At 35.6% G+C, this 72,089-nt stretch overlaps 1 long non-coding RNA gene across 1 annotated transcript; it reads right to left on the bottom strand.

Annotated features, from left to right (window-relative positions):
* Positions 1-33,035: 33,035 nt before the first annotated feature.
* LOC122223699 lies at positions 33,036-39,188 on the bottom strand. Its single transcript, XR_006204403.1, has 3 exons — positions 39,100-39,188; positions 35,685-35,763; positions 33,036-33,362 (listed from the first exon to the last, which is right to left on the bottom strand). It is a non-coding gene; the product is annotated as an uncharacterized LOC122223699 (long non-coding RNA).
* Between the last annotated feature and the right edge of the window lie 32,901 nt (positions 39,189-72,089).

The following is a 72,089-nucleotide window of genomic DNA, read 5'->3' as shown; positions in this document are numbered from 1 at the left end:
TTCTCAGATTCATTTTTAGCAATTGCTCAGAGTTCAGTGCTTACTGTCTAACTTCTTTTTCTGTTGGGATGGGAGCTGAGGGAGTAATACAATGTATTGGAAATGGAGAAGATTTTTACTTCAACCTGAGAAAGGCTACAAGTTAACAAGCCTGAGGTGAATACAGTAGAGTTCAAGAAAACCTACCAAAACTAAGAGATAACAGCAAAGCATGTATCAAGACCAGAGTCAAAGATATAAACATAAAAATTAAGGGGACGCCTGAGTGGCTCAGTTGGTTAAGTGTCTGACTTCGGCTCAGTCCATGATCTTGTGGTCCATGACTTGGAGCCCTGTGTCGGGCTCTGTGTTGACAGCTCAGAGACTGGAGCCTGCTTCAGATTCTGTGTCACCCTCTCTCCTTGCCCCTTCCCTGCTCACACTCTTTCTCGCTCTCCCAGAAATTAAATATATATATATATATATATATATATATATATATATATATATATAAAATATATATATATATATATATATATATTTATTTAAAATAATTTTTTAAAAAATAAAAGTTAGGTAGATAAGGGGGAGAGCAGAATAATTGAAAGTTAATTGAGTGGAATCTGGAGAAAATGCCTAGAGATTCATGCTAGTTTACTGACATAGGTATGTATTAGTTATGATGTGATGGACCCCAAGACAAAAAGTGCCAGGAGTATGTATTATCAGGTACAGGGTTAGGTGTTTAAAATATTTTCGTCACAATGATGTTGAACAGTTTACAGATGCAGGAAGTATAATAGAAAATCATAAGCAGTTCTATCTTATTGCAGTGCTGTGGACATGATGTTATGCTCCATGGGTGAGGTATGATTTGAGTTGGGCCTTGAGTGTTGGGTAATAGTTGTAGGCAAGAGTAGGCAGTAAGATGGGAACAGATGTACACAGGCCATGAAAGAATATCATGAAAAGTTCAAAGGTAGGGACTTGGGGGATATGTTAGAGGAATAAAAAAGGGCTTTTTATCCTATCTTATTAATGTCAGATTAAATTCAATATGTGTAAAATTAAACAGATCTTAGCTATATTTTGGACTATATCCTAGGGCATATGTAAAGGTTGATATCAGCTACAAAACCTGAATACCAACCTCTGTCAATTACTGAATTACCAAGAGGAACAAAAATTGCAAAGTTTTTCTGATGATAATCACTAATTCAGTAAGCACTTGGGTGCAGTTTATTTGGACAAACATTTATTGAGCTCTAATGTGATAGGTAGTGTATTCAATGATGGGCTTATGAAGATAAGTAAGATGTAGTCCCTCAAGGGGCACAATAGTGGGAGAGACAGATTGGTAGATAATTAAAATACAGCTTTCTACATGTACAGTGCGTACTCACCAATATTGAGATTTCCCTTACATCTGTAATTATTATTCAAACCAATAAGGAATTGATTGTTAAAGAGAAGTACTTCTGATTTCTAGATTTTTTGTTTTTGTATTTGAGCAAGAACATGTACATTTTTTGTTTATATTATACATATATTTAGACTTTAAAAATGATTTACAGATATCAAGGGATATTTTATGAATTGGACAGTAAACATTTTTTAGGTCAGAAAGAAATAAAGGTGATCATAATAGAATATGCTGTTAGTTATAAATAAGGATTTCATTGGCTGGACCCCTATCTTTTATCCTATGTCATCATATCCAGTGAAAACTCAGAACTTCACAGGCTTTCTCTCACACATCTCTTGGAAGCATAGTGATTTATTGTTTGTTGTTGTTCCTGGTTGATGCCAGGGTGTTTACCTGCCATCTCATGTGTGTTTGAGTTAGCATTAGATGGACGACTGGATGCAAACATAAGTATCCTACAGGTCAGTGTTTGTAAGTTGCATTAAAATCAGAAAAAACAACAGTAGTTTGCCTTTTTGGAAGACCTTTATATATGAGCATAACCAATATTTTTAGAAACCTCTCAATTGAACAAATTAATACTTCTATATACAAGTAGGAATTTGATCCTAGAAACAACAATAATGAAAATCAAAAACTATGATTCAATAATGATTTCTACTTGGTGCCTGATAGATTGAACGTAGCAGTAGTAAGGATGGGATGCCTAGTCCTTTAAGTCAATGAGGAATAGGATACAGGTGTAGTCATGACTTAGATTCCATAGGAGAAACCACAAAACAGATTTTTACAATTTCTGTCACTGAGGGTTTTATCTTCATACCTGTGTAAACCATCAGAGATTATGCAGCTCATACTTTCTTCGTAGAGTAAATCATTACTTGCCACATTTACTGCTGTACTTTCCTGAAGTCCAGCTTGATGGACTATAAAAATGAGAATGATTTACTCTCAATATATTTCTATTGAAGCAATAATCATTGCAAGCCATGAACATACACAGGCTGTTTTCCTTCTGGGTGAGCATATCTCAAACCAGCTCAAGAAAGAGAAAGTTTAGGAATGTAGGTAAGATGGGTGAAGCCACTCAACAGATGTTGAGTGAGTGTAATGTGTTCATGCCATACTAGGTGCTATACGTGCTGGTAAGGAAGAATTAGGTGGCAATTTAAAAAAGTGTCAGGGGGAGACTAATAGTGTTGAAAGTTTGAAGAGGACAAGATGGAGGACAAACCATGTATCTTAAGATGTTTGGTTTCAATTATCCGGAAGACCATACTCAAAGCAGGAAGATACATGTTTGAGGGTAGAGAGACCGCTAGGCTTCAAGTCAGGACCTAGAGGCTAATTTTGTTTTGGCATTAATTTGCATTTTCAATTTAGGCAATGGGCTTTAAAGAATTAAATTTCAGTTTTGTCCTCTGTACAGTGGTCTACTTCATGTATGAGTTGTTTCAGGTCTGACTCTGTGATCCATGAATTCTTTCTCTAGTTCCACTGAGGAAAGAACAAGAGAAACAGGATTTAGATAATAAAACATAGGAAGTTAGAAATAAAGACACAATAGCTGGTGATGAGAGAGACTCAATATCAGGAAATGCTTTTAAGAGAAGTCAAGATGCCACTGTTTCAGCAGATAAGTGATAATGTTTGGCTTTCTAGGCTGCTCAAATCACTGGCTGAAAGCAGTAGGGACAGATGATTTCCATGGGCTTCTTCAGCCTTCTGAATCACTTCCTAGATTGCCAGCTTTGAAGTGTCAAAGAGAAACAAAGGTGGATTTTGTTCAAGATGGCAAGACAGATTTTATTCAGATTATTGCAGTGGGGGAGAGGCACTTCAGTATAAACAGCTCAAATCCACTGAAACAAAAGGTAGGAAGCTTGTTTAAATGCTGGGGGATGCTAAAGGAAATGTCCTGGGCAGGAGCTGTGTGGGGGATGTTAGGGTAGGGGCGGTTGGTCAGTGTGCTCAGGCCTTGTGTCTGCTAAGTGGCATGTATTGAAGTTAGACTCCTACCTCCCATAGGGGCCCTAGTCTTCTTGATTACATTTCAAAGGGATGACTCCTAGGTCCTTGAGAGAGACCTTTCTGGGTTATAAAAGATATATTTTAAAGAGATAGAGGTAGGATTTACAACTGTATACTTTCTAAAGTGAATGCTCTGAGAAAAAGGAGGTCAGGGGACTGAAGTCATGTTTTGGCTGGAAGAAACAGTAAATTCTTTTGGCAACACTGAACTTTCTCAGGCAGATATTTTAAGGGGCTTGGGGTAGTCATTCTAGGGACATGACCTTGAGCTGATAGAAGCTATGCTGGAGTTTGGTCAAATGCCTTAGTGTGTGTGAGGGAAGTAGATGCAGTCATCTGTGCTGAGAATCTGTGCAGCCAGTCTGCAATTCTCAGAAGGCAAACTGTAAAATTATACTTACTGTTGGCTTTCAGGATAAAGATGTTTTCCCTCCATGTTGTTCTGAAGCTCCCTCATTGGAACTACAACTGTCTTCTTGTACCTTAGTTTTTACTCTTGCAGCTCACTTGGTTACTAAAATGATGGAAAATTAGGGAACAGTCTTACTCGAACTGCTCAAACACACCTTGTGTAATGCATGTCCCCACTAGATGGCACTCTAATCATAGAACTATCATTTAAAAAAATCAATAATATCGACTTTATATATGAAAAATTCCACTTACTTTCTGTCTTAAAATTGTTTTCTCTTTACCACTCAAATGAAAAGCATAGCTCTCAGAACACTTGAATTTTTTATATGTAGTTTTAGAAAATTGTCAAGTTCAGTTATTTTCTTGGGCATTCAATAATTTATAAGGCCTTTTTATACACCATATAACAAGAAGCAAAATTCAATAAATACATGGGTGGTATGAAATATTAGTTTATGTTTAGTTGGTTCAGTTTGGTTGTTGTAAAGTGAATTATACACTTTTTAAACTCTACAAAGTAATGTAAAAATTTTAAAGTGTTTCAAAAACATAAGGGAGGTGTGAAGGGAAATGCGATTGCTGTGAAATAAGCCAGAAAAATGGCCTTTTTGCATTCCCATTTTGACATCTCTATGTATTTGTTGCTTATAACTATGGTTATACTTAATGGAAATAAATGGGTTTTTAAGAACTTTCCATAAAAATCTCTTCTAAAAATCTCAGCTCCAAAGATAGGTAACTGTCCTCTCTCCTCTGCTTGGTCTTTCAGGAACCTGGCTTTCACTGATGAACAATGGATAATTTACATATGTATTTATACGTCAATAGCAGGAAGCTTTTAAAATTAGAATGAAAGTGACCTTTCCATTTCTGGAATGACCAAATAGACCAGAAATCAAAACTAAATTTATCTGTGGTTTAGCCTAGTTGAACTAGGAGGGGAAAAAATAAGATAAGTAGATAAAGTATGCATTGCAAAAGTGATTCGTTTTTCAGGAATAAAACGAAAGATTTATAGTCAAATAGCAAAGAGGCCCATATTTAGGGTTGGTTTTCAATAGCAACAAGAGTCCAAATTAAGAATAAAACAAAATAGGAAATAAATGTCAAGCAATGTACATTTTCTTTCATAAACTCAATACCTGAAAAATGACTTTCTATACACTGATAAATTTCATAAGATTTTTTAAAAATAGTATGAATACAACCTGAAGAAACATTATCTGATTTTAAAATGTAGATTTAAAAGGTAGATAACTTAGGAAAAAATATATTCTCTGTAAAAGGATTAATTTCACTTTTCTTTTTGGTGAATTATATGAAGTCATTTGAAATATGATTAAAATTAAATATGTATATAACTTATAAGAATATATTAATTGGTACTTGTATGTTTCTTACCCTCCTGGAGTAATTTATTTACTTCTCCCTCTTTGTTTTTTTAATATTTTAAATTTCTTATTAAAGTTTATAATTTCCCTGGGTAAGTCCAATGTGTGTCTTGTAGTAGATATCTGATAAATGTGTGAATAAATTGTTTTCTCTTTACCACTCAAATGAAAAGCATAGCTCTCATTTGAATATTGTATGAAGAGACATGAGTTTATACAGCTATGAAAGCAAATTATGAAAATTTATAATGTAGTTGAAAGAATAAACAAATTATCTTCCAAGTGGCCAAAATGGCCTTAATATTCCTTCTTTGCTTGACTGAACTTTAGACAGGTTTCTTCCTAATTGTAGGCACCTGATTTTTGTCTTAGAGCATTCTCTTTAAAAAACTTGCTATTGTAGGGGCACCTGTGTGGCTCAGTCAGTTGAGTGTCTAGCTCTTGATTTTGGCTCAGGTCATGATTCCAGGGTTCTGGCATCAAGCCCTGTGTGGGGTTCCACGGTCAGCATGGAGCCTGCTTAAGATTCTCTCACTCCTTCTGCCCCTCTCCCCCGCTCACACACACTCTCTAAATAAAAAGACAAAAACAAAAAAATAACTTGCTATTGTCAATTCTTTGTCCATCTCTTAGATATAAGTCTTCTCTCTGCCTTCAGCTGATTTTACAGCCCAAGAGTCTCTTTCTTTCTCTTAGACCTGGGAGCCATCCCTTTGAAATATAATCATCAAGAAAGGTAGTACCCCTATTACTCATTCTTTGTGTGAGGCTAGGAGCCTAATTTATTTAAGTGCCAGTCAGTAAACACTGATGGACTGATCCCACTGGCCATCTCTCCCTCCACCAGCCAAATTCCTTCAGTCCAGTACTTTTCCATTAGCTTACCCCAGTGATGAAAAATTGTCTCTTCTCTTTTTGTTTCATGGAATTGAATTCACTCCCTCTACCCTATAACTGTAAACTTGAATTAAGTCTTCCTTGCTTTTTAATTTGTCTTGTGCAATTTTCTTTGAAACTAGTTTCATTTTTAAGAACCAAATGGATATTGGAACAAAAAAATGTGCTATACTAGGTTACACTGGTGGTTATTTGGGCCAGTGTTATTTCCCTAATAGGAGTATTAGAGATGTTTGTATTATTTTTATGAATATCGACTTCAAATGTTTAGGATATACTGCAACCATCTATATAATTATTAATATTTTATTTTCTCTTAGAAAGAAATAAAAATTATTATAAATCACTCCAGTAAAATTGTTAACAGAGGTCTGGTATCAGGGTTGGGAGGGGAGTATGCTTTTGTGTGGCAGGGTCATAGATGTCATTCAGGGAGGGTAAACCAGAATTAGAGGAGCATCTTTTCAGAGTTCCATGTAACATCTTAGGATATACACACTCACAGTCAATATGCTTGAAATTAATATGGGGCCCTGTTGATCCTATAATTGATCATTGAGGACCCAGACTTAGGGATTCCACATACTTGATCATGGTTTTTATGGCATTACTTGATTATCTTCTAAAAATATTTCTTTGAAACTTAAAGGGATGAGTTTAATGATACAGATTTTGATTATATACTCCTCAGATTATCCCTCAATAATCTGCAAAATCTCTGTAGAGATTATTGCAGCTCTACAATTCTAAAGGGAAGGTCAGATAACTATGTTCATAGAGTAACTGACTATGAAATTTTAATACTGGAAAGGAAGGAAGCTTCTTCTCCATTGCCCTGAACTCACTAGTCAAGATCATAATACAGTTGTGTTTTGTGTTAAGCTATCTCAACCTAATTTTGAAGTCCTGGATAGAAGTTGACCTCTTCTCCTTGATTAGTTAATTAAGTTTACACCCAACCACTTCTTTTATTGAGCTTTCATACTGGGTCTACTGTATACCCACCCTAATTGTCCCAGGGCCAGGTACTGATAATTGGGGACAGCCCCTATGTTCTTGTCCTGGGAAACTGAAATTATGCAGTTTAGCCAGTCCACTAGGAGCCTTAGAAACCTACATAACTAGAAGCCACACATAAGCTGCCTCCTACTAGTCCAGCTTGCTTATACCCTGTTCTGGGATGTGACCCCCTGTGTAGCCCTGACTGGCAGGCTTTTCTATTTTGGAGCTGTAAGTAATAGTTCTGCATTTCATCTATTCAAGTATCAGTGTGTTGTGTTCTGTCATGAAAGAATCTTTATATCTTATAAAACAAAAGTTTTATAACCTTTATAACAAAAGTCAGTACATTCCATGCTCTCTTCTGTTGCTTCCAGACCATTGATATCACACCAGAGCTGATCCATCCCTTTCTTTATGACCCATGCCATCTAATCATGTCACTTTCCTTTTATTATGACTATTGTCTGTCAGCATCTGTGTTTTACTTTTACCTTATTTCAATTAATTAAACACATCTTATTTCCATAAGATATTTCATATTTCCATATTATTCCAATGTTGGACATTTCAGTAAGAAGCTTTAATATTAAGTCCATTATCCCTTGTTCTTAGAGTTCCTCAAACTCTACAACCACATTCAATTTCAAAAAATCAGCCACTCATGTTCATCACTCTCCTTTTGTTTTGAACAGTTTGTGGGCTATCTACACATGCAGTTCAAGATCTGCAGAAATTCCTCTCTACCTTCAATCTTACACGTTCAATTAATTTCAGTCAACACTGCTCTCTACAACATGTACATTTTTAAAAACCGAGGAGGGTGCAAAGAGACACAAGAAGCTATCCTTGTTTTTTCAATACCTTATAATCTGAAAGAAGAGATAAGGACACAAATAACATGACCAGGCGGAACTTACAACATAGTTGAGGTAAAAACCAAGAACTCAAGAGATTAAGTGTAGCCATTAGAGAAAGTATAGCATCATGCACTCACTCTTGCTTAGCTTACTTACCTTGCCTTTTTTACTTAATGCACCAACTAGCAGTTTATATTTCTCTATTTTCTTGGTCCATTACCTTTTCACTTGCCTTGCTAACAAACTGGAACCCATATATTTCAATAATGCTCTAACACATTTAATGCTGTATTAATGGGTGGGCTGGGGATAAGTTGCCTGAGATATCAATTTATAAAGATCTTTAATGTATCATTGGAATGCCGAAGTACTATTGGAAATGTAAGGAGATGGAGAAAAAGTTGTAGATAATAGAAATTCTCTCAGGGAGCATATTATACTTGGCTGAAGGAATATTTGGTAAGCCTTTGAATTTGTTTTTGCTTGAATAAATAAATGGTGGCCATTCTGAAAAGGAGCATTGTTCCGGGAGCTATAGCCTTTCATTTTTCTTAGTGGGAGATGTAAGTTGGGGACTTGAGCTTCACTAATTTCTTGAAACAACAAAAGTAGTTATTCTCTTAATTCTTCCTTTTCTCAATATGGCAATCAGCCTTTTGTTTCTGAACATAGATTGAAAAAAGATTTAAAAAATAATCTGCCTGCAGCTTTCCTTGGGAGCTCAAATGCTGCATTCCAGTCCTGATCACGTAAAACTTCCTATCTCTTTGACCTTCAGTCATGCTTGCTCTGCCATTCCTCAGACTGAGCAATAGGTACTAAATTATTGAATCAGAGATAAAATGAATCACTAGATGAAACTCTTTGGAAGCAAGTTAACTTTGGGGAGGACTATAAACATGAAAAAATAATCTGGTTATATGAAAAGTAAATTTTTTATTAAAGTATACACATAGGATACATCTATGTATCTATGTATCTATGTATCTATCTCTATCTAAACTGATCTAATTGAATTCAGGTTGTATGTCTGTCCAGGTCTCCCAATGCCAACTTAATGATTTTAAATTTATAGCTTTCCAATTTACTCTGAGCCTTATCAAAGTATTTCTATATAAACTCATGTGCTACCAGAACTGATTATATTGAAGTATCCCTAATATACATTTCAGCTCTAAACCTCTCTTGTTTAATGGAAGAAATATTTATTTATAATTTGTCTTGTTCCATGTAGAATTAAGCCCATACATTTCTGTTGATTATTCACATGACCTATAATGGAAATGTAACAATAGATGGGTATATCCATAAATAGGTAGTAAGCTTAAGTCAATATTTTATCATATAGGCAGCCAGCAATTTCAGTGATTACATTTCCTGTATCAACCTGACCAGGAGTGCACAAAGTGATTATTAAGGGATTTAATTTATTTATTTATTTTACATAAAAATGAAAATTGCCAAATTTGAAGGAAAAAAAATTACCTACAAGTATTATGGAATGCTTTTAGGTATTAGAATTTACAATACCTTTTATGTTGTGGTCGTTAGTGCAACTAAATTAGCATAGAATAGCATACAAAATTCCTTTATTCAAACTTTGATCCAATCCACCTGCATTAAAATTAACTTAATTTGTTGAAATGAAGATTCCTGACCACAGGTATAAAAATCAGAGTATCTTGGATACAGTCCATTAACAGAACCAGAGTATTTTAATAAGCTTCTTAGATAATTTTTATGCATGTTAAAGTTCAAGAACTGGTGCCTTAGAGATAATTTATGCTCAGAAAATGCAATAAGATTGTGGGCATACAAAGCACAGGCCAAAGATTTAAGACTCTTCAGGAACTCAGAGGAGATTTCTATCAAAATAAACAACTTCATTGAAATAATAGCATGACATAAGAAAATAATAAACCAGGAAATAAAATAGGAGTAAGAAAACAAACACGTAGGCACAATGCATATTTTTATGCTGATTTGTACTCAAATAAAAAGTTGTATTTTCCTGTAGTATATTCTGAAACCTCCCTCTTAGAAAGATGAGGCTCATCAAGGTGGACACCTAAATTGAGTTACAGAGATGCTTTTTTGGCTGCTGATCTACTATCTTGAAAGATCTTTGTTGATGCATTGTTATGTAATGATTTTACAAATGTAAAACTTTCTTTAATCTGTAACTTCTAAAAGAAAGGAGATCACACAGAAGCTGTCAGAATACTGTCAGAAGCTATATATTTCTCAGATATCAGAGTTTATAAAAGTCCCAAGAGGGAGAGGGAATAACATTTATATTTCCCATTTTAGAATACCTTTCACTTGAGGGGTACCTAGGTAGTTCAGTAGGTTAAGTGTCCAACTTTGTCTCAGGTCATGATCTCATTGTTTGTGAGTTCAAGCTCCGTATCAGGCTCTGTGCTGTCAGTGCAGAGCCTGCTTCAGATTCTCTGTCTTCCTCTCTCTCTGCCATGCCTCTCAAAAATAAATAAAACATTAAAAAAAGTTAAAATTTATTAAAAAATACCTTTCACTTGAGAAATTCATATACTGTAAAACCTTGGATTGTGAGTAACTTGTTCTGCAAGTATTCCTCAAGACAAGCAAACATTTCTAATAAATTTTAACTTGATAAATAAGCTATGTCTTATAAAACAAGTAGTACGTGACACCGAATGTCATATGATCACAACTGAACCAATGGTTCTTCTCTTTGTCTCTCACTGTGGGATTGTGGGTAATCATCTCCCATGCTCGGATGCTCAGTTTCAGGCTGCGGTGTTTGGCAGAAATCAGTGATTTTTCAGGTGCCCACAACTGGCACTAGTGTGTTTATTTTTCATCACTTCCAAGTGCCTATGGACAGTCCTTTGCTTTTCCATACAAGAGTACGCTTAGGAATGCTTTGTTTCATTCTAGGTCAGACTGCCTGCAGATACAGACCCTTTCCTCTGCTGCCTTATTTCCAGTTACATTAAATACAGTATATGACAAGAGTTTATTTAATATTGTAGTCAACATCCGTGTGAGCATATACAATGGCCCCATGCAGAAAAACGCTGAAAAGAAAGATAATAAGAAGTAGATGATTACGGTGGAAGAAGGAAATTGTTGAGAAGTATGAATGAGGTATGTGAATGGCCAAAATTACAAGATTTTATAAGAAATCTATGTCTGCATCTCATCTCAGAGGAGGTAGAGAAAAAGGTGGAGGAATCCCTCACTTCAGATGAGATTAGGGAGATGTGTAAAATGTGGGAAACAGTACAAAATTTTTTAGAAAAGCACCACATGAATAAGGCTGTAGCAGCGTGGGCAATGAACCTGTTTAATGACAATGCAATGTCACATTTCTGCAGAATCCTCAAAAGAAGGGAAAAGTGTCATTGGATAGATTTCTTGTTAAAGTTGCAGGAAAATGAAAAGATTCCATTGAGCCAATAGATAGCAGTGATTCTATTAGTGATAGTGAAAGTCGTCCCCCACAATAACACTCTTTTTTCATCTCCCTTGCACCAGCCAAGAAGGTTTTCAAAAGTAAGTGTAGGCTAATTTGTTTATTTTTCTTTATATTTTGTATTTTCTTTATTATTTTGTGTTTATATTAGAGTATTGTAATAATTTTTATATGAATATTTTCGGGTTGTGCAACAAATCATCTGAGTTTCCATTATTTCTTTTGGGAAATTTACTTTGATATATAAGTGCTTTTGATTATAAGCATGTTTCCGGAAGGGATTATGCTTGCAAACCAAGGTTTTACTATACTTGACTAAAGTTAATGGTGAACTAATCATTATATTGTAAATGCTTGCCTCACTGGGTAAAGATTTATTGTTGCTGCCCAATACTAAAAAGGAGTATTTCGTAGACAGTCTTAGAAAAACACACTTTGTATATAGAGGTGTTAAAGCTTGATGGTATGGAAGTGTTTTGATGATCATGAGCAAATTGTTTAGTGTCATTTGTCACATTTTGCCCATTTTTGAATGGAGATAATAGTGGTTACTGTATCGGATTACTGGGAGGCTATATTGAGTTAACAAATGGAAAATGGTTAGAATAGTGCTTACCAATGGCAAATAATCAATGAACGGTAATTTATTTATCTACAAGAATATTTAAATGTTTACAATGTCCAGAGGTACCTGAGTTGCTCAGTTGGTTAAGCATCTGACTGTTGATTTCAGCTCAGGTCACGATCTCACAGTTTGTGAGATCGAGCCCCACACTGGGCTCTGTACTGACAGTGCAGAACCTGTGTGGGATTCTCTCTCTCCCTATTTCTCTACGCCTCCCCTGCTCACCTGTGCACATGCTCTTTCTTTCTCTCTCTTTCCAAATAAATAAATAAACTCTAAAAAAAAATGTTTACAACATCCAGAAGTTTCCTGTCCTGACATACTTTTTAGAGATTCTGCTCCTAACAGTCAAAATCTTTTTCTTAAAAAGAAAACAAAAACAAATAGCATTGTAAGTTTAGAAGATATATTCATGAAACTACTGAAATAACAAAAAAATCAAGAATTTCTGTGGCTTAGCACAAATATTATTTTTTACTTATGCCAAATGCAAATGCTTCTGGTTGGTGAATGGCCTCTGAGAGTCCACTACCAATTTTCTTGAGAGCCTTTGCCCCGAAATTGCATAAATCATTGCTACTCATGTTTTTTTTGGTGAAATCTAATCATGTGGCTACACTTCTATGAAAGGAAAAGTGGAAAATATAGTCTACGCTTAGGTTCTGCCACCCCGTGAAATGGGAAGCCCCAATTTTTGGTGGACAGCTAGGCATCTTTCACACAGCTCCCACTTACACCAGATGTTTGAATCAATGGTTCTTCTGCATTTCAAGTGACATGGTGATTCATGGTTATTGCGATTTGGCTATGTCTACACAGAAAAATGACTTTTTTTTTTTTTTCCCCGGGAATCTTTTGTATTTGGTCAAACAGCTGGCTCTTTTGAGAGCAATTTGTGAATAATTAATCCTTTTTTGGAAAGCAGGCTTGATGAATAGTGGAGAAAATAAATGGATGTATATATTTCATTAGGAAGAGGAACCAGAAAGAGCAAAGGAGAGAAGGAAAAACATTTAAAGGCTTATTGACTGGCCTCTCAGTGTGTCTGAGACTGAATTATTTCCTCTCATTTGTGATAAAACTGTACCCCTCCAAATTTGTCCTTGTAATCAGTGCATTTCATATAGCTCATGTCTGGAGACAGAATAAGTCTGTGGCTTTGATATAGGCATACTAATTTACAATCTCTTCTGGTAGCCTAAAATCCTGAACAACATTCTTCTTTATCTCTGAGTACCCTAGAAATAGGTAGAATGATTCAAATTCTGTACCATATAAGTAGATTTATTTTTAGAACTAATTCCACTTAAACAAATTCATTTGGTTTTGATTTGACAGAGGAACCAACTTCTTCTAAACCAAAAATTGCTTTTTCTAGTTTCATTTCTGGTGAATTTCTCCAACCCAGACTCTATATAGCCCACTTTGATCCACATAGTCGTGTCTTAGTAGTCTTTGTCCATCTCTTATATGTGTGCGTGAAGTTATTTCATGAAGTCTTATTCGTGAAGGGCAGGACACCACTATATACCAGGAAGAGTCTGGACATGCTCAAATCTTTCTCATCTGAAGATACTCTCTTCCCTTGTTTTCTAGGTATTACTGAGCTACTGCCCACCTGTGCTGGACTGTATCCATCCCTTGCATTTACTTGGCCAATTGACTCTCAAATGCCTTTTATCTCTAGCAGCACAATATACAACACAGCCCATGCAGCCTAAGTAGTACATAATCATGCATTCTAGTGATAGCTCAGAAAGACAATAATATCAACAACTATAAAAAGTTACTGTGACATTATCAATTTTCTCGTCAGTAAAATCAGACCAGTAGCATCTATCAAATGTGGCTTTTGACAAAAATAAGGAGAAATGAATGTGAGGTGGCTAGCCCAGTGTGACACTAAGGTCTCATTTAAAAATTATTATTGTTACTATAAATGTTACTGTAATTAATTTTAATCTCTTGAGTGCTTTTTGTCCCATCTGTTGTAGCTCTTCCCCCGAGTTCATTCACAAAGCTTCAGCTCTTAGTCATGTGTCACTAGCTCCCAAACCTGCACCATTGTAGCCCTGGCATTTCTCATGAGGCTCAGGCCTGCATTCCCATCTGCCTCGATCTACCTAGTGAACTCCAGTGAGATTTTCTGGAGGTATCCCTACACCCCATACCAAATTTCTTTTCTCCTTTAATTCTTATTATAAAATTTTTTAAAACATTTATTCATTTTTGAAAGGCAGAGAGAGACAGACCGTGAATGAGGGAGAGGCAGAGAGAGAGGGAGACAGAATCTGAAGTAGGTTCCAGGGTCCAAGCCCTCAGCACAGAGCCCAATGCGGGGCTCAAACTCACAGACAGCGAGATCATGACCTGAGCTGAAGTCGGCCGCCCAACCGACTGAGCCACCCAGGCGCCCCTCCTTTAATTCTTATTATAATGCTGTTTGTAGTGTACCATTATTTTCCCAAGTTATAGGTGAGGAAACACTGAAACGGGAATCAAGCCCAGCAAAACACCCACACTCTCCAGGAACTTAAAATTGCTCTTCCTCCTTGATGCCAAGTAATTTTACCTCTTCCTCATATTTTTTTCCATCATCATACTTTGTGATTTGGGGTTACAAATACCACCTAAGATTTTTTTTTTTCAATGATGGAGTTTCAATTTCTGTCCTAGGTCTTTGATTTTTGGTGACATTTGAGAGGAGAAGGGGTAGATATTTTTATATTATACCATCAAGAATCTGGAAGTCCCATGGCTGAACGTTCAAAAGTATAGTTACAGGTATTGAGGGCAACTAGGATGGTGAGAAAATTTGAACAGGGAAGCCAGAAGGGTGAATTGAGTCAAGATTTAAGAAGAGGCATTTCTCAAAGTAGATTTTAAAAGGCTGTGTACAATGGAAAGACAGGGGAGAAGTAGAGAAAGTGTAGACTTTGGTGTCACACTGACCTAGGTTAAAACTCCAGCTGCCATAGTCCTTTGTGATATGTAGTAAGTTATTTTATATCAGAGCCTTGGTTCAGTAAAGGTTAGTTTCCATTCTTTCTATCCTCCACTTCAAAATTACATATGCTTAATACCTTGGCTATGGCCATTTAACTGTATTATGGGTACAATCATCTGCACCTGCACATAATTAAGGTTCTTGCTGCAAGTTATTTAGCTGGTGATAGAGGTTGCTTAGTAGATTAGTTGTTCTTAAATGTTCTTCAGACCACCTGCTGGATTTTATGGGTTGAATGGGGGGTGGTGATTTGAATTTTGATACATTTACACACAGTTTCCACACATAGACTATGATTAGTTACATTCATTTAATAGGCACTTAGCAAATGCCCTTGTGAAAGTGAGAAAATATGGGCGATTGCTCAGTGTATTTCAAACCTTGTAAGAGCATTGGCAATGCTAATGAATAATTAATCAACTAATTGTTGCCCCGTTCAGTGTTCTCCATTTGGAAGTGAGATGAGTTACTTTATACATGGTGATAGACATTTAAAATCCGATTTCAGTTTAGGAGTAGAGATGTGAATTGTTTTTGTTGTACAGTTTAAGGGCAGGGATTGCTTGTGTAGAACCTCTGACCTCTAAAAATCACCTGTTCTCTCTTTTGCTTTATACTCTTTGCCTTTCTTATTATGTGTGTATCTCTATTGGATCTTTATGAATTTTGAATGTATTGATTTTATACTTTTGTCTCAATGTATATACTTAGCATCTTTATGTTAAAATGTTATCATTTAGTAAAATGAAACAAAAAATCCAATAATCTTTAGCATTCCTGGTATTTTTATTTTGTCTAAAACCAGCCCAGGCTTATTCTTTGGTAAGCTTTTCTATCTGTCACATTTCTCTTTGCAGATTTAAGCTTTGGAGTTTATTTCTTTTTAAATTTCCAGATTGCTTAGGCATGATACCCTTTTTGATGAACTTGTACAGGAGATTTGGGTGGGATAACATCTGCAACACAAATCTGGATCTATCCAAGTGAAACCAATTTAAACGTACTAAATTGCTGGAGCATTCCAGGGGCCCTGATTAAAAGCTCCTCCAGTCCAGGAGTTGAATAATCTCACTGCCACTTCAGGACATTGGATGTTTTATGTTATCTCTAGTGGTGTTCTTTCAGATTAAACATAATCCTATTAAGCAATGCTGCTGGCTTTTGGGGCTATATACTCTTGGCAACGGTATGTTCTGCTGTTATTTGGGACTGTGTTTCTTAATTCTTCATCTTGGATAGCTGTCACATTCTAGCAATAAGCTTACATGCAGTAGACGGTTGGATTCTTCATTAGTAGGACTGATTAAATTGTCATAAAATATCTATGACCCAAATGTCCTCAGGCCACATCACACTTAAACCTAAATGTCTTTAGTTCGATGTCCAGTCTACTGAAAAAGGACATATCCCCCCCCCCCCCCCCTTCAGTCACTACAAAGTTCCTGAGGAGTCCCAAAGTGGTGTCCTACATGTACTGACTAATCAGTTCTCTGTCGTGTTTGGCTTATGACGAGTATAGACTTTATCTTGCCAACTTGATGTGTTACCACTGATAAAGTTAAGTGAGATGGAAATCTTCCCACATGATCACATCTGTTTTGGTATTTCTTCAATAGAAGTAAAGATCTTGGTCACTGTTGCTCTCAATTCAGCCAGAATTATAATTGTGATACAGTGTCAGACCTGGTCCTGGGAGTTTGCATATACGAACTCACTCTTTATGAAAATTCTATGAGGAAGGTATTATAATTACTCATATTTTGATGTTGGGAAGATTTGAGGCACAGAACAGTTAGGTAGTTAACTTAAGGTTACACAAAGTCAAATGGATTTAATTTATACCCAAGCCAGCTACTTGCCAACTTTGTGGCCTAGAGACTGTTTTGTAATCTCTCTCAGCCAAAATTGTCCTCAGCTGTAAAGTGTAATTATCAGGAGTACTTATCTCCTTTAGTTGTTGTGAAGATTAAATGAGATAATTTATGTCAAGTGCATCCTGAATTATAGCTATTGTTGGCTACTGTTATTATTTTTTGTTAAAATGAACCTAAATTGAATTTTAGAAAAATCTCTTCTAAATCATTATATTTAGTGGATGAACTTTCTTCAAATTTATAAAAGTAAATACAAAGGAACTTCTAATTCTTTCTGAAGTTTTTTGTTTTGTTTTGTTTAGTGGCTTAATGTTTCTTACTTTGAGAAGTGAAGTCAAGGTTGAAAGCTCAGAACTTGCTGGCACAGTGCTTATCATCCATCTCAACTCCAAATAAAGAGCTGCTCAGGGGCGCCTGGGTGGTTCAGTCGGTTAAGCGTCCGACTTCAGCTCAGGTCACGATCTCGCGGTCCGTGAGTTCGAGCCCTGCGTCGGGCTCTGGGCTGATGGCTCAGAGCCTGGAGCCTGCTTCCCATTCTGTGTCTCCCTCTCTCTCTGCCCCTCCCCCGTTCATGCTCTGTCTCTGTCTGTCTCAAAAATAAATAAACGTTAAAAAAAAATTAAAAAAAAAAAAAAAAGAGCTGCCCAGTCAGAGGGCAGTCAACTTGTTATACTTAACATTTGTAATAAGTGCTTTCTGTGTGCCTGAATCTGTGGTAAATGCTTACAGGTGTTATTTCTTTGAATCCTTATGACAACTGTATGTAACAGATGTTATTATTATCCCTGTTTTATAGAAAAGAAACAGAGGCATATGAAACTTAAATAATTTGCCCCAAAGTTGCCCAGTTGTTGAATGATGGGGCCAGGATTCGAATCCAGACACTCTGAGCCTGGATGCTGCTCTTAACCAGTACTCGTCCCCACATTCTGTGTTATAAGACATTGCAGAAATGTTCTACTGGCTAAAATTAATTTTGTGTCCTGACACTATATTTATGTATTCAACAATAATCTGATTTTATTGTCGTGCTGCCTATTTTCTTCCCTCAAATTACTATCATTCTAGATAATAATTATCTATATATGAATGCCAGAATATCCTAGGGTATCACAATCATTGTTTGGTGTGTTGAAAGTTTTTTTGTAACTAAAAATACTTAAAGTATGGGCATTAATGCTTTTCTTTTAGTAAATTTAAAAGGATTTAAGGCTGATTGTTTAACAATATCATTGTCACTGGCTTGAATTCTTATATGTTTCCTTAAGTTGATGAGAGAAGGGTAAATAAACACTCTTGTGAATTTTGTACAACTGTGCATATAATTGTGGGGATATGTCTATCACATTATCGTCTGTCATACATATCAGAAAAAGAAGGGGCTTGAACTGGTAATATAGAATGACTGCTTTAAAGAGAGTTAGAAACTGACATGTCACTTTTAGTTTGTATTCTATTTCTGCATATTGAAGACAACAAGATAATCTTAAGATATTTAATTCACTTGTTAAAATCACTGATCTTAATAAAAGTGATTTATTACTGAAATCATGGACATATATTGAAAATGTATAGCATTGGCAGGGAAATTAGCTATTGAAAGGTCAAAACATTCTGAAAAGTAAAATATTTTAGTGGTCTTTTAATAATAGTTAATCCTGAGATGAAAAGGAAAGAAATAATAAAATGAAAGAGTAAAATGCTTATGAAAATAAATTTACCAATTAAAAAATAAGGGTTTTTTTTTCAGATAAAGAAATAGAAACACTATCTTTGTCTGTAGGGTAATTTTTCATAAATATAACCAAATATCTTTACTTTAAACAATAAAACACAAAACAAACAAAATTTGAAGCAGCAAATTTTAATGGAAATAGCACTGGGCTTGAGAAGTGATAGGATTCTTAGATCTGGCTTTCTACATGGTGTCTGATGGGTCATTAAGGTCATTAAATCAGTCTGGGCCCTTTTTTTTTTTTTTTTTTAAATGTTTATTCATCTTTTAGAATGGGGATGCAGGCTCCAAGCTCTGAGTTGTCAGTGCAGAGCCCTATGCGGGGCTCAAGGCCATGAACCGCAAGATCATGACCTGAGCCAAAGTTGGCCACTTAACAGACTCAGTTTCCCAGGAACCCCTGTTGTTTTTTTTTTTTTTTTTTTAATTTGTAAAATGAACAGATATGGTGATAATTTTAATGTTCCTGTTATTCATCATTTTATTCTTTATTATTCTAAATTGGGGATAAGCCTTATTAAGGAAAAACTTATTTTTAAGAACTTTGTTTTGATTAGTATACTATTGGGGAAAGGTTTAAAGAGGTCTTATTGTGGAGAAAATCTTACTGCAAGCTATCCCATAGTCTTGAGTATCACTGTACCTTTAGCATTATTAGAAACTCCATTTTATTATTTTCTGTTGATAACTATCATGAGCTTGACAATATTATATAACACTATATTAAATAGTCCATCTGACACGCATTAAGTGCATACACATCAAGATTATCAGATATTTTTCTGTCTTACAAATAGGTTGGCAAGTAGAGATATAGATGTTCATTCGTAGAGATGAACGATGTTCATTCATAATCACTCATATCTGTTCATCCACAAAATTTTATATTTAAAAGTGCCACAGGCTCATAGTCCTGTCTTGTGATCGCATCCACAAATATGCTTTGGAATTAGTTTTTGTGGTTTAATTTTTCATACTGTTGACATTCTGTTTCTGAGATTCTCATGGGAGCTTCTTATTGTTGGCCTGGTAAAAAATCTATTTCCACTTGCTGCAACCAGTTTTAATTTTCATGGCTCTACTAAAAAATATATGAAACTAAAGATGTTAAACCTATATGTCTTCACTGAATTTATATTTGGTAATTTGAAGTTTAGGAGAGTTATGTCAGTGCAACCAAGAATTAATTTTGTGCTATTAAACCAATTTACATCCCTTCCACTGGCTGTTCTTTGAGTTCTACCATTTAAATAATTCCCAGCTCTTTTATTTCTCTGATGATTTGGAGGTTAATAATTTCACTGAAACAATGTAACCAAGGGAAGTGTGAAAGGAAGTCTTCAAGACTCTAGGTGCTTTTGATGTTCTTTTCATATGTGAGTTACTTAAAGAGTCTTTGAAAATGCAATTTTTAGGAGATATTTTTTAGAGTATGCTGGTCATTGCCTAAGTCAGATGATGAAGAAGAGCAAAGAATAGCAATAATTTGCATGTTTTTGGTTTATTCTCTGTCAGGAAGAGAATTATTAGATATTCATTGCTGGAGAGTCTCAACAGAAAAATGAGAAAAAAATAATTACTGACTTGTGCAATAGTAAGGGCTCAAGGTATGAAACATACAGAATAAAGATGAAGGATGGAATTGCCCATTCGAATAAAAAAATGAGATAAAGATTGGAAACAAAATAGAAGTCATTAAAAACTGATAATGATATTATTCTTTAATGTTTTATAAACATCTTCATAGCCTTGTTTATACTGGGTCCACACAATCCTGTGAAACTAAACTCAAAGTGTTATTTCATTTTTAAAATTAAGAAATTTGATGCCTAGGGAATTTAGATGATTTATCCAAGTTCACACACTTTCAGTGTGGCATATACACTACTAGAATTGATGCTTTTCTCTCCCCTTTGTAAGTCTTGCCTTACGTGATCTAGTCTTTTGTGTTTTCAAATATTTGGAAACTGATGTTAAAATACTACTTTAGCTATTCAGAACCTATAGGAATGAGTTTATCTAGATAATTAATTATACTATTCTATATAAGCTGGAAGGATAATTTGTTGCGTTACCTTTTAATTTTCACGTGAAAATAGTGTAAATAAAATTTTTAAAGCTTTTTTAGTAATGGGTAGTTATCATTATGTATTAGCTATTGTAGTGCTGTAACGATATGGGAACATATTGAGATATTGGACTAAATGAACCACAAATGTAAAACAACCTAGGTGCTTAAATTACGTTAATGACTGATATAACACTATCCTTCAATTTTTAAAGGTCACACCTGCAAAACACTTGAATAGTTGATAATTCAGTATAAAACACATCCAACTAGCATTTGCTTATACTTGCGTTTTCCCATTTGTGGCAATTGTCCATTTTCCTTTCAAAAATAACAATCTAATGTTTCTTGAACATGTTATTTCTCGCAAGAGGAATTTTAGGATAACTGCCTAGATGCTGCTCTTTGTCCATTATTTCATGCTTTGTATCTCTTGAGCAAAATTTCTAGACAGAATGCAGAAAGACAGAATAGAAGCTTCTTGTTTACACTTCATGGGATGTGTACCAGCTCCAAAAAATGGACTAGTGCTACACTGTCAGTCTTTGCTCCAGGAGAGATGAAACTCTGGGGTCAGCTTGATCCACAGAAATAGTATTCTGTTGTATACTGTCAGTGAGGAGGATTTCAGGCAGTTGCACAGAATTGTTGGGTGGACATTGTGTGTAGTTGTGGTGTATGGTAACAAGAAGAGATGCAGGATCATCTTTGAAAGGAATCTGAAGTTGAACATAGTTCTTGGTCAAATTGTATTGTCAAAAGATGAGTGCTCTTGCTTTGAATATTTGAGTGAACCTTATTGAAAAACCAGAGATAATGAAAATGAGACAGAATAGGAGAAGCGGGAGGGGAAAATCTGGAGAGGCATACACAGCTATGTTTATGTTTGTGAGTGGTAATCTTGTGCTTTTGTGAGTTGTGCTAGTCAGATCTTAAAAAATAAATGGTTCAGACAGAAGGACATGCTGAAGGTGTCCTGAAGGACAGGTATTTTATAATTATAATTTAAATGTGTGGATATATCACGATGCCCTTTTCTACTCATGTCAGAAATTTAGTTAATAGCTGAGTTCCTTATTCTCAGTATAGCTCTGTCTTCAGGAAAATATTCCAATAATTTGTTTTTTGTTGGTCAAGAATCTCATTTGTTTGTTTTTTTTTTTAATTTCTTTTTATTTGTTTGTTTTAACTTAGTTAAGTACTATACATAGATAAGACCAGAATCTCTGTTTCAGAGATGTCAATATGCTCTAGCCCTTTTTGGAAGTAGATTAGTGATCTTTTGTTAAATACTGGAGGACATACTTATTCTAAAAATTCTATTCACTCACTGTGGATCAAACTTGCATCATCTTTGAAATGAAGACAGTAAAATTTAGAAAGGAAAGATAAATATAAGTTGCATGATTAGTGTCCTGGACAACCTTAAGAGACATGCTCTAATTTCATCCAAAAATGTTTCAGTTGTGTTCATAAGACAAGATTCAATATGGCAACTCATTTCATAGCAGACCTTTGACATCTGTGCTCTAGTTGTGATTTATATGTGTGCCTATTAAAAGTGATGTTTTCTTTCAAATTTCCATTAGCTAGTAAGTGTGACAATTCCCTAAAAGAAAGATTAGTAAGTATGAACTCTTAGGGTTTTTAATTGCTGATATTCTAGGAGCAGGCTGTTGTTGGTATGTATGCTTATGATTTCTGGGTTTGCATTCCCAGGCTCTGACTCCAATAGCTGGATAATGGTGGGAGCAACTGCATCAATTTCTCATTTTCTGTGTCCTCATAGAAAGGGAAATGATTTGGCCAAGGTGTCTGCAACAGTCCTAACATACTGAAAGCTTATTCTTCTGTGCCTCCTTGTTGACACAGTAATTCTCTCTGTGCTTTTTATCCATCCAAATGGAAATGAAATCTACTGTTCTCTTAAAAGAGAATATTTAGGGCAATAATTTCAGTAATTAAAACTCATATATACTTAAAAATGTTAATCCTTAGAATAAAAAGAAGCAATAATTGAATTTAATGATCACATAATAAAATTGATTTTTGACAACTTTTAAATGTATTTAGCAATCTTTACTTTTCTACTTTTAAATTTCTTACTATAAAGAAAAAAATACATGTATGTCTGGATTTCAGTGGTAAAAATATTTCTAGTTTCTTTTCCACTTCTCATCCAACACTAAAATTAGATTTATTATCTTCAAAAATATTTTTTTAAAGTCTGATATTCCATGAAATTTCCCAGTCTCTCAGATGATGTATTGTTTTACCAAAAACTTCTAACAAGGACATATCAGAATGGCATCAGCTGTCTGAAAGAGTCTCAACTAATATGAATATTAACATCACTTTTAATAAATATACTAAATGTTTTTGTCTTTGAGGCTGAGCCAGAATAACTATTTTTGGAAAGAATTCAAAAGACAGTTTTAATACTGGCACAAGACATATCACTTACTCCATTTAAAATGTATGGTAACAAGAAAGCAGATTGTCATAATATTAGTCAAATCTCAGAGGGAAATAACTCTTTTAATTATAGATTTTACATCACTATTTTATGGGTTTTAGTTGTCATGCTGCAGATTAAGAGTAGGCAAACACTATGAAACATAATATTTGATGATTTGAATTTGAATTTTAATGCATTTAAAAGGCTGTGCAAAAGTGTTTTGCATCAAAAATGGCAGTGTAATAGATTGAGTACATAGGCTAGCCACATAGCATGAAGTAGTAAATGCTAATATTATCACATTGTATTTAACATTGACTCATGCTAACATTGTTGGTTGTGCTCAGAGCCCTGAGGAAAATGAACTCTTATTCTTGATTTCCTCTTAACTACATTTGGAAGTTGAAATATAATTTAAACAGTAGATGGTCTATTATTTGCCTAAGAGTGCCATAGGGTGAATAAAAGTAGTATAGGTACACTAGAAATTAAATTATATAGTATATATTAATTTTGTTTTACTGTTAGATATTACTTACTTAATCCCAAAGAGCACTTAATTGGTATGATAAAACAGTATGGAGATAAATTTAAAGTGAATGATTGGGGGCACATGGGTGACTCAGTTGGTTGGGCATCCGACATCGGCTCAGGTCATGATCTCACACCTTTGTGAGTTCGAGCCCTAAGTCGGGCTCTGTGCTGACAGCTCAGAGTCTGCAGCCTGCTTGGGATTCTGTGTCTCCCTCTCTCTCTGCCCCTCTCCTGTTTGCATTCTGTCTTTCTCTAAAAGATAAATAAACACAAAAAAATTAAAAACAAAGTGAATGATTAGATAAGGAATGGGAAGAAATAAACATTTTATTAAAGACTATCTTTGGTTAATGTACAAGCAGCACAGGTAGGACAGGTTATTGATCTATCTGCAAAGAATGGAGATATTTATCTCCAAATGAATATATTTGTTTTGTTTTGTTGTAATTTTCCCTAGACTGTAAGATTTAGGAGGTCAGGTACTGTATGTGCCTTCTTCAGTAAGGGTGTACAGAGGTCACTCAAACATATTTACATTTACTTTTGTCATATTATAATCTTGTAAAATCAACAAACAAGGAGCCAGATATTTTTACCATTATCACTCCAGTCACTGTCATTAGGATCATGAGATTAAAAAAAAAAGTCTTACAAGGCTGAGGCATAGACTCTATCTTGTTAGTCATTCTTGACCTTAAGGATTTTTCTTTCATAGTGGGAATATGAGGCAGAGATATGATCAAACAGACAATATTCAAACCCATTACATAAAAATCAGAGATAAAAGCTCACAGTGTAAACCAAATATAAGAGTAAATTTTGGACATAATGTAGAAAGAAAATCTTTTTTTTAAGAAAACTCTTCCTGGTAAATATTTATACAGGAGTTATGTAAAATTTAGATTCTACTGAATGATAAAAAAAAATACCCAGCATTCACTTGAGTGAAATATTGGAAAAAATGGAAGAACAGCTGATTGTTTTGTAAATTGGAGAAAATATGTATCGCCTAGTTATGTGATTTATATAAAGAAAATTGGGACCGACTCTGGTCTCCACAGTTCAAAACAAGTAAACACTGTATTACACAGAGAGATCAGAAAGCTGATCTCTCTTTCTCAGGGCTACTCATTTTAATGCTGTCGTTTCACTTAATAACAATCATGGCGAAGAATAATTTCAATCTATTCCAGTCTGGGTATTACAATGTTAAAAGAAACTACACTATTAGGGAAACCATGTGGGCTTGATGGGAATATAACCATGGAAATTCTAGGTTTCATAATATGATACTAGTTATTATGGATTTCAGAATTACATATGTATCCATATGGGTACATTAAAATGATATATTTGATTGTAATTCCCAATACAGAGCTCATACATCAGCTCTTGGCCATCATAGGACATTATTGAAGTGAATTAGACCCTCCGAGTTACTATGTAAATGACTGTCATGGCAGTACTACAGAGATAATGCCTGGTATAATTTCAGTATTGCAATAGACCATTTCAGTGACTTTTCTTCCACCAACTAGATATGCCACAAAAGCTCAGATGCTAACATTGTTAGAAATGAGTTTGAAATAAGATGCAGCAAAGAACAATAAGCATGCTTCAAAGGTGGTTGCACTTACAAAGTGAAACTAAATATTAATGTCAATAAATTGATGTAATAGAAATTGCAGTGTTTTGTGGTTCCTTTCCGTTTCATTGCAAACATTAAGGGGAAAAGTGTTCCTAGAAAATCAAAATATCCTGAAAACACTTTGGAAATGGCATGATTTTATCTATTACTGGAAGATTACAACTTTAGTAGAGAATAAAGTATCCTTCATAAGAAGTGAGATGGTATCTTACAGGGTGTTTAACATCTTTAAAAGGAAAAATAATTTAAGTACTTCACTTCTATTTTCCCATTGACCTGGTTTTTATTACAAACTACTTTTGGCACCTGATTTAGCCATTTGTGAAATTGCTAAGTGGTGACCTTGGAACAGAAATTCTAACATTCTTTTAAGTGTTTAACTGTAATTCTAGCCCCCAACTCAATATGCCTAACGTCTTCATTGCTACTGAAACAGCAAAAATACAAGAAACTGTACAGATCATTAGTACTATTTCAATTGTCCTTAGCTTTCCAGAAGACATCAAATTCTTCATGAATTTCCAGAGTTCCAGAGAAAATATGTTAATAGAATATTAGCATAAGGGGAGCAGGCTGATCCTTTTGTCAGTCATTAAATTATGTCTTCTTGAGTTTTAGTGATACAGTATAACATGTTTTATGACTGTTTTCTGAAGACAAAATAATGAGTGGTTAAAATAAAGGCAAGTCTTGGAGAGGAGTTGGTGTGACAGTGTCTCTGGCATGTGTCCGAAGATCAGGAACAAAGAAGAAGTGATTAAATTCTCTTCCTGCCACCTTGTTTTGGGGGTGGCTTATTAGTTCCTAGGGCTGGCATAACAACTTATTAAGTTGGCCTAAAATACAGAAATTTATTCTGTCATGGGTCTAGAGGCCAGAAGTCTGGAATCAAAATGTTGGCAAGACTGGTCCATTCTAGAAGCTCTGGGGAAGAATCTGTTGCATGTCTATTTCTGTTGTTTGCTGGCAATCCATTTTATTCCTTGAAATCTGAATGTATCCCTTCAACCGTCACTTCCAGTTTCTGCCTGTTTTCACATGGTGTTCTGCCTACATGCCTTTCTGTGTCTCCAAAAGACCTTCTTATAAGGATATCAGTCATTGAATTTGGGACCCATCTCAATCCAGTATAAACTCATCTTGACTAATTACATCTTCAAAAATCCTTTTCACAATGAGGTCTCACTCTGAGGTTCCTGGTGGACATGAACTTTGGGGAACATTATTCAACCCTGTACAGAGAAGGGTAGCTTTAAGTTAAATCTGTCTTGCTTCAATGGAGTTTTGAGTTAGACATTATTAGTGTTCATCAATGTCACCAGTTCTCCTTACCTTTTTGAAGTTATGGAGAACACTTCATGGCCCCTTTGCATGGTGGGACTATATAACTGGTCCTTCTCAATAGCCTGTGAATGGGACTGATAGGAATTACTGTGAGGCTTAACTACTTAGGAACTGGTATTGTGGTTTCCATGCTCACCTATTCTGGTGAAGTCTGAAACCGGAAGTTGTGAAGGAAATGCCACAACATCAAGGTTGCCTGGATAGCAGACTTTAAGTGAGAAAGAAACTTTATGTTTTATTATGCCACTGGGATTTTGGTGGTATTTGTTATCAAAGCAACAAATCCGAGTAATCTAAATTCTTCAACTTCCAAAGCATCTTTGAATATAAGTATATGGATCACAAATTAACCAGTATTCTGAAATTGAAGCATAAACTGTCTTAACTCAAAGGTTGTTTTTTTTTTTTTTTTAATGTTAGACATTTAAGTTTCTCCTTTCCTAGAAAAGGCAATTCCATTCATAATTATTTGTGGAATCCATTTATACTGAGAACTATCTACTCATATATATTTAGAAAATGTTTGATTTATGTTACCATTGACACTGCAATATGGGCAAATAAAGCTAAAGATTGGTGCTGAACTCTTAAAAAACCTATTTGTGCTAAGAGAGTTATGACATATATTTGTGTCATTTAACTATTATAAAATTCCCAGTGGTACCACATTGGCAGGAAATAAGACTTTTAAAAATGCTGTTTCTGTATCAAACAAAAATTTGTTGAGCTGTGCTTTAAATGCCAGAACTTAGCTTCAAAGGAAAAGCTTTTATTATTGAAAATAAAAATTGTAATCCATAGATACTCTTACATTGGTTGCAAAGAATGCTGTGACATTTCAGACATATGTTCAACTTCCAACTCCATAATGAGTTTATTTTGAGTCTATTTATATACAGTTCATTTGAAGGGCAAAAACGAGAAGTTATAAACAAATGGCAGGGGTCCAAAACTGATGTCAATTAAGCAATGATTTTATGTGTAATACAACCCCCTGCTGGGATGTCTGAAGCTCTTTCTAGAAGGGTACATAAAAACTTAGTGCTAAAAGACAATGGAAAAAAGGAATATAAAATGGAAAGAATGCATTACTCCCCAACAAGATTGGACTAGAAAATGCTTCAGAGTTTGAAGGGCAGTTCATTGACCCGAATATGCTGATCTATGGAAGAAGGAAACCTCACTCAGCATAGAATAGTCTGGACTGGGTACCCTCTACAAAGCTGTCTGGTTAAATGACTTTCTTACTGTGTAACAAGGCAGAATCTCAAGGGTGACCCTCTGCTCTCAAAAGTGTTCTTTATCTCAAAGGTCCCTCAGAAAATGCCTGTGTGCTTACTGTCATGGGTGACCTGAAAAGGATCAAAGTCTCCTAGAGGCCTTGAAACCAATCTGGTCTCTTGATATTTCTCAAAATAAAGATGACCTTGAACTCAGCAAGAGTTGCATTGCCCTTAACATAATTCCAGCTACTGTGGATTTGGAGAGCTCACTTGAGCCTACTTTGTCTAATATTTACGGTCCCAAAATTTTACTCAAATTCTCTGCATTCAGTAAATATTTTACTGGCTATCTTCCATGTCTACGATATTTTCTGGAACTGAGTATGCAATGATGAATTACACAGATGTGGTATCTATCTTATGAAACCCACAGTCAAATGGGAAAATCAGGCATTACATAAACAACCAAACATAAAAATTATAATTGTGCTTTATGAATGCTTTTATAAAAGATAAATGAAATAAATGAAGTCCTCTATCTCTTCACATCATATAAAGGACCTCATGCTGATGATACTTCAGCAATTTGAAAGACCTCATTTTGAACTGCAAATAGAAGGTTTACACTTCTGTGTATTTAGTCTAACCTTTTCCTGTCAACGTACACAGTTTTGACCCTTTGGAATTTTAATTGCTACTATGGAGGCTGTGTGATTTGTTTTTTTGTTAAAACCTGCTGCTAATCCTGACACCTGTCTACTTTTCTAGAAGAAATGGAATTCAGCAACATTAACATATAATCTTTCCCAATCTCCAATTATATTTATTGCAAATGCTGAAATCACAGACTATATGTCATATGTCTTTACAGCTTCTGCAGCACAGAGCTGAATGCTTATCAATAGGTGTTGGATGAATGAAGGAGATCATTAAATACTCTATATGAAATGATGGCTTAAGAAAAGAAAACCTAACAAGTATGTAGAGGAAGGGATCTGACTTCATATCCTTGACAGTAACTCAGAAAAAAGTGGCATTTATATAAATGTTAAAATACTTTTAGAACACTTAAAGATCTCTATTAAGAGCTCAGTTCCTGCTAACTTGAATTTCAAGAGCTCAGTGATGATATTTGAATTGACATCGACCATCACTGAAAGAGTTTAATGAGTTACTGTTGTTTAGATACAAATAAAACCTGTCCTGTCCTTATATAAAGTAGAAATTGGGCTTTCACCATTTTTAAAATATATTTTTAATTTTTCTAAATGAACCTATGGGTTCAATTCAGTGTTCCAGGCAATTACTTAACCTTCCCTTCATGCTCTGCTGAACTCTGATTCCATCTCCATAAACCCCTCAGCTTAAGGTACTACCATTCCAACAGTTATCTGTACCTGAAGACACTCTGGACCCTCTATTATATGGATCTCAAATTTTATTTTCTCAAGTCCAGTCTGACTTACCCAGTTAGATGTCAGAGTCTCCAGAGAGATTACTGTGAGGCAAATGTGAGCAGTAGCCTCAGCCACAAGAACAATGATCATTGCCTGTCAGCTATCCACACCAGTTCCAAGAGAACAAAAAGACTAGAATATCAATCCCAAATCCTTATCTCATCCCCATGGCTTCCCAAAACTAATTTACCCTGATGCCTGGTGGCCTTTTGCTGTTTTCGTCTCTTGTCCAACCTGCCCATGTCCCAGCTGGCTTAATGAACAGTCTGTCCTCTCTCCTGCTGCTTTTGGCTCTGACTCTTGTATCTGGTTCTAGGTCTGTGTTTGCCTTGACCTTGGTATCTGTGAGATCTGACTCTTGACTGTGACTGTTTTTATTTATCTCCTGTGGTTCCTCTTTTGACTTTTCCAGGTTTGATTACCTGTTTGTCTATGTTCTCCACTAGTATTTATAGTGCTGGCATGACAAGATAGTTACCATTATTAAATAAGGTTGAGTAATGGGACTTTTGGTACTTAAAAATTATGATTGGATATATCAAGTTCTTGTCATATTTTCCAAGAAACCAAGTATATTCTTTAAACTAAATGGGCTTAAAGGTATAAAAACTTCTCCTGGTTTACAGCCAAACTCCATTAGTGATGATTAATCATAGTAAGAGGCCAAATGAAAACTAGAACATTGCTTACACTCTAAGTTAAAATGGGGAAACAAATCTGTCTGGATTACTAAGGGGGATTTACTTTCCTAAATGTTCTGCAGGTAGTTTAAACTGAACATGTGCAGTGGGGCAATATTTTGAAAATTATTGATGTACTTTTTTATTTTGCCTTTCAGAGTACAAGACCATTGTCTTAGTTTGCCTAAGGCAATAATATGCCTGGGAGAGATTGGGATTTGTTACAGAAGGAATGCAAAGGAAAAGTGCCCAAAAAATAAAAAAAGAGAAAAGAATAAAGAAGTATGTTTTAAAGAAGGTTTCTTGGCATTGAAGTTAGTGTTGGCAGTTTCCTCTCATAATGATAAATCAAACTAGTAGCTATTCTAGAGAGAAGGGTTCCATTATTTTTACATTCCCCATATTTGCAAATAAACAACTCATCTTGGAGTAGTCATTTCAGAGCTTTCTTGTAACATCTAGAGCATAATTTTGCCCTCTATGGAGTCTTGGCCTAGTGGATTTTGGAAAGAAGAAAGAGAGGAAAATAAAGCTGCTACTTGTGGGTCTACATTTTCCTTTTTCTAGGCTTTAGAAAGTACATTAGAATAGAGAAAATATTAGCAAAGTCAGAGGGAGGCCCGTTTCCCATTTGAAACTTCAAGAGGAGGATACTTGTAGAGGGTCTTGTAAGAAATTGGTGCACAACCGTTTCAAAGTGAACTGGCCAGTGTAACCTATTAAGATTAAAAATCCTTCCAACGATTAGCTTTTCTAAGGCACCCTTGGTTCTCATATGGATCTTGCCAGAAGAGGGTCACTATTGTTGGGACCAAGTGAGGACTATAAACAGAATGATTCTAATCAGGGCCCGATAAAAGTTTCAGGCAGACCTGAGGTTTCTACAGCAAGGTTGAAGGTTAAAGGCAGGTATGAAAACCACAAGAAGCAGTGTTTGTGCCAAAAGCATGACCTCTAAAATGTATTAGCCATAGACTTCAGCATCAAAAGAGAGCAGAACAACCAGAATCCAGGAGGACAAAGGGCATTGCTGAAACTGCTAGAGGAGAAAGTGCGGATTTTATGTTTCTTCTCCCATATCATACAAGTAAAAACCCACACTCCGCCCCCACCCCCCCCAGAAGTAAGGGTCAATCTTTGGAGCATATTGTATCTAAGAGACACTGTATTCAAATGAATCTCTGAATTAGACTGCACATTTAGTTATCTTCCCCCCAGTCACTGATCAGAAATGGATAAGGCTATGGAGAAAGACCAGATTACAGAAAACAATACAGAAGTAATTTTTTTCAATATAGACCTAAATTCTGAGTACTTACACATACCTGAAAAAGAGCTCATGATTTTATCATGATTGGCTTTCCCTCTTGTCTTCTTTATCTCTGCCAATAAGACTAATGTTCTGTCTGTCATTCAGGCCAAAATCCAAAACCATTTTCTGTTTCTGTTTCTTTTTCAGCATCTAAGTTGTCAACTTTTACAGGGCTTACATCTCTGACAATCCTTTGGTTTCTCTCTTTTCTGTATTTCAAGAGCTTCCTAATTGGTCTCTTTTTCTCATGACTCTTTTCCAATTCTTTCTGTGCATGACTTATATTAATCTTCTAAAATGAAGACACTGATCTTACCTACTATCCACTTCTCAAAAACATTCATTTGTCATTATTTATTAAACTACATGCAAACTTCTCAGGACTCTTGGGAAAAAATATGACCTTTATTGTTTCATTTTCCTTTTATCTTTATAAATATTCAGGGAAATGGCCGAAGTGGAGTACTTTTTCAGTAAGGCACTGCTGGCTTTTAAGTCCTGGTGCTTTAGCTAGTGCTATTCCCTTTGCCCAAGATGTCATCATTTCTGTCTCCGTTTTCTGCTCCTTAAATTCATTGTGTGTGTTAAATCCCCTCTAAATCTCACAGTGCCTCATCTTCAATAATGCCTGCGATAAATGTTTGGAAATATTTGTTAAATTGAATACACAATGTGATAATGATATAAGGTGCACCTTGTGATGAGGAGTGAACTTGGAGATCCAAAAGAAATGAGAGATTATCCTCTGGACTTAAAGGAGAAAGGTTCACAGGGAAAAGTAGAAATAATTTTCAACAGAATGGAAAAATAATGAAAATTGGGTGCCTGGGTGGCTCAGTTCTTAAGCATCTGACTTTGGCTCAGGTTATGATCTCACAGCTCATGAGGTCAAGTCCCAGATTGGGTGAGCTCGGGCCCTGCTTTGGGTAAACATGAGCCCCCCTTGGGGCGAGCCCCACTTCTCTCTCTCTCCACCTCTTTCTGCTCCCCCCTTCTCTGTCTCTGCCCCCCCTGGGATTCTCTCTCTCTCTCTCTGCCCCTTGCCCACTTGCACCCTCTGTCTCTGTCTCTCAAAAGAAAAAAAATAATGAAAATAAAGTTCTGAAGATCCTTCTTGTGACTCTGGAGTGGGATCTGGCTGTGGTGCTAGGGTTTATGAGAAGACACTAAAACAATTAAGGTGCAACTGGCATTTGCCATGAGTTTCTTGTTTCTGAGATGAGGATGGATCTTGAGCATATACAAGCATTAAGAAGGTAGGCCATACCTTCAGACATTAAGAAGTTTGACTTAACTGGTATAACTGTCCTCATCTTCAGATATTTCAAATGAGTGACTTGTTTACATGGCCAGACATCTGCTGTTATAGAAAGAGGGCAAAGCAGATCATCTTTCTCTGTTAGCCACTGATCACATGTTAAATGTTGTTTTGTGGGTGAACTTTATCAATACATTTCTGTGCTATCCAAATATAAGTGATGCAAAGAAAAGATACAGGCTTTACTTAGCTGATGTACATTGGGAGCATCTAAAGACCAGGTTAACTTCCTGGGTTGAAACAAGATTGGTGTCTTATTGGGAGAGGAGAGGAGAGAGACACATGTCTCCTTATGGTTTGGCTTGGGTTAACAGTTTTTGTATTTAAATTCTGCAAAACTTGAAGTTGAAGGTTGAACTCATTTTTGTGCCAACTTCTCAGGATTGTTAGTGTAATCTTATCTTGATAATTGTCAGAATAGTGCTTTCTGAGGACTGTTTCTGCAAGGTTTATGTTTGGTCAGTAGTCAGGGTTCATGAGGTGAGGAAATAGACAAGAATCAAAGACCTGGAGGAAACTGGCGACCCTCTCGATTGTCTGCTTTACTCCAGCTACAGTGCAAGTAGGGCTTTCAAGTTGTGTATGTGAAGGAAAGTCTCCACTGCTTGATCATAATACATAGGCCCTGTTAAACAAAATAAATAAATAAATAAATAAAATGAGATCATTCACAACATAATAAAATGGAAAATTCTTTTAGTCAATGGAATTCTCCTAAATGCGATTATTAGCATTTTTAGGAAAAAAACAAAAAACAAACAAAAAAAAAGCAAAACTTGGTTGACCTATGGATGTTGAGTGTGGGACCAGAAGTACTTGCTCAATAAAAAAAAATGTAATTTCTAATTCCACTTCTTAGATAAGGGTTTCTCCAACATTATTTGTATTTTTATTTATAGTATATTATTACCAGTCTTTGATAAGAGTAATTACTTGTTGAATGCTATTCTGTTTCTGTATTTCACCTAATTTGTCAGAATGTGGTTATACTGCTTCCTTCCTCACCTGATTCAATCCTTTTTTTGACTCTGATCATCATTTTGCCTCATCTTTATCAGCAGTTTTCTCCCTCTCCTTCACTTAGTTCCCTCTAGGCTATGAGCTCCTTGAGAGCAGGGCTATACCTTCTGATTTACCCGAGTCTTCTCAGCATCTGGCCAGAGCAACTGCATTGCAGAACTAATCTGTTGGTCAGTGAACATTCTGTGGCCATGAACAGGAGCCTAATACTTGGAACATAACATGTATATAATAAAAGCTGTTCAAAAAACATGTTGAATGGATGGATGAGTAAATGTTTTCTATTCCTAGCCATTCTTCAAAGACCGGTCTTAGTGCCTATAATTTCCCAATCTATCTATGGACCTGACATAACATTTTATTCTTTTTTGACATCTGCTCTATGTTATTTATTTGTGTATTTGTGTGTAAGACTATGTTTGTATTTTTCTTTTCCCTATCCCACCACTAATTCCCCATCCCTATCCTACATTATAATTTCTTTTCATGAGAACTATGTCTTAGTCATTTATTTTTTATTCACCAGAAAATCACATATTAACACTAATAATTTTAATCAGATTATAACCAGAAGCATTGATTTTTAATAGCAGATGTTTCTTTAATTGTTTAAAGTTGATTAATTTTGTATTTTCAACAAGGGTGAAATATCCTTGATTGTAGGTACAATATCCTATCCTTTCTATGGCCTCAAGACTTTGTACCATCTTGGGCATATAATGGTACATTCAGAAATACTGTCTGAATCATTAACTTTGATTTCCCACATGTATAAATTATTTTTGAGTAGTGGTTTGAATACTGAAGGTTTTAACTTATTTGGCATCTGGATTTGTCTGACAGATGATTTTAAGAGTCTTATAATTATAAAATATCGTTTTTTGAGACAGATGTACATATAGTGCCCCTTTTGAAATTGAATAAAAAGAGTCTAACGTCTGTGGTGAAGGCATTCATCATGCCGGGTCTCCCAGAAACTATTTGATACTTTCTTTGCTTCCACTAGAAATAGTCTTCCAATCCGTTTTTCTAGAGCAACAGACTCAGCAATTCATTGCCTCCTTTCTGTTTTCTCACAGGTTGTATCTTAGTTTGGGCCGTGGTAGTAAGATATCATAGTGGCTTAAACAAAAGATACTTATTTCTAATAGCTCTGGAGGCTGGAAATGTGTGACTGGGGTGCTAGCATGATCAGATTCTGATGAGAGCTCTCTTTTTGGTTTACAGATGGCTGTCTTCTTGTTGTATCTTCACATGGTGAAGATAGACCATTTTTCTCATATCTCCACTTAAAGGGCATTATTCTAATTCAGGAGGGCTGTATCCTCATGACTTAATTATCTCCCAAAGACCCCACCTCCAAATGCCATCACACTGGGAATTAGGGCTTCAACATATGAATTTTGAGGAGGACACATTCAATGCATAGCAGGTTGCATTGTTTCCTGTTAGTTTTCCTTGGAATAAAATGGGTCACTAGCCCTGTTTCCTCACCACCATTCACCTAATTGCTAAATCAATAACAAATATTTTGAGTTTTTATTATTGTAGTTTCTCACATTTCTTACCAAATTTATATGAGATGAGGTACAAGATAAATTTTTATAACAAATGAACCAAAACTATAGTTATTTTAAATAAGATTGAAAGTAATTTTCTCATATTCTCTCAGAAGAGAGAGGTCAAAGCTGGAATAGGTCTACTACAGAAAATCATTCATGGGTATAGTTTTCTCATAGGATAATGACATAGTTAGATGTTCAGTCATCACCTAGGATATTGTTCTACTCTACATGGATTGGAGGCAAGAGAAAAGAGGAAGTTCAGAACAAATGACTTTATCTTCAAGGCAGTTACTCTGAAGTTATACATATTATTTGTGCTTGCGTCCTCTTTGACCCAGACATAACACTGTGACCTCACATACCTGCTGTGAAGGATGGGAAATCAAGTCTGTAGCTGGGTGTCCCGACTCCACATAAGCTGTAAATAACAGCATTCTATTGCTTAAGAAAAAAGAGAGAGATGAAGAATGGTTTCTTGAGGACAGTTAGCAGTGTAAAATACTAATTTATAAAGAAAGTTTCACAGTATTCATTGCTAGGGATTGGTTTTATCCTTCTGTGTTTCAGAATTGAAGCATTAGTAACAAATATCTCTTGCTTACTAAAAGTAGGACATAGGAAATTTTCCTATTCTCTTGGAATTTCATCAAAAGCACAATTCAGTGGAGAATTGTTAAAATTTGGAGGAAATGGCTCCATCAAAGCAATAAACAAACGCATTTTTCCCTACTAATTCTTAAAAGCATTCTATTTTGTTAGGAATAAAATATTTGTTAACTGATTTTGACTTTTTTTCTTAAGCAATTTATTTGGGTCACTGCACTACTACTCTTTAATATATTCTCTACAAAATTCTCAATTGACTGCAAAAATGATTATCAGTAGGCTCCCCTGCTGTTCAACTCAGTCATTCATGACTTTACCAGATGGTTTTGCTTTTTGGGCCAATGATTTTTTTTTTTTTTATCATATTGTTTCCACTCCTCTGGATATACAGTCAAGATCTAAAATATGACACTCATTTTTAATTTCATGACTAAAATGTAAAATATGATGCAGATACATCTTTTATTTTCTGCATATTTAAAGATAGTAACCAGAATGTTGGCTATTAGTTGTATGCAAAGTAATTTTAAAGTACACCTATTTTCCTCAGTTATTTTCTTCACATACTCCCTTGTTTATTCTTGTTCAATAATAATTCAAGTGCCATTAGTTTTTACCACCTTTTACAATCTTTCCTTTGGTTATTCTATTGCTTTTATGGATTTGCTTTATTTAAACAAGTTTATTTAATGTGTTGGTCAAAGTCCTGCTGAGGAAAGCTAATCAGTTATTACCCCTCAATTATTTCTAGTCTATGTAAATAGTGCATAGTTTGAGATACAGTTAAACAAAGAAAAACAGAGGAAGATTAAACTACGTGAAGATTTCTCCCATGTTTTAATCCATTTATGTCAATCTATCTGACAGACAAAACATTATGAGGGGCGCCTGGGTGGCTCAGTTGGTTAAGTGTCCGACTTCGGCTCCGGTCATGATCTCACACTCCGTGAGTTCGAGCCCTGCGTTGGGCTCTGTGCTGACAGCTCAGAGCCTGGAGCCTGTTTCGGATTCTGTGTCTCCCTCTATCTCTGACCCTCCCCCGTGCATGCTCTGTCTCTCTCTATGTCTCAAAAATAAATAAACGTTAAAAAAAAATTATGAAACTTTAACTGTTTAATTGGTCACACAACATTTTCAGAGGTTGCTATGACCTTAGCATATATAATCTTAGTAAAGATTTATATGTATATTTATAATTTACTTCATAAATTATTAATTTATTTTACTGACAAAACTTTCAAAGATCTTACCCTATGCTACCTTATAACAGCAATTAACCCGAAGTCCTATGCTCACTACCGACCTCTAAAATATGAGGTTTGGTTATGTATCTAATTCTGATATAGAGAACAAGTTTAAAAACTTGGTAAAAACAGATTTTAAAATATTTGTTTTTTCATCAAAATATAGAAATATTTTGGAATTCAGTGGAAATGCTAATCACTTAAGTCAACTTTGTCGTGTTATAGATAAAGGATCTAGGATTCAAATTGCTTAGCTACCTTCTGTAGAGTCACACCCTCAGCTGGGGTTGGGAGAGGCATGGGTGTCTGGACAAATTCACAATCTCTGCTCATATAGTGCTTTTTCCTTTGCCATGTTTTAGTTTCAGAATGGGAACTTTAATTGCCCACTCTGAATAGTTGTCAGTAATCCATACTATTTAATGATTAAATTAAATACATGCATTATGCATCATTCTTAAGAAACTTATAAAATATTTGCTTCATTAATCACAAAATTCCAAGAAAACTTGTTTTGAATGCCAGTGAGTTTAAAATGATTACCTTGATTTTATGATCCCCTCCAAAAAAAAAATTATTTAAATAGAATTATTTGAAGAAAACAAGTTTACATGCTATTTTTTTAAAAAGTCAGTGCTTTGCTTGTTGCTTTATTTACTGGCTTTATGCCTCCATTTGTCTTTTCAAGAAAGAGAGCTAGCTACTGTTTACTACACATATTCTATAATATATTCTAATAATATGTTTTATTTGATGGCAAGAATATTGCATATCTTGTGTTATCACATATCTAGCACCTAACAAGGGGCCTAACACAAAATAGATAATAAATATTTGTGAATAGATAAATGAATATGCATATACACATATACATATATTTTTGAACATGTGGCTTTATACATATGCATATGTACGTATATACATATACACACCTATACATGCATATATATATATTTTGTTTTCAGTACGACCTATCAAGTTTAAATTAGTCTGTTTAAAAATATTACCTTCTGTTAAAAAGAAATGTTCTAAGTTATTTTTGTGCAGTTTTGAAGTAGGAAGGGTTAGTTGGGAATGTGGGAAGGGAAGAAGAGAATAGGGCATTGTATGGAGAAGGAAAACAGTATAAACTGAGCGTGTGACTACTGATAATTTGTTGTTGCTGAATCATAAAATGCATGACAACAAGTAGTAAGAGAGAAGTCTGGAGACTGGGTAGGAGGCAACTTATAAGCACGCTACCATAGAGTATATATAGTTTTAAAGGATATTCTCCATTGATAGTATCAGTAAACAAATATATATTGTGCTGGTCTCTGCTTGTGGTGTTCTGGGCAACATGGCCAACATAATTCTTGCATAAAACTCATTCTTCTATTTCTGGTTTGCTTTAGGAAATGTTTTATATATGCAAATTAGTTCTGTGATTCAAAGTTACGGTTTTTGTTTCTTTTGAGTTCCTGTAACTATTTCTGGCAAAAATTTGAGGCAAATTCAGTCATTTCACAAAAATTATGGATTGATTCAGATAAGGCTTACTTTTCGCTTGTGTATGCCTTCCTGCTCTCTAGTGCAGTAGAAAGGCTGGAAAGCTTGCACAATGACTACTAGATGTGCTCTCTCTGGAGGACTTCTGGACCAAAAACAGGCCAATGCCCCTGTTAATGGCTGAGTTGTGTCCCACTCAGCATTTATATGTTTAGGTTCTAACCCTTAGTGCCTCAGAATGTGACTGTTTTTGGAGATGAGGGCTTAGAATAGTTAAATTTAAAGAAAGTCATTGGTGTGGACTCTAATCCAGTATGACTAGTGTTTTTTACTAGAAGAAGAGATTAGATAACAGGCACACAGAGGGAAAATCATGTGAAGACTTAGGGAGAAGACTGCCATCTACACACAAAGGAGAAAAGCCTTAGAAGAAACAAACCTCCTGGAGTTTTAGCCTCCAGAACTGTGAAAAAATAAATTTCAGCTGTTGAAGCCATCCACCCTGTGGCACTTCTCTTATGGCAATCTTAACAAACTTATACAGCCTTAAAGGACAATGACATGACATTTAAGTATCTGGAATCCCAGTATTGTCTCAGAGTTCTGGGTTCTAAGAAGTCTAACACCCCTCATTCTTTTTTTTTTCTTTTTTCTTTTTAATTCTTTTCTTTTAATCTACAACAGCTGCAAAATGTCACTGAAGGGGCATCTAGGTGGCCCAGTTGGTTGAGTCACTGGTTCTTGATTATGGCTCAGGTCATGGTCTCACAGTTTGTGGGATCGAGCCCTGTGTCCCCGTGTAGGTCTCTGCCCTGGTAGTGTGTAGCCTACCTAGGATTTTCTCTCTCTGCCTCTCTCTGCCTTCCCCTGCTTGCTCTCTCTCTCTCAAAACAAACAAACATTTAAAAAAATGTCTCTCAAATGTTAGTATACAACCACCTCACTGTAGAACTATAATAACTGTGGATACTTTAAAAATTATTAATATCAGAATCAGAAAGTGTTATGACATAGCTCAGAGTTTCTCAAAATCAACATGGTGTGTGGGTCTGGAGAGTTTTTTGTTGTGGAATGCTCTCCTGTGAATCATAAGATGTTTATTAGCAGCATCTCTGGCCTTTACCCTCTAGGATGTCAATGGTACTCCTCCAGTTGTAGCAATCAAAAGTGTTTTCAAAATTGCCCAATAATCACCTTGTAGGCAAAATCACCCTTGGATGAGAACCATTGCTTTAGTTTGAATATCTTGATAGTGTTTTTAATGCATATTTATTATTTGAGTTGGATTATTGGAAGGTCACCCGAAGTATGCATCTGTGTGAAAGAATCACTTTTCCTGTATATATGTAGTTTTGCTGACAGTAAGGATTCACTTTCTTTTTCTGACACTTTATTATTTGTTGAAAAATAGTCTAATTACAGTCTTCTTCTCTCAGAGTCGTAGTTGTAATTATTAGTCACATTGACCTTTTCTGTTGAATAAAAAGAAACAAAGTTACATCATAAACCATAAAAGCACTGGTATTAAATGCTAGTTGCAAAGAAGTGTATTCATTATGTACTCCCAAATTAGAATGAAAGATCTTTACAAGGTCTTTATTGGAATATGTTTGAGATTCTCCCCCTGGAATATTTCTTCATTTTGAATGGCATAGACAGCAGGCTTTCATGACCACAGAAACCTCTTTATGAAAAAATTAAATCAAACTTTATTTATTGCTTAAGGAAAAGACTTCTGTGGAGTTAGAATGCAATCTCAGATCCTTTCTGACTATTAAAATCTGTAAAAGTCAAATTATTCAAGCCATTTTTGTGGAATATAGTTGACAATGCAGAGAATTTTCTGCAAACACTCATCAAGGTTGAGTTCTATTAGAAAGCTTATGAACTGAAGGGGCAGAAAGTCAGCCAGAATCTCCATAGTTTGATATTTGAATATTTTTGATATGTCATATCCAGCTGCAGTGTTTCCTTAATGAAGGAGCTCAGATGTAAGCTGTAGTCCTTTGCTGGCTTTACAGCCAATAGGGTCTATGTAGTAAAACAGCTATTACCTTATTTTAAAATCAATTTTAAAGAAACTCCTCTAGAATTCTAGGGACTGTCTCTGACTGAATATGAGTGAGGTTTACTTACATTGGCTGTTGTATAGTTACAATGTATTTTTCCTTATTTAATGATTTTTATTGTTAAATATATACATTTTCATTTTCAATATGGGCTTTGAAGATCTCAGTTCAAAATATTGATTAACAGAAAAATAAATTCTTATTTAAGAAACAAAGGCTAATTAAGAAATTTGGAGGGGAATTTGAATTACTGTCAGAATATAACAAGGTTAAAAACTTTGAGTTTAACGATTTCAAGCCTTGGGAAGAGTATGTTAATGAGCTAACTCTTAGCTCATAAGAACATATTATATCAATGATCAGTATTCCAGTGTTGACCTAGTTTGAAAGGACATAGAGCACACAGTCCCTAACAAAATCTTTCTTTATTGCAGATAAAACTAATCCAGACTGTTGTTCCCCAATGTTTTTAAGAATAGGACGTCCTTTTAAAAATAATAAAATAAATTCAGGGCACATGGGTGAGTCAGTTGGTTAAGCGTCCAACTCTGGATTTCAGCCCAGGTCATGATCTCCTGGGTTCACGGGATCAGCCCCATGTTGGGCTCTGTGCTGACAGTGCAGAGCCTGCTTGAGATTCCCTGTTTCCCACTCTCTCTGCCTCTCTCCTGTTCATGCTGTCTCTCTCTCTCTCTCTCTCTCTCTCTCTCAAAAATAAACAAATGAACTTAAAAAATAAAATAAAATAAACTCACTGTTCTATTCCATGTATCCATACATTTAACAATGCATATTTATTAACTGTAATGAACGAGATAGTTTTGTAGGCTTGGTAATATAGTAGTGAATAAAAAAAGCCCCTGTCCTCATGGAGTTTACATGCCACTGGAAGAAAAAGTTAATGATCAACAACAAAAGGAATTACAAAAATATATTATTCAATCTGGCTATAGATGCTATGTAAAAAAGTAAAGCAAGATAAGGGAGATAGCAAGTGCCTAGTTGTATGCTGATTAGGGAAGACATCTGTCTTAGGTACCTGTAGAACTTTTTTCAAAAGGTTTATTTGAGGGACAGGGTGGTGTTCTCAGAAGGGATAGGCTGGGCAAAAAGCTCAGCAAGAATGTGGTCTCAGCTGGAAACTTTCAGGTAAACCACAGGAAGCTCTGGAGTGTAAATTGCACTGCAGAAGTCGTCCCACTGTGAGGTAGGATTTGGCCTTTTGTAGCTTGTGTCAGTTGACCTATGGCAGAAGTGGTAAGGCGTGGCCTGCAGAAGAGGCACCTCTATTTGGTTGAGGTCAATTATCTGTATAAAGGAAGGGTAGCTGTGAGTTCTCATCCAGTCAACATTAGTAGCAGCTGAGGATGGATGTACCAGCCTATAAAAGGGATCTGAGTGGCACTCCAGTGTCCACTCACATATCTGGGAAGATGATGAGAAGAACATAAGGAAGAAAGATAGCTAAATCATTCCAGGGAGAGAGAACAGTGACTGCAGAGAACCTAGGGTAGAATTATGCCAAAGACCCTGAGATTATAACTTACTTGGCTTGAGGAATAGCACCATATCTACTATAATTGGGATCATGAGAACAAGGAAGGATGGAAGGTGATGAGGAATGCAGGCGTGAGAGCAGATCACGCAGGATCTTGTAGGCCATTGAGTGAGATGAGAAGCCATTAGATTTTCTGAACAGAATGAATGATCTAGATTTAGTTTTACAATACTCACTTTAGCTGCCACGGGAACACTAGAGTGTAGAAAGCAAGGATGTAAACTGCAGAATCAATATTTGCCCTTTTAAACATCCTTTGATTGAACAACCACATGCTATAAAATAGCTATTGTGAATTTATTAATGCTTTTATGTGATTTTGCATCTGATAATTATAATTACATTCTTATAGATTTGTAAGTACTACATGTAAGTTGGCGGTGATATTCAAAATACTTAGTAAGCAATACTACAGAGGTTCGAACCAATCAGTGTGGCCTGTGGAAAAGACACCTCTATTTGGTTGAGGTCAATTATCTGTATAAAGAAAGGGTATACAGGTACCCTTGGTATACAAATACTTTGTAGTGGTATACAAATAATTTGTTGACCCCTTACAATATAACCCCTTGCCTTCTCAAATACTCAAGGCTCCAAAACAATGTGGTAAATTTTTGTTCTGAGAAGAAGCAAGGAACTCACTTGAGTCAGGTGGGGTGGTATTCAATGATGGGAACTAGCTCTTGTTGAAAATGCCAGATATAAATGTATAGGAATGTCTCAAGTTAGAAAACAAAGGATTTTGTAATCTAGTCATAGGTTTCCACAAGTTAAAACCTGGGAGTTGAGCTGAATAGCATTTTCCTTCTGGATACTTTTTCTGAACACTCTACTTCCCCTGTATACCCACATCACTTTATATGTTACTACTTGTTTCTTCTGTCTATTCTGTAGATTTTGTTCTAAGAGCAGGGACCAGATCTCTTCTGTTTATTGTTGTGTGGTCAGAATCGAGCAAGTGCTTGGCACCACACTGACACATAATCTGGATACCTGAGGACTGTGGCAGTGGAATACTAAATTAGGTGATGGGATTGACTATAAATGTGAATTCGGTTTGAGGACAAAGAGATATTCTATGGGTCAACTCAGGAAAAGACTTTACTTCTTTAAAATAGCAATAGCTTGAAAAAAAAAAAAAGCAATAGCTTGGCCTAGGATTGGTGACTCAAACCAAGTCACCTAGTTAGAAGTACAACTAATTCCAAGAGTAAGGTGAGTAGTGTCTTGCTGCTAGACGTTTATATGACAGAGAAGTATATTTCCATCTTATTTAAATCACTATATTTTTGGATTTTGTTGTTATAGCAGCTTAGACCGTATCCTAACAAATGTGTCAACTCCAAATGGATGCCTTCTAAAACTATGTCTTCACCTATGCCATCTCCCATGAACCTCAAATATATACCCAATTGCCTACTCAACATTGTTACTGCGATATCTATTAATCAGAACTGTTGATTAACTCTGCTCTTTGGGTCTACGTTTCCTTTATTTTCCTATTTCAATAAACAATACCACCCTTTACTCAAGTGCCCATGAAAGAAAACATGTTACTTTTTATTTACCTGACCTGATCGACCTCCAATTCATCAGCACATCATGTAAGATCAGCCTTTATATACTAAGCCTGGCCTTTCTTGCCAGTTCTACCTCTAAATGCCAACCCACGTCAGCCTCATATTTTGCCCAGATCTTCATCTATCTGGTCTTCTTTTTTCCACTCCTGTTGTCCTATAATCTACTCTTTGTGAACTAGTCAGTGTAACCTTTTAAAAATATAGTTCCCTTTGAATCACATCTCCTTGAATATCTCTCCAAAGACTTCTCTCATCTTACTTAGAACAAACTCTAATACCCTAATCATGGCTTTGTAATCTTTATCATTATAACCTCACCAATTTCACCTTCAACTGTTCTCTCCCTTGTGAATTCCATTCTGTCCACACTGCTGTTCTTGCTATACTTTGAGAAGTCCAGTCTTGCTTATATGCCTCAGAGACTGCACTCTTTGCTGCCTAGAATGTTTCTCCTCCTTAAAGTTGCATTGCTTACAATCTCATTTTCATCAGATTTCTGTTTTGATAGCCCTTTACTGCAGTAGCCTTTCCTGTCCACCCTGTCTGCATTAGCACTCAAACATGTTCCATTGCTCTCTCTACTCTTGCCTTGCTTTATTTCTTCTTCATATCCCTAGCAGATTCTGTATTATGTATTTATTTGTTGAATGTCATTTCCATCCACTAGAATGAAAGTCCTCTGAGAGGAGGAATTTTCTCTTTTGTAGACATTAATCCTCAAGAGTCTAGAATAGTACCTGATAACTGTCAGACTCTAAAATATTTGCTGGTGCCATTAGCCTTTTAAGGCCTAAACCTTCAGTGCTTCTTTCAGTGCTCCAACCTGGGGAATAACAGCCTCATTTGCTCTGAGGGCTATTTCCATCTTTTAAGACCTTTACTTCTTTTTAACTTTATGTATGTATGTTTGTGTGGGTGAGGGTATATGTGTGTGTGTGTTAAGTTTCAAGCAGTTATTCCCCATAGATGCATTACAATCAGTTTAGAAATATATATTCTTATTGAGTATTCTCTAAAGAATGCAAATTACTTCCAAACCTCCAACCCTTGAATAATGCAAACCATTGGTAAAAGAAGAGCCATGCTCCACCATGCATTTTAATACAGAGTAGCTATGTCAACTGCTACATTACAGTCAGTTGAAAGATAGACTAAAGGAAGCTGAGTTACACATTTCAGGGATAGAGTTTATGGGGAGCCACATTAAGTACTTTATGCTACAGAAATTGCTATGGCTAGTTTTCCTAACACTGTATCATTTACTTATAGTAATTGAGGGTGGACAGGAATGAGGATAGACTAGAATGGGATAATGACAACATATATTGGTTCCAAATGACTCAAGTTTTTCAAACAGAATTTTATATTAGTTCAGTCTCTTTATTATACCCAGAGGCCCTTGCATTCTCTTCAGTAAAGAGCCTAGAGAGCAAATACAAATGGCTGTACCAGAACTTACCAAAATATATGTGATATCCTCATCAAACATTTTTCTTTCGTCCCATTTCTTTATTGCTAGAGGGACACCATGATTAATAATGTATTCTATATTTCTTGGGACAAGGTTATATTTAGGAATTATTTATATTAATATTCTAGTTGAAATTAGTGGATTTTTTTCCTTTTCAATCAACTTAAAGAGATTAAGGTATTGTTTTTTTTTAAAATATTGGCTATACAAAAGGGGTCAGAATTATTTCACAACAAAGAATAATTATAATTCACTTGAACAGAAGTATGAAATTATGAAAAATAATGCTTTGCTTTTTGGAAAGTATACTAGACAAAGAGAGCATAATCGTGACCTCTTTTTTTTTTTTTGTGATGCAGTCAATTCTTATTTATTATTCTTAATCTTATTTTGCAACAGCTTTAGTGAGATATGGTTCACCTACCATGCAATATACCCATTTAAAAAGTGCATAATTTAGTGATTTTTAGTATATTCACAGAGTTGTATGACCATGAACAATCCATTTTAGAACATTTTCATCCCTCCCCAAAGAAATCCTTTGGTACAAACCCTTTTGCAGTCACCTCCTATTTACCACAACCATCTCCATCCCTTAGCAACACCTAAATCCACTTTCTGTCTCTTTATTTTGCCTATGCTGGACATTATGTGTAAATGGAATCATGGAATGTGTGGTCTTTTGTAACTTGATTTCTTCACTTAATGTAACGTTTTCATGATTCATCTGTGTTGTGGCATGAATCAATACTTTGTTTCTTTTTATTGACAAATAATATTCCATGGTATGGATAGACAACATTTTATTTTATCAACAATTGATGGGCATTTGGGTTATTTCTACTTTTTAACTATTATGGATATGCCACTATGAACATTCACGTACAGATTTTTGCATGCACATGTTTTAATTTTTCTTGGGTACATATCAAAGGCTAGAATTGCTAGGTTCTGTGGTAATTCTGTTTGATGCTCATGATGTTGAACACCATTTCATTTACTTATTGACCTATTTTTATTTCAGTGTTTTCTGCCTTGCAACATGCTATCATTTATTGCTGTTTTAATATTCCCAAATTTTTGTAATCCTGGAAACCATGTGTTTTGTTTTTTTGGGGATTTATATAAAGTAAAATGAGTGTGTTCCTTTATAAGTTTATTGCATAGATTTTGTCAAATATATACCTCCTCTGCAGGTTGACCTCTTTCTCCTGTCCCATTCTTCCTAAGCTTTCAGATTTCTAGGAAATTTACTTGGTTTCTGTATTTCTTTACCTGTATTAATCCATTAGTACATTCTGGATGAATATTTTTACATTACTTTTTGTCTTATGAATTTCTTGGCATATCTCTTTGCCTTTGGTTACTGCCTGTGACTGGCTTTAAGGATCCCATGATTTTTAAAAATTTATGCTTTATTTTTTATGGAGATACAATGGACATATAACATTATATTAATTTCAGGTGTATAGTTTAACAATTCCATATTTGTATATATTGAGAAATAATCACCACAATATGTTTGGTTAACATCTGTCCCCATACATAGTTACAAGTTTTTTTTCTTGTGATAAAAACTTTTAAGATCTAGTCTCTTAGCAACTTTTAAACATGCAATACATATTATTAACTGTAGTCACATTACATTCCCATGACTTATTCATTTTATAACTGGAAGTTTCTATCTTTTGATGCCCTTCACCCATTTCACCCCCCACCCCACCTCTGGCAATCACTACTCTGTTCTCTATATCTATGAACTTGTTCTTTTTTTTTGTTTGTTTTAGATATTACGTATAAATGAAATTATATGGTATTTTTCTTTCTCTGTCCAATTTGTTTCACTCAGCATATTGCCCTCAAGGTCCATCCATATTGTCACAAATGCCAAGATTTCATTCTTTTTTATGGCAAGTAACATTCCATTGTGTGTGTGTGTGTAGGTTTCACATTTTCTTTATCCATTCATCCATAACTTATATTTTCTTTTTTATTGTTTAAAATTGACATCCAGATTAGTTAGCATATAGTGCAAAAATGATTTCAGGAGTAGATTCCTTAGTGTCCCTTACCCATTTAGCCCATCCCCCCTCCCACAACCCCTCCCGTAACCCTCAGTTTGTTCTCCATATTTATAAGTCTCTTCTGTTGAAGTAATATGATTTTTGTCTTTCTCTGACTAATTTCACTTAGCATAATACCCTCCAGTTCCATCCATGTAGTTGCAAATGGCAAGATTTCATTCTTTCTTATTGCCGAGTAATACTCCATTGTATGTATGTACATACACATATACATACCACATATTCTTTATCCATTCATCCATCAATGGACATTTGGGCTCTTTCCAAATGTTGATAGTGCTGCTATAAACACGGGGGTGCATGTGTCCCTTAGAAACAGCATACCTGTATCCCTTGGATAAATGCCTAGTAGTGCAACTGCTGAGTCATAGGGTAGTTCTATTTTTAGTTTTTTGAGGAACCTCCATACTGTTTTCCAGAGTGCTTGCACCAGCTTGCATTCCCACCAACAATGCAAAAGAGATCCTCTTTCTCCACATCCTTGCCAACATCTGTTGTTTCCTGAGTTGTTAATGTAAGCCATTCTGACAGGTGTAAGGTGGTTTCTCATTGTGGTTTTGACTTGTACTTCCCTGATGATGAGTGATGTTGAGCATTTTTTCATGTGTCAGTTGGCCATCTGGATGTCTTCTTTGGAGAAGTGTCTATTCATGTCTTTTGCCCATTTATTCCCTGGATTATTTGTGTTTTGGGTGTTGAGTTTGATAAGTTCTTTACAGTTTTTGAATAGTAACCCTTTATCTGATATGTAATTTGCAAATGTCTTCTCCCATTCTGTCAGTTGCCTTTTAGTTTTGCTGATTGTTTCCTTTGCTGTGCAGAAGCTTTTTATTTTGATGAGGTCCCAGTAGTTCATTTTTGCTTTTGTTTCCCTTGCCTCCCTTCCCTTGTTGACTAAGAAGTTGCTGCGGCGAAGATCAATGAGGTTTTTGCCTGATTTCTCCTTGAGGATTTTGATGGCTTCCTGTCTTACATTTAGGTCTTTCATCCATTTTGAGTTTATTTTTGTGTATGGTGTAAGAAAGTGGTCCAGGTTCATTCTTCTGCATGTCGCTGTCCAGTTTTCCCAGCACCACTTGCTGAAGAGACTGTCTTTATTCCATTGGATATTCTTTCCTGCTTTGTCAAAGGTTAGTTGGCCATACGTTTGTCGGTCCATTTCTGGGTTTTCTATTCTGTTCCATTGATCTGAGTGTCTGCTCTTGTGCCAGTACCATACTGTCTTGATGATTACAGCTTTGTAGTATAGCTTGAAGTCTGGGATTGTGATGCCTCCTGCTTTGGTTTTGTTTGTCAAGATTGCTTTGGCTATTTGGGGTCTTTCCTGGTTCCATACAAATTTTAGGATAATTTGTTCTAGCTCTGTGAAGAATGTTGTTGTTACTTTGATAGGGATTGCATTGAATATGTAGATTGTTTTGGGTAGTGTTGACATTTTAACAATATTTGTTCTTCCTATCCAGGAACATGGAATCTTTTCCCATTTTTTTGTGTCTTCTTCAATTTCTTTCATAAGCTTTCTGTAGTTTTCAGTGTATAGATTTTTCACCTCTTTGGTTAGATTTATTCCTAGGTATTTTATGGTTTTTGTGCAACTGTAAATGGGATCAATTCCTTGATTTCTTTTTCTGTCACTTCATTAATGGTGTATAGGAATGCAACCGATTTCTGTGCATTGATTTTATATCCTGCAACTTTGCTGAATTTGTGAATCAATTCTAGCAGTTTTTTGGTGGAATCTTTTGGGTTTTCCATATAGAGGATCATGTCATCTATGAAGAGTGAAAGTTTAACCTTCTCCTGGCCAATTTGTATGCCTTTTATTTCTTTGTGTTGTCTGATTGCAGAGGCTAAGACTTCCAATACTATGTTGAATAACAGTGGTGAGAACAGATATCCCTGTCTTGTTCCTGACCTTAGGGGGAAAGCTCTCAGTTTTTCCCCATTGGGATGATATTAGCGTTGGTTTGTTCATATATATGGCTTTTATGATCTCGAGGTATGATCCTTCTATCCCTACTTTCTTGAGGGTTTTTATCAAGAAAGGATGCTGTATGTTGTCAAATGCTTTCTCTGCATCTATTGAGAGGATCATATGGTTCTTGTCCTTTCTTTTATTGATGTGATGAATCACGTTAATTGTTTTGCAGATATTGAACCAGTCCTGCATCCCAGGTATAAATCCTGCTTGATCGTGGTGAATAATTTTTTTCATCTATTGTTGGATCCAGTTGACTTATATCTTGTTGAGGATTTTTGCATCCATGTTCATCAGGGAAATTGGTCTATAGTACTCCTTTTTAGTGTGGTCTGTATCTGGTTTTGGAATCAAGGTAATGCTGGCTTCATAGAAAGAGTTTGGAAGTTTTCCTTCCATTTCTATTTATTTATTTTTTTTTGGAACAGTTTCAAGAGAATAGGTATTAACTCTTCCTTAAATGTTTGGTAGAATTCCCCTGGAAAGCCATCTGGCCCTGGACTCTTGTTTTTTGGCAGACTTTTGATTACTAATTTGATTTCCTTACTGGTTATGGGTCTATTCAAATTTTCTATTTCTTGCTGTTTCAGTTTTGGTAGTGTATATGTTTCTAGGAATTTGTCCATCTCTTCCAGATTACCCATTTTATTGGCATATAATTGCTCATAATATTCTCTTATTATTGTTTTTATTTCTTTTTTTTTTTTAATTTTTTTTTTCAACATTTTTTATTTATTTTTGGGACAGAGAGAGACAGAGCATGAATGGGGGAGGGGCAGAGAGAGAGGGAGACACAGAATCAGAAACAGGCTCCAGGCTCCAAGCCATCAGCCCAGAGCCTGACGCGGGGCTCGAACTCACGGACTGCGAGATCGTGACCTGGCTGAAGTCAGACGCTTAGCCGACTGCGCCACCCAGACGCCCCTATTGTTTTTATTTCTGTTGTGTTGGTTGTAATCTCTCCTCTTTCATTCTTGATTTTATTTATTTGGGTCCTTTCCTTTTTTTTTTTTTTTTTTTTTTTTTTGATCAAACTGACTAGTGGTTTATCAATTTTGTTAATTCTTTCAAAGAACCAGCTTCTGCTTTCATTGATCTGTTCTGTTTTTTTGGTTTCGATAGCATTAATTTCTGCTCTCATCTTTATTATTTCCTATTTTCTGTTGGTTTGGGGTTTTATTTGCTATTCTTTTTCCAAGTCCTTAAGGCATAAGGTTAGGTTGTGTATCTGAGATCTTTCTTCCTTCTTTAGGAAGGCATGGATTGCTATATACTTTCCTCTTATGACCGCCTTTGCTGCATCCCAGAGGTTTTGGGTTGAAGTGTTATCATTTTCATTGGCTTCCATATACTTTTTAATTTCCTCTTTATCTTTTTCATTAGCCTATTCATTCTTTAGTAGGATGTTCTTTAGTCTCCAAGTATTTGTTACCTTTCCAAATTTTTTCTTGTGGTTGATTTCGAGCTTCATAGCATTGTGGTCTGAAAAGAGCACGGTATGATCTCAGTCTTTTTGTACTTGCTGAGGGCTGATTTGTGTCCCAGTATGTGGTCTATTCTGGAGAACATTCCATGTGCACTGGAGAAGAATGTATATTCTGCTGCTTTAGTATGAAATGGTCTGACTATATCTGTTAAGTCCATCTGGTCCAGTGTGTCATTCAAAGCCATTGTTTCTTTGTTGATTTGTTAGTAGATGATCTGTCCATTGCTGTGAGTGGGGTGTTGAAGGCTCCTACTATTATGGTATTACTATCGATGAGTTTCTTTATGTTTGTGATTAATTGATGTATATATTTGGGTGCTGCCACATTTGGCACAAAAATGTTTACAATTGTTAGGTCTTCTTGGTGGATAGATCCCTTGATTATGATATAACACCCTTCAGCATCTCTTGATACAGTCTTTATTTTAAAGTCTAGATTGTCTGATGTAAGTTGGCTACTCTGGCTTTCTTTTGTTGACCATTAGCATGATAGATGGTTCTCCATCCCCTTATTTTCAATCTGAAGGTATCTTTAGGTCCAAAGTGGGTCTCTTGTAAACAGCATATAGATGGATCTTGTTTTCTTATCCATTCTGTTACCCTGTGTCTTTTGATTGGAGCATTTACTCCACTGATGTTTAGAGTGAGCACTGGAAGATATGAATTTTTTGCCATTATGTTGCTTGTAGAGTTGGAGTTTCTTGTGGTGTTCTCTGGTCCTTTCTAGTCTTTGTTGCTTTTGGTATGTATGTATGTATGTATGTATGTATGTATGTATTTATTTATTATTTTCATCTTTTCTTCCCTCAGAGAGTCCCATAAAAATTTCTTGTGGGGCTTGTTTAGTGGTCACAAACTCCTTTAATTTTTGTTTGTCTGGGGGAACTTTTTTTCTCTTCTATTTTGAATGACAGCCTTGCTGGATAAAGAATTCTTGGCTGCATATTTTTCTGATTCAGCACATTGGATATATCCTGCCACTGCTTTCAGGCCTGCCCAGTGTGTGAATAGGTCTGCTACAAACCTGATCTCTCTTCCCTTGTAGGTTAGGGACTTTTTTCCTTGCTGCTTTCATGATTCTCTCCTTGCCTGCATACTTTGTGAATTTGACTATGATATCCCTTGTTCATGGTTGGTTTTTGTTGAATCTGATGGGGGTCCTCTGTGCTTACTGGATTTTGATGTCTGTGTCTTTCCCCAGGTTAGGAAAGTTTTCTGCTATGATTTGCTCACATAACCCTTCTACCTCTATTTCTCTCTCTTTCTCTTCTGGGACCCCTATGATTTTGATGTTGTTCCTTTTTAATGAGTCACTGATTTCTCTAATTCTTAAATCGTGCTCTTTTGCCTCATCTCCCTCTTTTCTTCTGCTTCATTATTCTCTATAAGTTTGTCCTCTATATCGCTGTTTCTCTGTTCTGCCTCATCTATCCTTGCCGCTGCAGCATCCATCCATAATAGCAGCTCAGTTACAGCATTTTTAATTTCATTCTGACTAGTTTTTACTTCTTTTGTCTCTGCAGAAAGGGATTCTAATCTATTTTCAACTCCAGCTAGTATTCTTATTATCGTGATTCTAAATTCTGGTTCAGACATCCTGCTTGTATCTGTGTTGGTTAAATCCCTGGATGTTGTTTCTTTGTGCTCTTTCTTTTGGGGTGAATTTCTTCATTTTGTCATTTTTGAAGGGAGAAAAGGAATTATTGAGGTAGAAAAATTAAAATTAAAAAAATTAAATTTAAAAAAATATTAAAATTAAATAATGAAAAACACACAGACACATAAAAAATCAAATAAATGATGCTAGATCCTAGGTGTGTTTTGATCTGGGTGTTGAAAGTGGTTTGACAGATTAGAGAAAAAAAAGGGGGTGGGGAAGGAAAAAAAAGGAAATCGTTTGAGAATTTGAAAAAATGAATACACTGAGGTAGACTAAAATGAGATGATGGAGGTAAAATAGAATTTGAAGAAATAGACACAAAAGTAATTAATATAGTAGAAAAAAATTAAAGAAAAATATTTTCAATAAAAATTAAAAATAAATATGATTTTTTTCTGTATTTAAGAAAAAAGAAAAAAAATGAAAAAGAGAAAAAAGATAAAAAAAAGAAAAAAAACTGGGCTCCTGGGTGGCTCAGTCGGTTGAGCGTCCAACTTTGGCTCAGGTCATGATGTCATGGTCTGTGAGTTCAAGCCCCACGTCCGACTCTGTGCTGACAGCCAAGAGCCTGGAGCCTGCTTTGGATTCTGTGTTCCCCTCTCTCTGCCCCTGCCCCACTCATGATTTCTCTCTGTCTCAGAAATAAATAAACATTAAAAAAATTAAAAAAAAAAGAAAAAAATCGTTTGAAAATTTGACAAAGTGAATACACTGTAGTAGACTAAAATAAAATGATGGAGGTAAAATAGAATTTTTAAAAATTTACATAAAAGCAAAAAATATAGTAAAAAATTAAATAAAAATATTTTACTAGAAATTGAAAGTAAAGATGAAGTTTTTCTCTTTCTGCATTCAAGGAAAAGAAAAGAAATGTAAAAGAGAAAAAAAAATAAGAAAATAGGAAATTGAAAATTTCACTGAAAAGGTGAATACACTGAAGTAGACTAAAATAAAATGATGGAAGTAAAATAGAATTTGGAAAAATTAACACAAAAGCAAAAAATATAGTAAAAATATTAAAAATATTTTTAATAAAAATTGAAAATAAAAATGAATTTTTTTCTTTGTGTATTCAGGAAAAAGAAAAGAAGTGTAAAAGAGACAAAGAAAAAAAAAGAAAATGGAATAGATGAACCTGCTAACAGATTGAAGTAGGACTGAAATTGCTTCGTTTTCCCCTAGAAGTCAGTCTATGTAGTGCTTTATAGTCCATAAACTAAGCCAGCGGTGAGACTTGTGTTCTTGAAAGGCGAAGTTGGCCCAGTTGGGCGGGGCTCAGTGTAACAGCTCCACTCTCCACTAGATGGTGCTGCTAGCCTACTGGGGTGGATTGTTGCAGCGCTCTTAGGGCGTAAGCACATGTGTGGGATTGGTGAAAATGGTGCCACCCAGCTACCCAGTCTGTTCTCCTGGATCAGCAATGCGCACCGGTCCTCCATCCTCAGCTCTCATCCACTACCTGCTCCTTCACTCTCTGTGAACAAGCCCCAGGCAGCACTTCTCTCCCGAGTTTTGCCTCAGATGCGGCTGTTTTTCTTGGCCTCTTACTTCTGAAGGACTGCAGCTTTGACGTGTTCCGCCCCTCTGCGGAAGGTTCTCACTGAGCAATGGCCCAATGAGCAATGGCCAAATGTCGGCTGCACCCAGGAACGCTTGCTGGACCCTGCTGCTCCTGGTGCACTGAGGCTGCGGCCAGGAGCCAGCCCGCCCCAGAAAAAGTTCTCCAAACAGTGTAGCAGCAGCATTTCAGGGATTATGGAAAATCACAACACACATCTGGCACCAGGCGTCACCCTTAAGGACCTTGCCCCAGCACCAGTGAATGTGGCTGCCTTCTGGGGTCTGCTGCGACCGGGTGGCTTCAACAGTCTCCACAAAATGTCCTTCCAGCAGTGGAACCGCTTTTCCCCATGTGGCCCGAGAACGTCCTGGCCCCCACTCTGTTCCTGTGGATTCGCCCTTCCCACCAGAGCACCACCAGGTATCGAGCTACGGAGTTGCAGCCTTTGCGCTCCCCTTGTTTACAGTCTTAATGGAATTTAAACCCTCTCCTTTCTTTCACCTTTCTCCCTCTCCCTTTTTAGTTTAGTCCCTGTGGCTGTTTCCAATTTTCCACTTTCTCTCCAGCTGCTCTTGGGGAGGGGTGCTTTTCCTGTATTCTCCCCCCTCTCTAGTCTCTGTCTTCTCTCTGCCCGCAAAAGCAGTTCCCTAACTTCCACAGCTTCTCACTCCCCAAATTCACCTCTCCACGCCATGTACCTGCTGAATTCTGTGGTTCAGGTTGTGCAGATTGTTGTGTTAATCTTCCAATCAGTTTTCTAGGTGTGTAGGATAGTTTTGTGTTGGTCTGGCTGTATTTCATGGACGTGAGTCACACAAAAAACTTCCATGCTGTTCTGCCATCTAGGCTCCTCCCATAATTTATATTTTCTTAATGCCAGATTTCAAAATAGTTTTAAATTGAAAATGATACAAAGTTGAAAATTAATGTTAAACTTTATCAACTTTTCTAAGTAAGTTCTACAATCTTCCTTATTAGATATAATACTAATATAATTCTACACAAAGTTATAAATCCTAACGTTTTAGTAATGTATGTATACATTTTAAATAAGAAAGTTTATATTCTGTATTGTAATTCATGTTGTTACCTAGGTATAGAGAAAAAAACTCTCAATATTTTTTTTTGGTCCAATTATATTTGGTCCAATGTTATTGGAGATGTTCAGAAGTTGAAATGATTCATGACAGTTTTATAAACGGATTGAAGGGGTGCCTGGGTGGCTCAGCTGGTTATGTGTCCAACTTCGGCTCAGGTCAAGATCTCACGGTTTGTGGTTTCAAGCACCACATTGGGCTCTATGATGACAGCTCTGAGGCAGGAGCCTGCTTTGGTTTCTGAATTTCCTTCTCTGACCTTCCCCACTTATGCTCTGTCTCTCTGTCTTTGTCATTCTCTCTCAAAAATGAATAAGCATTAAAAAACATCTTTAAAAAGGTTTGAAAATGGACTCTAAACTGAAAGCAGAAAGGTAATACAAGAACTAATTAAAATAAATACAAGAATATAAAAAGCAAATGGTGATTTTAAAAGAAGGTCTGTGGAAAGTGAAAAAGATATGAGGACTGTTGCAGAGGTTATTTAATAACACAGACCCAACAACCAGTTAAATTTGATTGTAGTAGGATTATATTTGCAATTTTAAGCTTCCCTAGAGTTAAATCTAGTCTCCCATATAAGTTGAATCTTTGAAAATGTCAATGACAACACAAGGAACATCCAAAAAAAAAAAAAGCAATTTATTTGGGTTTTCTGTACAGGGTGAATCTGTAACTCCTGTTGACACTCTGATCCACAAAATGATGCCCAAAGGAAACATAAATTAAATGGTATCACCACAGAGAGAGAGGATAATGATTAAGTGGCATTTGTTCTCAGGTTCTGTGAAATGGGGACTCATGATATATCAGTTTGTGAACTATCCAATGAGTTTGAGAATGCTTTGGGGATATAGAGGCTTCAGGGTCTGTCAGCAGTAGTAGAGAGAGAAATTAAGAACTAACAATTAGGTTATCATAGATACACTAATGTGATCTGAATTAGCATTTCTTATTTTATTAAAATTTACCATCAACTGCTTGAGAATGCAGAGAAAAGAAAAGTTGCTAATTGAAACAACAAAAGTAAAGAGATATTTGTGCTTGATTGATTGCCAGTGACAGATTACAAGCCAAGTGCTTGACAATTACAAGGAAATAGTATTTCAAACAAAAAGGATCCATTGATTAGAAGAAATTGTTATGACAGTTTTTATGGAAGAAATTGATAATCAGTATATTGATAACTGTGAGGTGTTGAGCTGCTGAAGGTTTGCCTGTGTGAATGTTCTCTGGTCCTTTCAGGTCTTTTTGCTTTTGGTCTTTTTTGTTTTGTTTTGTCTTTTCTCCCCTCAGAAAGTCCCACTTAAAACTTATTGCAGGACTGGTTTAGTGTTCATAAACTCCTTTAGTTTTTGTGTATCTGGTAAACTCCTTATCTTTTCTTCTGTTTTGAATAACAGCCTTGCTGGATAAAGAATTCTTGGCTGCAGACTTTTCCGATTCATCACGTTGACTATATCCTGCCACTCCTTTCTGGTCTTCCAAGTTTCTGTGAATAGCTCGGCTGTGAACCTGATCTGTCTTTCCTTACAGGTTAAGGACGTTTTCCCCCTTCTTTCATAATTCTTTCCTTGTCCATGTATTTTATGAATTTGACTATGATATGCCTTGTTGATGGTTAGTTTTTGTTGAATCTATAGGGAGTTCCCTGTGCTCCTTGGATTTTGATTTCTGTTTTTCCCCAGAGTAGGAAAGTTTTCCACTGTGATTTGCTTGCATAAACCTTCTACCCCTTTTTCTCTCTTTATCTTCTGGGACTCCTAAGATTTGAATGTTCTTCTTTTTTAATGAGTCACTGGGTTCTCTAATTCTTATATCAGGCTCTTTAAAGCCTTTGTTTCCCTCTTTTTTTCTCCTTCATTATTTTCCATAATTATGTCTTCTGTGTCACTGATTTGCTGCTCTGCGTCATCCATCCTGGCTGCCATGGCATCCATTTGAGATTACATATCCGTTATAACATTTTTAATTTTGTCTGGACTAGATTTTACTTCTTTTATCTCTACAGAAAGTGATTCTTTGTTTTTTTTTTAACCCCACCTAGTATTCTTATTATCGTGATTCTAAATTCTAGTTGACACATCTTGCTTACATCTGAGTTTATTAAGTCCCTGGCTGTTATTTATTCCTGTTCTTTCTTTTGGGGTGAATTCATTCATTTTGTCATTTGAGAGGAAGAAAAAGAATTAATAAAATAAAAAATTAAAATTAAAAAGTTAAAAACAACACAAAAAGTCAAGTAAAGGAAGCTAGGTCCTAGGTGTGTTTTGGTCTGGTTGTTGAAAGAAGCTTGATGGAAAAGAGAAAGAAAAGGAAAGGAAAAAAAGTAAGAAAATCTTTAAAATTTAAAACAAATGTATACAATAAAGTAGAATAAAATGAAATGAAGAAAATAAAATCGAATAGAAAAGTTTACAAAAAAGTAAAAAATATAGTAAAAAAAATTTTAAAAATTTATAAAAGTGGAAAATAAAAATAATTTTTTCTCTTTCTGTACCCAAGATTAAGAAAAGCCAAAGAAAACAACAACAATAGATGGACCATCAAACAGAATGAAATCCAAATGAAATTACATCCAGTTTCCCCTAGAAGTCAAACTATGAAGCACTTTATAGTCTGTACACTAAGCAGGCGAAGAGACTTGTTTTCTAGGGCTTGGTTGGTGCAGTAGGATGGGGCTTGGTGTAACGGCTCTGTTCTCCCCTAGGTGATGATGTTTAGCTTATGGGGTGTATAAGTGTGGTGTGGGTGTGCATGCACATAGGAGAGGTGAAAATGTCTTCACCCAGGATCCCAGTCTCTGGCACGGGAACACTGCACTCTCAACAACCAGTATTCAAGCACCCCTCTTTTGTCTCCAGTTTCCATCCACTCCCTGCTTCTACAATGTCCATGTGCAAGCTGTCAGCCTTCCAGGCAGCTCCTCCCTCCTGAATTTTATCTCAAATGGGGCTGTGTTTCCAAACCCCTCACTTCTGAAGGCCCTATGGCGTGGACCTGCTCCAACCCTCTGGGGGAGGGTCTTGCTGAGCAATGGCCAAGTGCCGGCTTGCCCCTGGGGAACGTTTGTGCGATCTCATCACTACAAGGCTCAGAGATTGTGGCTGGGTGCCAGCTTGCCCCAGAAAAATTTCGTGCGGTTATGCAGCAGCAGAGGTTCAGGGACTATGGTAAATCACAACCAGTGCCAGGTTTCACCATACCCTGGTGTCTTTATTCCAGTGCCAGCAAATGTGCTGTTCTCTACTAGGACCTTTGCCTAGGGGGGGGCTGTATGACCACCACCAAATGCCCTCCTAGCAAGGGAACTGCTTCTCCCCTTGTGGTCTGCAGACCCCTCAGATCTCGCTGTCTCCTCCTGGGGATTTGGTCTTTCCACCAGAGCACTGCCAGGTATTGAGCTGCAGAATTTCTGACTGCTCTCCCCTGTTTATAGAGTCCTAATAGGATTGAAACCCTCTCTTTCTCCTTTCTCCCTTTCTTGTTCAGTCACATGTAGGTGATTCCATTCTTTCTTTTTCTCCCCAGCTACTTTTGGGGGGAGTGCTTTTCCTGAACTCTCCCCCGTTTCTCTGTCCTCTCTCCACAAATACAGCTCCCTACCTTCCACAGCTTCTCTCTCCCCCAGTTCATCTCTCTGTGCTGCGTATCTGCCAAATTCTGTGGCTCAAGTTATGCAAATTGTTGTGTTTATCCTCAGATCAATTTTCTAGGTGGTTCTAGTACCAAAATGGTTTGGTACTGATCTGGTTGCATTTCAGGGATGAAAGAAGCATAGAACCTCCATGCTACTCTGCCATCTTGGTTCCTGTCTGTAATTTTTTATTTTCATGAATGTTTATGGAGTATAGATCTATTTCAAAAGGGATTTCTTATTGAAAATAGAAAAGGTGATTAATTTGTTATTTATGAATCCAAATACTTTAGGACTCTCACATCAAAGATAAATCTAAGGTTTATTGTTTTAAATTTTGAGTTTACAAAAAGTATCCTCAAATAAGGTAGAAGCAATATACTGAATTACAGAACTCACCCCGAGGAAAAAAAGGTATGATGATGCTATGCTAACAGTATGATTTAAATCCAGAGAACAAGATTTGTTTTGCTTTCTGTTCACTCTGAATATTCATAAAGTTCTGAGTACAACCTTAACTTTACTTTTTTCTACTTGTTAGTTATCAAGAGATCATTTTATACTTCTCCCTTTCTGGAAGCTCAATGTTTTCTCCATATATCACTTTTTGGTTAACTTATAATAAGTTTAGCTGAAACAAGTAAATATTTAAAAAATTTTTAGGTAAGCCTTGATGCAATAGGCAATGAACAGTGTGGGTATAAGTCATAAACTTGAAAAATAACTTGGATATATATTGTCATTCTAATGTTTTCTTTTTTCTTTTCATAATTGGCCCCATGGGGAGAATATGACTGTTAAAATGTAAAGGAGCAGGAAGATTTTGTAGATTAAACCACTTACAAACTCTGCATAAACTGATTGACAGTAAAACAAACAAACAAACAAATAAACAAAAAAACTAAAGATAGCTCTATTTGGATACAGAAGACAACTCCTATGCCTAACTCCATGACTGAAAGCTGTGTGAAATTGAGCAATTCACTTAACCTCACTGGGTTGCAAACTCTTCACCTATGAAGTCACTTACTCTTGGTATTATTTTTAGTATTAAATAAGAGAGCACATATTAATAAACACCCTTTCAGAAAAGTATGGCTGGCATTCAGAGTATAGGAGATATTAGTTTGAATTAATAAAATTTTATCTTACCACTTTCTTGTCTACTTGGTCAAAAAAGAGATCATGGGTGGCTCAGTCAGTTAAGCGTCTGAGTTGGGCTCAGGGCATGATCTTATGGTTCGTGAGTTCAAGCCTCACATGAGGCTCTGTGCTGATAGCTTGGTGTCTGGAGCCTGCTTTGGATTCTGTGTCTCCCTCTCTCTGCCCATCCCACACGCTCACTCTTTCTCTTTCTCTCTCAAAAATAAACATTAATAAATAAAATAAAATAAATGAAATAAAATAAAAAAGAGATCACAAATAATGTATGAAGTTGGTTAAAATCTCTCATTTTTGTAAAGTAATTTTTTAGGAAAATGTGAGCAAAAGTAATAGTGATACTTAAAGAGAAATATTTTGTAAATATTTTGTTTTCCTTCATAGGTATATTTTCTTAATCTCTCATTAAAATGTTACTTCCTTGAGATTAGAGATATTTATTCAGTGATCTGTCTTCATATGGCACTTTGGTGAATTTGTATAGAATTATCTAAGTATATCACAAAGGAATTATAGCACCATTAAGAAATCACTAATATCAATACATTTTTTAATGAAACATTAGATAAATAAGCATATTTTACCTAGGCATGACTTCTTAGATTCATAATAACAGAAATACACTCTGATTAAGTGAAATACAAGAATATTTCATAATATCTTTAAAAACTTTATCTTAAAGAACTTAAAGGCAAAATAAATAATTTGTTGGCTTGATAACTGAGACAAGAAACTGGAAGTCTGAGAGTAACCAAGGCAGTTTTTCTCTCCATGTCTCTCTAGGGCTCCATTGTTTCCCAGTTTTAATTCTTTGTGCATCTCTGGACTCATTTCCTCTGTTTGTCTGTACAAAGGGGAAATGAGACCTCACCATAGATGTTAAGTTTATAATTCAAGGGTATCACAGGGGATGACCAATTTTGGGGGCCCTAATCCAAATTATGAGGAAAAGAACCGAATTTGCTTGGTTTCTGTCAGATGTCTGCCAAAAGTACAAATAGCTGAGGCTGTGGTAATGAGGCTAAACCAACTAACTAGCTCCGGGGTCCCAGATAAGTTTTATGTGTCAGAGGCTCACAGGCTGAGCATTCATCTTAAAATATGTTTAGTATAATTTTTTGAGGAATTTCCATACTGTTTTTCCACAGTGGCCGTACCAGTTTGCATTCCCAGCAAAAGTGTACCAGAGTTCCTTTTTCTCCACATCCCTGCCAACACTTGTTTGTCTTATGTTTTTGATTGTAACCATCCTGATAGGTGTGAGGTTATGTCTCATTGTGGTTTTCATTTGCATTTTCCTGATGATGAGTAATGTTAAACATCTTTTCATGTGTCTGTTGGCCATTTGTATGTCTGTTTTGGAAAAATGTCTTCATGTCTTCTGCCCATTTTTAATTGGATTATTTGTGTTTTTTTGGTATTGAATTGTATAAGTTCTTTATATATGTTACATATTAACTATTGGATATGTAATTTACAAAAATATTCTCCCATTTGGTGGGTTGTTTGTTGGTGGTTTCCTTCACTGTGAAAAACTTTTTATTTTGGTGTAGTCCCAATAGTTTAATTTTGCTTTTGTTTCCCTTGCCAAATGGGACATAACTAGAAAAATGTTTCTACAGCTGATGTCAAAGAGATTACTGCCAGTGTTTTCTTCTAGGAATTTTATGGTTTTGGGTCTCACATTTAGGTCTTTAATACATTTTTAGTTTATTTTTGTGTATGGTGTAAGAAAGTGGTCCAGTTTCATTCTTTTGCATGTAGTTGTCCAGTTTTCCCAGTTGTCCAGTATTTTTGAAGTGACTGTCTTTTTCCCATTGTATATCCCTGCCTTCTTTGTCATACATTAATTGACCATATAATTGTGGGTTTGTTTCTGGGGTCTCTATTCTGTTTCATTGATCTATATGTCTGTTTTGGTGCCAGTACCATACTGTTTTGATTACTACAGCTTTGTAGTGTATCTTGAAATCTGAGATTGTGGTAACTCCAGTTTTGTACTTTTTCAAGATTGCTTTGGCTCTTCAGGGTCTGTTGTGGTTCCATACATACCATATGATCCAATAATTCCACAACTCAGTATTTATCCCCCCAAAACAACACTAATTCAAAAAGATATTTACAGTAGCCAAGATTTGGAAGTAAACCAAGTGCCCATCAATAGATTAATGGATAAAGGTGTGTGTGTGTGTGAGTATGTGTGTGTGCACACACACACATATATAATATATATAATACATTATATAATATATATATAATATATATATAATACATTATATATATATATTATATATATATAATATATATATATATATAATATTACTCAGCCATAAAGAAGAATGAAATCTTGCCATTTGTGACAATACGGATAGACCTAAAGAGTATAAAGCTAAGTGAAATAAGTTAGTGAAGAAGCTGAGGGAAAATGAAAGAGTACGCCTAAACAAAGCACACTCAAGGTAAGAATAAAGATATTGGTTACTGACAAAACAATTGTTGACAAAAGAGGACACATAGCAGCACCAAGCTGAACAACAAGAAGAAAAGCTGTTCTATGAAAATCAGTCTATAAAAAGAAAACCTAAGCTAAAAAATTAGCAAATCCTTAATAAGACTGATTAAAGTATAAAAACATGAAGAACAAAGGAAATATAAATACAGATATGGTAGAGATAAATAATTAGAATACAATGAACAATAGCATGTAAACATAGTTGAAAACCTAGAAAAGTGATAATTTTGTAGAAAAAATGTTATCAAAATTGATTCAAGGAGACAAATAAATGTCAATAAGCACTAAATAACTCAATAATTAATCAAAAGCCCAAAGTCCTTCTTTTCAATTTTTCCTCCTTCCTTCCCTCCCTTTCTCTTTCTATCCATTCTCCCATCCATCCCTCCATCCGTGCATGCACTTATCTTTCTATCCATCCATCCATCCATCCATCCATCCATCCATGCATAGATAGACGATTGTTTCACAGAAGTTTTTCTTCCATTCTGGTAACATGCATACATAACACATTTTGATCATAAAAAAATCATAAAATTTTAATTTAATAATTTTAATTCTGATAAAAAATATTTTTTAAAACAGAATGTATGCAAATAAAATCTTTATATAAAAACAAGGTAAGTTCAGACCAAAAAAAGAAAGCTTTTCTAAATTTTCTTATGACTTCTATATAAAATATTGGCAAATTCAACTCAGCAGTTTTCAAAGAAAATATCCTTTAACCAAGTAGAGTTTATCTTCAGAATTTAGGGATGATTGTATGCAAAGCTGTTATATTGATAGATTAAACAAGAACAGCAAATGAACATCTCAAGAAATGCAGAAAAAACACTCCATGAAGTTTAACACTCAAGGTAAAACGTTTAGCAAACTTGGAATTGGAAAAAGTGAACTTCTTTGTCCTGATTAATAGTACCAATCAAAACAATAGACATCACACTTAGTGGTGAAACTTTAGAAGTTTCATTAAGTCAGGAAGATGATGAGGTTGTGTTTCTAGTTTAAGCTAGGAAGCCCTAGCTGAAGTCAAGATGAAAGAAGTATAAAAATTGGAAAGAAGAGAACAACATCTTTATTTGAAGACATGATTATCTATATAGAAATTACAAGAGCATCTAAAGACAAATTATTAAGAGTCTTCTAAGCACCAATGATAATTATTAGAAAATGTAAGTGAAAGGAAAAAATATACCAGTTTCTATAGGAACAAAAACTACAAATTACCAAATATATTTAATTACAGAGGTATAAAACCATTCTGGAGAAAAGTGCAAAACATTGGAGAGATAAAAAGAAAACAAAAGATGTGTGTGTGTATGTGTGTGTGTGTGTGTACACTCACATACCAGGCTTATGATATTTATGAATTAAGCTACAATAGCTAAGTAGTGTTGACACTTCCCAAAATTATTTTTAAATGTATCATTTATAAATTTAAAACTTCCAATGGGACTTTTCAGGAAGCCAGGGAAGTTGACACCTGATTTCATAGGGAAAAGCAAAGGACCAAGGAGGATAAAAACAATAGTTAAAGTAAGACACAAAAGAACAGTCTCTAAAGGAAAATATGGCTAAATTTTGATTATGTTAAAAGTAAAAACCCTGTACAAAATAAAAACTGAAAAGACGAACCATAGACTAGAATACATTTTCACTGCCTATACCTGATGAACCCAATAGTCATAAAATCTTGCCTAAAAGAAAAAAAAAACTACAAATTAACTATTAAATAATCAACCAAGTTAAAGGACAGAAAAATTGGTATAAATATGTATTTCCTTAGAAGGAATTCCAAATTGTTAATATCTATTTGTGGTAGGCTACATAATGGCCTCCCCAAAGATGTCCACATCCTAATCCCTGGAATCTGTGACTGTGTTATCTTAAATGGTAAAAGGGACATTTTATATGTGAACAAATTAAAGATCATGAAATAGGAAGATTATTTTTGGATTGTCTGGGTGGGTCCAATGTAATCACATGTCTCTTTATAAGAGGGAGGTAGGAGTGTCAGAGAGTAGATGTGGTGACAAATGTAAGAGGTTGGAAGCATGTGAGGAAGAGGCTGCAAGGAATCCAGGCCAATTTGAGAAGCTGAAAAAGGCAAGGCAGCAGTTTGTTTCTTAAAATGTCTAGAAGGAATACAACCCTGCCAATTTTAGATTTCTGGCCGACAGAGCAAATTTATATTGTTTTAAGACACTAAGTTGGTGGTGATTGGTTACAATACCAATAGGAAACCAATACAATACTTCCCCTTGTCTTGTAACCAGAGAAATTCAAATCCAAGGGCAACAAAATATCATTTTTCACCTATTGGGCAAATAATTACAAACCTAAAAGTAGCATGTGTTGTTGAGTATGTAGGGAAATTAGACTTCTTGTACAATCTGATGGGTATAAATAGAGTCTAAAATGGGTATAAGTATAGTCATTTTGGAGAGAAAGCACCAGTGACCTACATGTTCTTCTACTATGTATATACTACAGAGATACTCACACATAATGCAAAGGGAGGGATGATAAGAATGTTCATTGAAGTTATTTGTAAGAAAAATTGGAAACAATCAGAATATACAAAAATATATTTGTAAAATGGGAAACTGCAGCCATTCAAACACATAAACTAGAGGTGCAGTTATCAACAGAGGGAAAAGCAGTAAGTTGGAAAAACAGTTCAATAAACTGCTATTTATAATATATGTATTACCACAAAATAATATATATTGTCTATGGATATACAAGCATTACATAGGCAAAACATTTATGAGAACGATAAATACCAGAAATAGGATAGTGGCCTCTTTTGGTAAAAGAGAGGATCAGAAAGTAATACACAGGTCATTCAACTCTGTTTATGTTTTATATCTTAAAAATAAGGTGAGGTGCACATGGTGAAATTTTGTAAAACTGGGTGTTTAATAAATATACATTTGTTACATTATTATCTACATTTGTATTCATATATGAATTGTTTCACAATTAAAAAAAACCAAAACTCATCTCTATTTTAACCCAACCTCAAAAAGTTTCTTTAAAAAAACAATTTTCCTGGATTTATTGTTCTAGAACGTCAAACTTAAAAATGAAAAGGAGAGAAATTTTCATTGCCTTAAAAATAGCTTAATGGTCTTGGAAAAATCATAATTAAACTTCTATATACTATAAACTTCTATATACTAAAACTTCTATAAACTTCTGTCAAAAACTTTGTAGGAGTGATATAAAATATTGGAATTGATTTTCAAAGAACACATAATATGGTTATATAACGGTGCACTACAGGTCAATAACTCAAGAGCCAAGATGTTGGGGTAAGGAAAGCAACTCTATTTGGAAAGCCAGAAAACTGAGATGGTGGACTAAAGAACCATCTGAACACATTATGAAATTTGGACATCTTTTATGTTAGGAAAAAGGGGAAAGTGGGAGGGGGTTGAGTCAAGAGATGAGTGACATCTGTAGACATTCAGGCACCCACAAGGATCTGCAGAAGGTCACGAAACTTTTCTGTCCTTGGTAGTTGATCTTTGCATACAGGAATCTGGTCATGATGTTCCTGTATATCTTATACGTAGGAAATGTTTTTTCTGTACATACTTTTTTACCTCTTCAGTGGAATATGGGCTTTGAGTAGGGGTAGTTTTCATAAATATTAACATGCCTACAGGCATAGTTAAGTATCTAAGCTATAGGTTCCAGCAGAAAAGGAAGTAGAAGCAATCTGTAGTCAGATATGCTAACTTTCTCCTGTTACAGTTGAAAAATGCTCCAAATAAGCTACTAAAGGCCAGCGTAGGGGTTGGGCTTCACCAGACCAACTTATATGACACTAGGTAAATCTCTAAACAATTCTTTCTAGAGCTAAGATCCAGTGGCCTGAGGCTCCCTTCTAATAGGCAAGGGAGATCAGAAAAAAGATATGATGTACCTGTCACAAGAAATAAAAACACTGTTTTTGGAAAAAATCTAGTTTTTAGATATTCTACCAGCTTTCTCTAGAAATTTATCCCAATTACCTCTAGTTATAAGACACCTAGGATTTACTTTTTGAGATATCTGGAAATTGAATATTTTGTTAGCAGATTAAAATTAAAACTGAAATGTCCTATATTACTGGAAAATAAACTGTTCAACTTCAGTATCAACTTAAGTATTTCTTCTTAGAATGGAACCCTGTCAACTTAGAAAATGACATTGCTATTTAAAATGCCATTCCATGGCACTCTTTAATTAAAGCAGCAACCTACTATCAATATGCTCCCATCGATGAGTTTTTAACCATTAGAATCTGAGCCGTATGATATACAGTTTAATGTTTTTCAGAAACTATATATAGATTCCTCAGAGATTTAAGGAGGGAACTTAAAATTCAGTACTTTAAAAGTGATAGTTCAGACACAAGGGAAAAGAGCAAAAGAGAGAAAACAAGGCAGACAGCAGAGGGGGACCAACCGAAAGACAGATAAACAGAAAGCTGAGTATGGAATGGTGGATGCATATGTCAGAAATGGTCACCCCAAGTAATTGAATATTCCTGGTTTATGCTCTGGTGGTGGTAGGGAGAATGAGAGGGTTAATATCTTTCTTAGCATAGGGTCCATGAACATCCTTTCTGTGTCTGGGAAGTGAATGTATTTCCTGTATTCAATTCAATCTAATTTCTCTTGATTTCAGGTCATTTTTAATTCCCAGTTATGCTGTTCATATTATTGATGTGGCGATTTCAAATGAATGACAGAAGGCAGATATGCTAAAGCAGAACAAGGAAGAAAAGACTATAGTAGTTCAAAAGAATTAAGCTATACAATTTTAAACAAAAGTACAGATTTATAGATATAAGAATCAGAAGGCCAATTAAGTGGCTTATGGACATGGTGGAGAGAAGGGCATTGTGTATTCTTACATTGTGTATTGTTAGGATACAACTGGCAATTCCATGCTCATCTAATAACAAGAAACAAAATAAATATCATGTCAAGAGAGAGAACCAGAAAACTGAAAAAATCAAGAACAAAGGATACTTTCTCCATATCTTAGGAGTTTCATGGCTTCTCTCATCTTTGCTTGTCTCTATCTGTATGTTTTTTGTTTTGTTTTGTTTTTTTACTTTCATCCTTTTTCTTGTGCTGGCTCATTCTACTCATGAACCAGTACACTTGACATGACCTAGTTCGGAACAGAGACTGGTAAATTCCCTCTATGTCTTTCTTGCACATCACAAAATAGATAATTTTGAACAGTCTAGGTCACCTTTTTTGCCATTTTTGAACTAGATGCCATCATATTCATTATCATCCTCACCATAATCACTACTAACATTTCTTGAGTGCTTGCTACATGCGATGTACTGTTTTTCCTCTCTCTCTCTTTTTAATTTTTTAGCGGTGGGGGAGCAAGCAAGTGAGGGAGAGAGAAAGGGCCAGAAGGAGAGAAAGAGAGAATCCCAAGCACACTCTATGTTCAGCGTGGAGCCCCACACGGGGCTCAATTGCACGATCCTGGGATTCTGACCTAGGCCATAATCGAGAGTTGGATGGCCGACTAAGCCACCCAGGTGCCCCAGTGCTATGTACTATTCTGAGTGTTTTACATGTATTAACTCAATATGTATAATTCTGAGAGGAGGGCATTATTTTATTATTTCTATTTTGTAGACTTGAAAACTAGAGTAAAGGTAAGTAATTTGGTGAAAGTCACTGCTACTCTGTGCAGAGCCAAATTTGAAACCAGAGGCAGACTTCAAAGCCTGTCGACTTCCCATTTCCACGATACTATAGTATCTGTAGGTCAGTTGTGGATCCTTACTTTGTTTAGAAGGGTTAGGGGCTGGGTTTTGGAGTTCTCCAATTAATCAAGGGGGGTAATGACCAGACACTTCCTCAAGTTTGGGTAGATGAGACAAGCAATGACAAGGCTAGCATTTTGTAATACACTTAAAGAAGTCACATTTCTATGGCAAACTGGCTGAATACCAAGAGAGCTCAGGGCAGTGTCACCTTGGTGGAGTCAGCCAGAGCTTAGACATTCCATGTGCCTGAGACTTGATTGGACTGAAGTATAAAAGCTGAAACACAATCTTAACAGATTTATGTGGCAGGACAAGTTAAATTATAACCAGAAATGTATCTGAAGAACAAAGAAAATTAGGTGTATGGAGAAGCTAAATATTGGATGCTATTTATCTTATGAATCAATCTTTTCATGGAAAAATACCTTCTACATCAATTGGAGGATGCTCTCCCCCAGGATAGTTTCTGTTAGCCACTGCTTTTCTTTGACATTTGTTTTTCAAGTTCTATTTCTTCTTCAAACTGCTCACATTCTGTCTTGAAGTATATTTAATGAAATAAGTTATCTTAAAGCCACATTTTGCTCAAGATTGAGGTTTATTTTGTCTCTTAAAGTGACTTTGCTTACTTTTTATATCATGTGTGATATGCTGACATTATAGTTTAACTCTCAGAGGACAACTAACTTTATCTATGTATATATTATTAGGTCCCTTCACTGTTTATCCTCAGAGTAAGACTTGAGAAGGTTCTATAGAGAATATGGTGGATAAGAATACAAATGTTAGATGCAGATGTATGTAGGTTTGAACTTGTTATTGCCAAATGTAACTAATTTTGTGCAAATTCACAAAATATGTGCCCCAATTTTCATAGTTATAAAATAGGAAAAATAATAGGATGTATCTTAGGATGTTGCTGAAGGAAATTAATTTCCACAGTGTGTGGAACATAGTAGAAATAAGCTACTCAATAAACATTCAATAAGTGGGAGATATTATTACCATTAATATTCCCTCTAATAGGATGATTTCATTAAATGGACCACTTGCACCTGCAATCTATTTAATGATACACTGCCAGGTAAGACATCTAAGGAAGTTATAAGATCTGAAAGTCTTCTTATATGATGGAATTTGGTATGGATTCCTTGGTGAAGACAAAGCTAATTTTGTGGTCATCACACACACATATATATAACACATACACTCTTATTCAAAAGATGTGAGAGCCCTGAAGGACAATATATCAGTCATCCATTGTTGTGTAACAAACAATTTCTAAACTTAGTAGCATAAAATAGTTACAATTTTTTTCTTTTGATTTTATGAGTTGTTGGAGCTCATCTGGGTGGCTCTACGTGGTGCATCTCTGGTCACTTGGATGACTGAATTTAGCTGGGAGTTTGGCCAAGGCTTCAATGTCCAAGATGGCTTCTTACCCTCCAGAGTCTCTTGCCTCTCATCATTCACTAGTGAGCCCAGGTGCCCCATGGACACTGGTTTCTAAGAGAATAAGGCCCACTCTGCAAGGGTTTAACCAAGCTTCTTTTACATCACACTTGCCAATGAGGCTCACTTGACCGTGCTCAGATTTCATGTGGAAGAGACGATGCAAGAATCTGGAAAGTAGTAATAACAGCCCATACTTTTTAGTGTTGCCATATGAAATAGCGTAATATATATAAAGTAACCAGAAAAAGTGGTTCTCAGTAATGGTGAAAACAAGGCTCAAGGAGCATCCAGTCTAATCAAGGAAGTAACAAGACAGAGCACCTGGCTGGCTCAGTCAGTACAGCATGGGCATGTGACTCTTGAATTGTGAGTTCAAGCTCCACATTGGCTGTAGAGCTTTAAAAAATGGAGTAAAAAGACCTTCAAACAAGTATGTTAGCAGTTAAACTTTAAAATATCCTTTAAATGTTTATTATGTATTTTTGAGAGAGAGAGAGCACGTGCTCACAAGAGAGGCAAAGAGGGGGGGACAGAGGATCTCAAGCAGGCTCCATGATGTCAGTGCAGAGCCCAGTGCAGGGCTTAAACTCAGCAACTGTGAGACCATGACCTGAGCTGAAATCCAGAGTTGAACGCTCAATTGACCGAGCTACCCAGGCACCCCAAAATATCCTCTAAATTAACTTGCAATGTTATGAGGTCAAGATGAAGGATAGACTAATATTCAAATGATCTTATTTTCTTTGAATATAATGACTTTAATGCTGGTAGGTTAGTCTAAATACCCCAAAGAGCTCTCCCTACCTTAAATTTCTTAATAAAACTCTTAGAGATGTAAAAATAAAAATTTTTCCTATTTCAAAATATTGACTGATAGGTCCAACCTTTGTCTCCTGTTATCTGTCCAGTATATTTATTATTAGATAAAGATCCCAACAAGAAAAGAGCACAGATGAGTAAACACAACCAAAACCAGCCACACACCTGTAGTAACTCACTTTTCCCTCACTTATTTCTTTCTCCTTGATAGTATATGAAAAGTGGACTTTACAAAGTAATGTTCCATTGTCTCCTCAGTAACCCAAGTACAGTTTTAGATATGGTGAAGGAGAAAGGACACTAGGTTGTCAACTGGGCCTGTGTAGCAGTCACCTGGGCAATGCATGAGAAAATTGACAGAGGCTATTGCTTCAGAAGATCGGTACTACAGAGGAAAATATTGTGGAAGCACTAAGTACTGCTGTGTTCAAACAGCTTAAGGGCTTTTCATGTTTGATTCCTATTCCCTTCCCTAATGTACCCAGGGATCACTGCAATGGTGGATTGAAATGTGTTTTGGAATAAAACTCTCTTTTGCATGACTTTTCTTTCTTCAGAAAACTTTGATTTATTAACCTTTGTTTTCAGAAGGGTACATCTTTGTTTCACATTTCCTAGGTGATGGATTTTTCTCTTACATGAATCTGTACCATCGGGTTGCATTAGTCACACTGCATTATGTTGCACTAAATCAAGTAACACAATGTGACTATTAATGTTGTGATGTGTAAGAACATGTCTCACTCGGGACTGGGGAAAATGTGATTTTCTGAAAACAGCTGTCTCTGCATTTATTCAGTAAAACTTTTCACCTTGGAAATGGTGTTGTTTGCCACCTAAGCATTTTCATTGGCAATTTTGAGGTATATTTTAAAGTCTTTTTTTTCCCCTCTAGGATCATTAAATATTCACGATTCCACTAAAACTCTCAATAATGAAATAAATTTTAAGAACAATTACAGTGAATGCCTACCACCTCAATATTTAGATCAATGAGGAAGAATACAGTCAGAATGTTCCAGAACAGACCTTTCCAGAAGATTGATCATGATATATCAATAGACTGGAGTATTGATTTTCTAGTGTCTGTTGCCACCACAACACTCTCTTCTCTAAGGTGATTTATAGGAATTAGAGGAGCAGGCTTTTCAAGCATGTTATTTCTCTATGTCTCCAAAGCCTGTCCTAGCAAACTCCCTCTGCCTCTCTCTTTGCACCTTGATGGTCATCATGAGGCTTAAGGAAAATAGAAAACAGTACCCCCATCCAAATAATGTCATGCACTAAAAGTGATCTTTGATTTCTGTTAAGAATGAATCTACTTAGTCCAGAGCAAGAAACTGTTCCTTGCATTCCATTAGGAAAGAATCAATATTGTTTTGTCATTGGCCTACTGAGGTACAAGCTACCATGGTGTTCTCATTGCTTTGTAAGTGTTTAATCATCCCACTTCCATGCATTTTCTTTTCTTCTTGTAAAAGCAAACAGTACTTACTTCTGTGATTGC

This window comes from Panthera leo, chromosome B4 (assembly GCF_018350215.1).
Source record: "Panthera leo isolate Ple1 chromosome B4, P.leo_Ple1_pat1.1, whole genome shotgun sequence".
NCBI lineage: Eukaryota > Metazoa > Chordata > Mammalia > Carnivora > Felidae > Panthera > Panthera leo.
Note: the sequence above shows the minus strand (reverse complement) of the source record. Positions and strands in the feature narration are given on the sequence as shown.